This window comes from Salvelinus fontinalis, chromosome 26 (assembly GCF_029448725.1).
Source record: "Salvelinus fontinalis isolate EN_2023a chromosome 26, ASM2944872v1, whole genome shotgun sequence".
NCBI lineage: Eukaryota > Metazoa > Chordata > Actinopteri > Salmoniformes > Salmonidae > Salvelinus > Salvelinus fontinalis.
In genome coordinates this window covers 5,933,267-6,003,681 of record NC_074690.1, presented here as the reverse complement: position 1 = coordinate 6,003,681, position 70,415 = coordinate 5,933,267, and positions in this window count along the sequence as shown.

The window sequence follows — 70,415 nt, the reverse complement described above, 5'->3', positions numbered from 1 at the left end:
CCCTTATGGCTATAATTTGGTAGTGGGGTGGTAGATGTCTAGTCTCACTTATGGCTCTAATCTGATAGTGGGGTGGTAGATGTCTAGTCTCCCTTATGGCTCTAATCTGATAGTGGTAGTGGGGTGGTAGATGTCTAGTCTCCCTTATGGCTCTAATCTGATGGTGGTAGATATCTAGTTTCCCTTATGGCTCTTATTTGATAGTGGTAGTGGGGTGGTAGATATCTAGGCTCCCTTATGGCTCTAATCTGATAGTGGTAGTGGGGTGGTAGATGTCTAGTCTCCCTTATGGCTCTAATCTGATAGTGGTAGTGGGGTGGTAGATGTCTAGACTCCCTTATGGCTATAATTTGGTAGTGGGGTGATAGATGTCTAGTCTCACTTATGGCTCTAATCTGATAGTGGGGTGGTAGATGTCTAGTCTCCCTTATGGCTCTAATCTGATAGTGGTAGTGGGGTGGTAGATGTCTAGTCTCCCTTATGGCTCTAATCTGATGGTGGTAGATATCTAGACTCCCTTATGGCTCTTATTTGATAGTGGTAGTGGGGTGGTAGATGTTTAGGCTCCCTTATGGCTCTAATCTGGTAGTGGTAGGTGTCTAGTTTCCCTTATGGCTCTAATCTGATAGTGGTAGTGGGGTGGTAGATGTCTAGCCTCCCTTATGGCTCTAATCTGATAGTGGTAGTGGGGTGGTAGATGTCTAGTCTGCTTTATGGCTCTAATCTGATATTGGTAGTGGGGTGGTAGATGTCTAGTCTCCCTTATGGCTCTAATCTAATAGTGGTAGTGGGGTGGTAGATGTCTAGTCTCCCTTATGGCTCTAATCTGATAGTGGTAGTGGGGTGGTAGATGTCTAGTCTCCCTTATGGCTATAATCTGGTATTGGTAGTGGGGTGGTAGATGTCTAGTCTCCCTTATGGCTCTAATCTGATAGTGGTAGTGGGTTGGTAGATGTCTAGGCTCCCTTATGGCTCTAATCTGATAGTGGTAGTGGGGTGGTAGATGTCTAGACTCTCTTATGGCTCTAATTCGGTAGTGGGGTGGTAGATGTCTAGTCTCCCTTATGGCTCTAATCTGATAGTGGTAGTGGGGTGGTAGATGTCTAGTCTCCCTTATGGCTCTAATCTGATGGTGGTAGATATCTAGTCTCCCTTATGGCTCTAATTTGATAGTGGTAGTGGGGTGGTAGATGTCTAGTCTCCCTTATGGCTCTAATCTGATAGTGGTAGTGGGGTGGTAGATGTCTAGTCTCCCTTATGGCTCTAATCTGATGGTGGTAGATATCTAGTCTCCCTTATGGCTCTTATTTGATAGTGGTAGTGGGGTGGTAGATGTCTAGGCTCCCTTATGGCTCTAATCTGATAGTGGTAGTGGGGTGGTAGATGTCTTGTCTCCTTTATGGCTCTAATCTGATAGTGGTAGCGGGGTGGTAGATGTCTAGTCTGCCTTATGGCTCTAATCTGATAGTGGTAGTAAGGTGGTAGATGTCTAGTCTCCCTTATGGCTCTAATCTGGTAGTGGTAGATGTCTAGTTTCCCTTATGGCTCTAATCTGATAGTGGTAGTGGGGTGGTAGATGTCTAGTCTCCCTTATGGCTCTAATCTGATAGTGGTAGTGGGGTCGTAGATGTCTAGTCTCCCTTATGGCTCTAATCTGATAGTGGTAGTGGGGTGGTAGATGTCTAGTCTCCCTTATGGCTCTAATCTGATAGTGGTAGTGGGGTGGTAGATGTCTAGTCTCCCTTATGGCTCTAATCTGGTATTGGTAGTGGGGTGGTAGATGTCTAGTCTCCCTTATGGCTCTAATCTGATAGTGCTAGTGGGTTGGTAGATGTCTAGGCTCCCTTATGGCTCTAATCTGATAGTGGTAGTGGGGTGGTAGATGTCTAGACTCCCTTATGGCTCTAATTTGGTAGTGGGGTGGTAGATGTCTGGTCTCACTTATGGCTCTAATCTGATAGTGGGGTGGTAGATGTCTAGTCTCCCTTATGGCTCTAATCTGATAGTGGTAGTGGGGTGGTAGATGTGTAGTCTCCCTTATGGCTCTAATCTGAAAGTGGTAGTGGGGTGGTAGATGTCTAGACTCCCTTATGGCTATAATTTGGTAGTGGGGTGGTAGATGTCTAGTCTCACTTATGGCTCTAATCTGATAGTGGGGTGGTAGATGTCTAGTCTCCCTTATGGCTCTAATCTGATAGTGGTAGTGGGGTGGTAGATGTCTAGTCTCCCTTATGGCTCTAATCTGATGGTGGTAGATATCTAGTTTCCCTTATGGCTCTTATTTGATAGTGGTAGTGGGGTGGTAGATATCTAGGCTCCCTTATGGCTCTAATCTGATAGTGGTAGTGGGGTGGTAGATGTCTTGTCTCCCTTATGGCTCTAATCTGATAGTGGTAGTGGGGTGGTAGATGTCTAGTCTCCCTTATGGCTCTAATCTAATAGTGGTAGTGGGGTGGTAGATGTCTAGTCTCCCTTATGGCTCTAATCTGATAGTGGTAGTGGGGTGGTAGATGTCTAGTCTCCCTTATGGCTATAATCTGGTATTGGTAGTGGGGTGGTAGATGTCTAGTCTCCCTTATGGCTCTAATCTGATAGTGGTAGTGGGTTGGTAGATGTCTAGGCTAACTTATGGCTCTAATCTGATAGTGGTAGTGGGGTGGTAGATGTCTAGACTCTCTTATGGCTCTAATTCGGTAGTGGGGTGGTAGATGTCTAGTCTCCCTTATGGCTCTAATCTGATAGTGGTAGTGGGGTGGTAGATGTCTAGTCTCCCTTATGGCTCTAATCTGATGGTGGTAGATATCTAGTCTCCCTTATGGCTCTAATTTGATAGTGGTAGTGGGGTGGCTCTAATCTGATAGTGGTAGTGGGGTGGTAGATGTCTAGTCTCCCTTATGGCTCTAATCTGATGGTGGTAGATATCTAGTCTCCCTTATGGCTCTTATTTGATAGTGGTAGTGGGGTGGTAGATGTCTAGGCTCCCTTATGGCTCTAATCTGATAGTGGTAGTGGGGTGGTAGATGTCTTGTCTCCTTTATGGCTCTAATCTGATAGTGGTAGCGGGGTGGTAGATGTCTAGTCTGCCTTATGGCTCTAATCTGATAGTGGTAGTAAGGTGGTAGATGTCTAGTCTCCCTTATGGCTCTAATCTGGTAGTGGTAGATGTCTAGTTTCCCTTATGGCTCTAATCTGATAGTGGTAGTGGGGTGGTAGATGTCTAGTCTCCCTTATGGCTCTAATCTGATAGTGGTAGTGGGGTCGTAGATGTCTAGTCTCCCTTATGGCTCTAATCTGATAGTGGTAGTGGGGTGGTAGATGTCTAGTCTCCCTTATGGCTCTAATCTGATAGTGGTAGTGGGGTGGTAGATGTCTAGTCTCCCTTATGGCTCTAATCTGGTATTGGTAGTGGGGTGGTAGATGTCTAGTCTCCCTTATGGCTCTAATCTGATAGTGGTAGTGGGTTGGTAGATGTCTAGGCTCCCTTATGGCTCTAATCTGATAGTGGTAGTGGGGTGGTAGATGTCTAGACTCCCTTATGGCTCTAATTTGGTAGTGGGGTGGTAGATGTCTGGTCTCACTTATGGCTCTAATCTGATAGTGGGGTGGTAGATGTCTAGTCTCCCTTATGGCTCTAATCTGATAGTGGTAGTGGGGTGGTAGATGTGTAGTCTCCCTTATGGCTCTAATCTGAAAGTGGTAGTGGGGTGGTAGATGTCTAGACTCCCTTATGGCTATAATTTGGTAGTGGGGTGGTAGATGTCTAGTCTCACTTATGGCTCTAATCTGATAGTGGGGTGGTAGATGTCTAGTCTCCCTTATGGCTCTAATCTGATAGTGGTAGTGGGGTGGTAGATGTCTAGTCTCCCTTATGGCTCTAATCTGATGGTGGTAGATATCTAGTTTCCCTTATGGCTCTTATTTGATAGTGGTAGTGGGGTGGTAGATATCTAGGCTCCCTTATGGCTCTAATCTGATAGTGGTAGTGGGGTGGTAGATGTCTTGTCTCCCTTATGGCTCTAACCTGATAGTGGTAGCGGGGTGGTAGATGTCTAGTCTGCCTTATGGCTCTAATCTGATAGTGGTAGTAAGGTGGTAGATGTCTAGTCTCCCTTATGGCTCTAATCTGATAGTGGTAGTGGGTTGGTAGATGTCTAGGCTCCCTTATGGCTCTAATCTGATAGTGGTAGTGGGGTGGTAGATGTCTAGACTCCCTTATGGCTCTAATTTGGTAGTGGGGTGGTAGATGTCTGGTCTCACTTATGGCTCTAATCTGATAGTGGGGTGGTAGATGTCTAGTCTCCCTTATGGCTCTAATCTGATAGTGGTAGTGGGGTGGTAGATGTGTAGTCTCCCTTATGGCTCTAATCTGAAAGTGGTAGTGGGGTGGTAGATGTCTAGACTCCCTTATGGCTATAATTTGGTAGTGGGGTGGTAGATGTCTAGTCTCACTTATGGCTCTAATCTGATAGTGGGGTGGTAGATGTCTAGTCTCCCTTATGGCTCTAATCTGATAGTGGTAGTGGGGTGGTAGATGTCTAGTCTCCCTTATGGCTCTAATCTGATGGTGGTAGATATCTAGTTTCCCTTATGGCTCTTATTTGATAGTGGTAGTGGGGTGGTAGATATCTAGGCTCCCTTATGGCTCTAATCTGATAGTGGTAGTGGGGTGGTAGATGTCTTGTCTCCCTTATGGCTCTAATCTGATAGTGGTAGCGGGGTGGTAGATGTCTAGTCTGCCTTATGGCTCTAATCTGATAGTGGTAGTAAGGTGGTAGATGTCTAGTCTCCCTTATGGCTCTAATCTGGTAGTGGTAGATGTCTAGTTTCCCTTATGGCTCTAATCTGATAGTGGTAGTGGGGTGGTAGATGTCTAGCCTCCCTTATGGCTCTAATCTGATAGTGGTAGTGGGGTGGTAGATGTCTAGTCTCCCTTATGGCTCTAATCTGATAGTGGTAGTGGGGTGGTAGATGTCTAGTCTCCCTTATGGCTCTAATCTGATAGTGGTAGTGGGGTGGTAGATGTCTAGTCTCCCTTATGGCTATAATCTGGTAGTGGTAGTGGGGTGGTAGATGTCTAGTCTCCCTTATGGCTCTAATCTGATAGTGGTAGTGGGGTGGTAGATGTCTAGTCTCCCTTATGGCTCTAATCTGATAGTGGTAGTGGGGTGGTAGATGTCTAGTCTCCCTTATGGCTATAATCTGGTAGTGGTAGTGGGGTGGTAGATGTCTAGTCTCCCTTATGGCTCTAATCTGATAGTGGTAGTGGGTTGGTAGATGTCTAGGCTCCCTTATGGCTCTAATCTGATAGTGGTAGTGGGGTGGTAGATGTCTAGACTCCCTTATGGCTCTAATTTGGTAGTGGGGTGGTAGATGTCTAGTCTCACTTATGGCTCTAATCTGATAGTGGGGTGGTAGATGTCTAGTCTCCGTTATGGCTCTAATCTGATAGTGATAGTGGGGTGGTAGATGTCTAGTCTCCCTTATGGCTCTAATTTGATAGTGGTAGTGGGGTGGTAGATGTCTAGTCTCCCTTATGGCTCTAATCTGAAAGTGGTAGTGGGGTGGTAGATGTCCAGTCTCCCTTATGGCTCTAATTTGATAGTGGTAGTGGGGTGGTAGATGTCTAGTCTGCTTTATGGCTCTAATCTGATAGTGGTAGTATGCTGGTAGATGTCTAGTCTCCCTTATGGCTCTAATCTGGTAGTGGTAGATGTCTAGTCTCCCTTATGGCTCTAATCTGATAGTGGTAGTGTGTTGGTAGATGTCTAGTCTCCCTTATGGCTCTAATCTGATAGTGGTAGTGGGGTGGTAGATGTCTAGTCTCCCTTATGGCTCTAATCTGATAGTGGTAGTGTGGTGGTAGATGTCTAGTCTCCCTTATGGCTCTAATCTGATAGTGGTAGTGGGGTGGTAGATGTCTAGACTCCCTTATGGCTATAATTTGGTAGTGGGGTGGTAGATGTCTAGTCTCACTTATGGCTCTAATCTGATAGTGGGGTGGTAGATGTCTAGTCTCCCTTATGGCTCTAATCTGATAGTGGTAGTGGGGTGGTAGATGTCTAGTCTCCCTTATGGCTCTAATCTGATGGTGGTAGATATCTAGTTTCCCTTATGGCTCTTATTTGATAGTGGTAGTGGGGTGGTAGATATCTAGGCTCCCTTATGGCTCTAATCTGATAGTGGTAGTGGGGTGGTAGATGTCTTGTCTCCCTTATGGCTCTAATCTGATAGTGGTAGCGGGGTGGTAGATGTCTAGTCTGCCTTATGGCTCTAATCTGATAGTGGTAGTAAGGTGGTAGATGTCTAGTCTCCCTTATGGCTCTAATCTGGTAGTGGTAGATGTCTAGTTTCCCTTATGGCTCTAATCTGATAGTGGTAGTGGGGTGGTAGATGTCTAGCCTCCCTTATGGCTCTAATCTGATAGTGGTAGTGGGGTGGTAGATGTCTAGTCTCCCTTATGGCTCTAATCTGATAGTGGTAGTGGGGTGGTAGATGTCTAGTCTCCCTTATGGCTCTAATCTGATAGTGGTAGTGGGGTGGTAGATGTCTAGTCTCCCTTATGGCTATAATCTGGTAGTGGTAGTGGGGTGGTAGATGTCTAGTCTCCCTTATGGCTCTAATCTGATAGTGGTAGTGGGGTGGTAGATGTCTAGTCTCCCTTATGGCTCTAATCTGATAGTGGTAGTGGGGTGGTAGATGTCTAGTCTCCCTTATGGCTATAATCTGGTAGTGGTAGTGGGGTGGTAGATGTCTAGTCTCCCTTATGGCTCTAATCTGATAGTGGTAGTGGGTTGGTAGATGTCTAGTCTCCCTTATGGCTCTAATCTGATAGTTTTAGTGGGGTGGTAGATGTCTAGACTCCCTTATGGCTCTAATTTGGTAGTGGGGTGGTAGATGTCTAGTCTCACTTATGGCTCTAATCTGATAGTGGGGTGGTAGATGTCTAGTCTCCGTTATGGCTCTAATCTGATAGTGATAGTGGGGTGGTAGATGTCTAGTCTCCCTTATGGCTCTAATTTGATAGTGGTAGTGGGGTGGTAGATGTCTAGTCTCCCTTATGGCTCTAATCTGATAGTGGTAGTGGGGTGGTAGATGTCTAGTCTCCCTTATGGCTCTAATCTGATAGTGGTAGTGGGGTGGTAGATGTCTAGACTCCCTTATGGCTATAATTTGGTAGTGGGGTGGTAGATGTCTAGTCTCACTTATGGCTCTAATCTGATAGTGGGGTGGTAGATGTCTAGTCTCCCTTATGGCTCTAATCTGATAGTGGTAGTGGGGTGGTAGATGTCTAGTCTCCCTTATGGCTCTAATCTGATGGTGGTAGATATCTAGTTTCCCTTATGGCTCTTATTTGATAGTGGTAGTGGGGTGGTAGATATCTAGGCTCCCTTATGGCTCTAATCTGATAGTGGTAGTGGGGTGGTAGATGTCTTGTCTCCCTTATGGCTCTAATCTGATAGTGGTAGCGGGGTGGTAGATGTCTAGTCTGCCTTAATGCTCTAATCTGATAGTGGTAGTAAGGTGGTAGATGTCTAGTCTCCCTTATGGCTCTAATCTGGTAGTGGTAGATGTCTAGTTTCCCTTATGGCTCTAATCTGATAGTGGTAGTGGGGTGGTAGATGTCTAGCCTCCCTTATGGCTCTAATCTGATAGTGGTAGTGGGGTGGTAGATGTCTAGTCTCCCTTATGGCTCTAATCTGATAGTGGTAGTGGGGTGGTAGATGTCTAGTCTCCCTTATGGCTCTAATCTGATAGTGGTAGTGGGGTGGTAGATGTCTAGTCTCCCTTATGGCTATAATCTGGTAGTGGTAGTGGGGTGGTAGATGTCTAGTCTCCCTTATGGCTCTAATCTGATAGTGGTAGTGGGGTGGTAGATGTCTAGTCTCCCTTATGGCTCTAATCTGATAGTGGTAGTGGGGTGGTAGATGTCTAGTCTCCCTTATGGCTCTAATCTGATAGTGGTAGTGGGGTGGTAGATGTCTAGTCTCCCTTATGGCTATAATCTGGTAGTGGTAGTGGGGTGGTAGATGTCTAGTCTCCCTTATGGCTCTAATCTGATAGTGGTAGTGGGTTGGTAGATGTCTAGGCTCCCTTATGGCTCTAATCTGATAGTGGTAGTGGGGTGGTAGATGTCTAGACTCCCTTATGGCTCTAATTTGGTAGTGGGGTGGTAGATGTCTAGTCTCACTTATGGCTCTAATCTGATAGTGGGGTGGTAGATGTCTAGTCTCCGTTATGGCTCTAATCTGATAGTGATAGTGGGGTGGTAGATGTCTAGTCTCCCTTATGGCTCTAATTTGATAGTGGTAGTGGGGTGGTAGATGTCTAGTCTCCCTTATGGCTCTAATCTGAAAGTGGTAGTGGGGTGGTAGATGTCCAGTCTCCCTTATGGCTCTAATTTGATACTGGTAGTGGGGTGGTAGATGTCTAGTCTGCTTTATGGCTCTAATCTGATAGTGGTAGTATGCTGGTAGATGTCTAGTCTCCCTTATGGCTCTAATCTGGTAGTGGTAGATGTCTAGTCTCCCTTATGGCTCTAATCTGATAGTGGTAGTGTGTTGGTAGATGTCTAGTCTCCCTTATGGCTCTAATCTGATAGTGGTAGTGGGGTGGTAGATGTCTAGTCTCCCTTATGGCTCTAATCTGATAGTGGTAGTGTGGTGGTAGATGTCTAGTCTCCCTTATGGCTCTAATCTGATAGTGGTAGTGGGGTGGTAGATGTCTAGACTCCCTTATGGCTATAATTTGGTAGTGGGGTGGTAGATGTCTAGTCTCACTTATGGCTCTAATCTGATAGTGGGGTGGTAGATGTCTAGTCTCCCTTATGGCTCTAATCTGATAGTGGTAGTGGGGTGGTAGATGTCTAGTCTCCCTTATGGCTCTAATCTGATGGTGGTAGATATCTAGTTTCCCTTATGGCTCTTATTTGATAGTGGTAGTGGGGTGGTAGATATCTAGGCTCCCTTATGGCTCTAATCTGATAGTGGTAGTGGGGTGGTAGATGTCTTGTCTCCCTTATGGCTCTAATCTGATAGTGGTAGCGGGGTGGTAGATGTCTAGTCTGCCTTATGGCTCTAATCTGATAGTGGTAGTAAGGTGGTAGATGTCTAGTCTCCCTTATGGCTCTAATCTGGTAGTGGTAGATGTCTAGTTTCCCTTATGGCTCTAATCTGATAGTGGTAGTGGGGTGGTAGATGTCTAGCCTCCCTTATGGCTCTAATCTGATAGTGGTAGTGGGGTGGTAGATGTCTAGTCTCCCTTATGGCTCTAATCTGATAGTGGTAGTGGGGTGGTAGATGTCTAGTCTCCCTTATGGCTCTAATCTGATAGTGGTAGTGGGGTGGTAGATGTCTAGTCTCCCTTATGGCTATAATCTGGTAGTGGTAGTGGGGTGGTAGATGTCTAGTCTCCCTTATGGCTCTAATCTGATAGTGGTAGTGGGGTGGTAGATGTCTAGTCTCCCTTATGGCTCTAATCTGATAGTGGTAGTGGGGTGGTAGATGTCTAGTCTCCCTTATGGCTATAATCTGGTAGTGGTAGTGGGGTGGTAGATGTCTAGTCTCCCTTATGGCTCTAATCTGATAGTGGTAGTGGGTTGGTAGATGTCTAGTCTCCCTTATGGCTCTAATCTGATAGTTTTAGTGGGGTGGTAGATGTCTAGACTCCCTTATGGCTCTAATTTGGTAGTGGGGTGGTAGATGTCTAGTCTCACTTATGGCTCTAATCTGATAGTGGGGTGGTAGATGTCTAGTCTCCGTTATGGCTCTAATCTGATAGTGATAGTGGGGTGGTAGATGTCTAGTCTCCCTTATGGCTCTAATTTGATAGTGGTAGTGGGGTGGTAGATGTCTAGTCTCCCTTATGGCTCTAATCTGATAGTGGTAGTGGGGTGGTAGATGTCTAGTCTCCCTTATGGCTCTAATCTGATAGTGGTAGTGGGGTGGTAGATGTCTAGACTCCCTTATGGCTATAATTTGGTAGTGGGGTGGTAGATGTCTAGTCTCACTTATGGCTCTAATCTGATAGTGGGGTGGTAGATGTCTAGTCTCCCTTATGGCTCTAATCTGATAGTGGTAGTGGGGTGGTAGATGTCTAGTCTCCCTTATGGCTCTAATCTGATGGTGGTAGATATCTAGTTTCCCTTATGGCTCTTATTTGATAGTGGTAGTGGGGTGGTAGATATCTAGGCTCCCTTATGGCTCTAATCTGATAGTGGTAGTGGGGTGGTAGATGTCTTGTCTCCCTTATGGCTCTAATCTGATAGTGGTAGCGGGGTGGTAGATGTCTAGTCTGCCTTAATGCTCTAATCTGATAGTGGTAGTAAGGTGGTAGATGTCTAGTCTCCCTTATGGCTCTAATCTGGTAGTGGTAGATGTCTAGTTTCCCTTATGGCTCTAATCTGATAGTGGTAGTGGGGTGGTAGATGTCTAGCCTCCCTTATGGCTCTAATCTGATAGTGGTAGTGGGGTGGTAGATGTCTAGTCTCCCTTATGGCTCTAATCTGATAGTGGTAGTGGGGTGGTAGATGTCTAGTCTCCCTTATGGCTCTAATCTGATAGTGGTAGTGGGGTGGTAGATGTCTAGTCTCCCTTATGGCTATAATCTGGTAGTGGTAGTGGGGTGGTAGATGTCTAGTCTCCCTTATGGCTCTAATCTGATAGTGGTAGTGGGGTGGTAGATGTCTAGTCTCCCTTATGGCTCTAATCTGATAGTGGTAGTGGGGTGGTAGATGTCTAGTCTCCCTTATGGCTATAATCTGGTAGTGGTAGTGGGGTGGTAGATGTCTAGTCTCCCTTATGGCTCTAATCTGATAGTGGTAGTGGGTTGGTAGATGTCTAGGCTCCCTTATGGCTCTAATCTGATAGTGGTAGTGGGGTGGTAGATGTCTAGACTCCCTTATGGCTCTAATTTGGTAGTGGGGTGGTAGATGTCTAGTCTCACTTATGGCTCTAATCTGATAGTGGGGTGGTAGATGTCTAGGCTCCCTTATGGCTCTAATCTGATAGTGGTAGTGGGGTGGTAGATGTCTAGTCTCCTTTATGGCTCTAATCTGATAGTGGTAGTGGGGTGGTAGATGTCCAGTCTCCCTTATGGCTCTAATTTGATAGTGGTAGTGGGGTGGTAGATGTCTAGTCTGCTTTATGGCTCTAATCTGATAGTGGTAGTAAACTGGTAGATGTCTAGGCTCCATTATGGCTCTAATCTGATAGTGGGGTGGTAGATGTCTAGACTCCTTTATGGCTCTAATTTGGTAGTGGGGTGGTTGATGTCTAGTCTCACTTATGGCTCTAATCTGTTAGTGGGGTGGTAGATGTCTAGTCTCCCTTATGGCTCTAATCTGATAGTGGTAGTGGGGTGGTAGATGTCTAGGCTCCCTTATGGCTCTAATCTGATAGTGGTCGTGGGGTGGTAGATGTCTAGTCTCCCTTATGGCTCTAATCTGATAGTGGTAGTGGGGTGGTAGATGTCTAGTTTGCCTTATGGCTCTAATCTGATAGTGGTAGATGTCAAGTCTCCCTTATGGCTCTAATCTGATAGTGGTAGTGGGGTGGTAGATGTCTAGGCTCCCTTATGGCTCTAATGTGATAGTTGTAGTGTGGTGGTAGATGTCTAGTCTCCCTTATGGCTCTAATCTGATAGTGGTAGTGGGGTGGTAGATGTCTAGTCTCCCTTATGGCTCTAATCTGATAGTGGTAGTGGGGTGGTCGATGTCTAGTCTCCCTTAAGGCTCTAATCTAATGGTGGTAGTGGGGTGGTAGATGTCTAGTCTCCCTTATGGCTATAATCTGGTAGTGGTAGTGGGGTGGTAGATGTCTAGTCTCCCTTATGGCTCTAATCTGATAGCGGTAGTGGGGTGGTAGATGTCTAGGTTCCCTTGTGGCTCTAATCTGATAGTGGTAGTGGGGTGGTAGATGTCTAGACTCACTTATGGCTCTAATTTGGTAGTGGGGTGGTAGATGTCTAGTCTCACTTTTGGCTCTAATCTGATAGTAGGGTGGTAGATGTCTAGTCTCCCTTATGGCTCTAATCTGATAGTGGTAGTGGGGTGGTAGATGTCTAGTCTCCCTTATGGCTCTAATCTGATAGTGTTAGTAAGCTGGTAGATGTCTAGTCTCCTTTATGGCTCTACTCTGGTAGTGGTAGATGTCTAGTCTCCCTTATGGCTCTAATCTGATAGTGGTAGTGGGGTGGTAGATGTCTATTCTCCCTTATGGCTCTAATCTGATAGTGGTAGTGTGGTGGTAGATGTCTGGTCTCCCTTATGGCTCTAATCTGATTGTGGTAGTGGGGTGGTAGATGTCTAGTCTCCATTATGGCTCTGATCTGATAGTGGTAGTGGGGTGGTAGATGTCTAGTCTCCCTTATGGCTCTAATCTGATAATGGTAGTGGGGTGGTAGATGTCTAGTCTCCCTTATGGCTATAATCTGGTAGTGGTAGTGGGGTGGTAGATGTCTAGTCTCCCTTATGGCTCTAATCTGATAGTGGTAGCGGGGTGGTAGATGTCTAGGCTCCCTTATGGCTCTAATCTGATAGTGGTAGTGGGGTGGTAGATGTCTAGACTCCTTTATGGCTCTAATTTGGTAGTGGGGTGGTTGATGTCTAGTCTCACTTATGGCTCTAATCTGTTAGTGGGTTGGTAGATGTCTAGTCTCCCTTATGGCTCTAATCTGATAGTGGTAGTGGGGTGGTAGATGTCTAGTCTCCCTCATGGCTCTAATTTGATAGTGGTAGTGGGGTGGTAGATGTCTAGTCTCCCTCATGGCTCTAATCTGATAGTGGGGTGGTAGATGTCTAGTCTCCCTTATGGCTCTAATCTGATAGTGGTAGTGGGGGGGTAGATGTCTAGTCTCCCTTATGGCTCTAATCTGGTAGTGGTAGTGGGGTGGTAGATGTCTAGTCTCCCTTATGGCTCTAATCTGATAGTGGTAGTGGGGTGGTAGATGTCTAGTCTCCCTTATGGCTCTAATCTGATAGTGGTAGTGGGGTGGTAGATGTCTAGTCTCCCTTATGGCTCTAATCTGATAGTGGTAGTGTGTTGGTAGATGTCTAGTCTCCCTTATGGCTCTAATCTGGTAGTGGTAGATGTCTAGTCTCCCTTATGGCTCTAATCTGATACTGGTAGTGGGGTGGTAGATGTCTAGTCTCCCTTATTGCTCTATTCTGATAGTTGTAGTGTGGTGGTAGATGTCTAGTCTCCCTTATGGCTCTAATCTGATAGTGGTAGTGGAGTGGTAGATGTCTAGTCTCCCTTATGGCTCTAATCTGATAGTTTTAGTGGGGTGGTAGATGTCTAGTCTCCCTTATGGCTCTAATCTGATAGTGGTAGAGAGGTGGTAGATGTCTAGTCTCCCTTATGGCTATAATCTGGTAGTGGTAGTGGGGTGGTAGATGTCTAGTCTCCCTTATGGCTCTAATCTGATAGTGGTAGTGGGGTGGTAGATGTCTAGTCTCACTTATGGCTCTAATCTGATAGTGGGGTGGTAGATGTCTAGTCTCCCCTATGGTTCTAATCTGATAGTGGTAGTGGGGTGGTAGATGTGTAGTCTCCCTTATGGCTCTAATTTGATAGTGGTAGTGGGGTGGTGGATGTCTAGTCTTCCTCATGGCTCTAATCTGATGGTGGGGTGGTAGATGTCTAGTCTCCCTTATGGCTCTAATCTGATAGAGGTAGTGGGGTGGTAGATGTCTAGTCTCCCTTATGGCTCTTATTTTTATAGTGGTAGTGGGGTGTAGATGTCTAGTCTCCTTTATGGCTCTAATCTGATAGTGGTAGTGGGGTGGTAGATGTCTAGTCTCCCTTATGGCTATAATCTGATAGTGGTAGTGTGTTGGTAGATGTCTAGACTCCCTTATGGCTCTAATCTGGTAGTGGTAGATGTCTAGTCTCCCTTATGGCTCTAATCTGATACTGGTAGTGGGGTGGTAGATGTCTAGTCTCCCTTATGGCTCTAATCTGATAGTTGTAGTGTGGTGGTAGATGTCTAGTCTCCCTTATGGCTCTAATCTGATAGTGGTAGTGGGGTGGTAGATGTCTAGTCTCCCTTATGGCTCTAATCTGATAGTGGTAGTGGAGTGGTAGATGTCTAGTCTCCCTTATGGCTCTAACCTGATAGTGGTAGTGGGGTGGTAGATGTCTAGTCTCCCTTATGGCTCTAATCTGATAGTGGTAGTGGGGTGGTAGATGTCTAGTTTGCCTTATGGCTCTAATCTGATAGTGGTAGTAAGGTGGTAGATGTCTAGTCTCCTTTATGGCTCTAATCTGGTAGTGGTAGATGTCAAGTCTCCCTTATGGCTCTAATCTGATAGTGGTAGTGGGGTGGTAGATGTCTAGGCTCCCTTATGGCTCTAATGTGATAGTGGTAGTGTGGTGGTAGATGTCTGGTCTCCCTTATGGCTCTAATCTGATAGTGGTAGTGGGGTGGTAGATGTCTAGTCTCCCTTATGGCTCTAATCTGATAGTGGTAGTGGGGTGGTAGATGTCTAGTCTCACTTATGGCTCTAATCTGATAGTGGGGTGGTAGATGTCTAGTCTCCCTTATGGCTCTAATCTGATAGTGGTAGTGGGTTGGTAGATGTCTAGGCTCCCTTATGGCTCTAATCTGATAGTGGTAGTGGGGTGGTAGATGTCTAGACTCCCTTATGGCTCTAATTTGGTAGTGGGGTGGTAGATGTCTAGTCTCACTTATGGCTCTAATCTGATAGTGGGGTGGTAGATGTCTAGGCTCCCTTATGGCTCTAATCTGATAGTGGTAGTGGGGTGGTAGATGTCTAGTCTCCTTTATGGCTCTAATCTGATAGTGGTAGTGGGGTGGTAGATGTCCAGTCTCCCTTATGGCTCTAATTTGATAGTGGTAGTGGGGTGGTAGATGTCTAGTCTGCTTTATGGCTCTAATCTGATAGTGGTAGTAAACTGGTAGATGTCTAGGCTCCATTATGGCTCTAATCTGATAGTGGGGTGGTAGATGTCTAGACTCCTTTATGGCTCTAATTTGGTAGTGGGGTGGTTGATGTCTAGTCTCACTTATGGCTCTAATCTGTTAGTGGGGTGGTAGATGTCTAGTCTCCCTTATGGCTCTAATCTGATAGTGGTAGTGGGGTGGTAGATGTCTAGGCTCCCTTATGGCTCTAATCTGATAGTGGTCGTGGGGTGGTAGATGTCTAGTCTCCCTTATGGCTCTAATCTGATAGTGGTAGTGGGGTGGTAGATGTCTAGTTTGCCTTATGGCTCTAATCTGATAGTGGTAGATGTCAAGTCTCCCTTATGGCTCTAATCTGATAGTGGTAGTGGGGTGGTAGATGTCTAGGCTCCCTTATGGCTCTAATGTGATAGTTGTAGTGTGGTGGTAGATGTCTAGTCTCCCTTATGGCTCTAATCTGATAGTGGTAGTGGGGTGGTAGATGTCTAGTCTCCCTTATGGCTCTAATCTGATAGTGGTAGTGGGGTGGTCGATGTCTAGTCTCCCTTAAGGCTCTAATCTAATGGTGGTAGTGGGGTGGTAGATGTCTAGTCTCCCTTATGGCTATAATCTGGTAGTGGTAGTGGGGTGGTAGATGTCTAGTCTCCCTTATGGCTCTAATCTGATAGCGGTAGTGGGGTGGTAGATGTCTAGGTTCCCTTGTGGCTCTAATCTGATAGTGGTAGTGGGGTGGTAGATGTCTAGACTCACTTATGGCTCTAATTTGGTAGTGGGGTGGTAGATGTCTAGTCTCACTTTTGGCTCTAATCTGATAGTAGGGTGGTAGATGTCTAGTCTCCCTTATGGCTCTAATCTGATAGTGGTAGTGGGGTGGTAGATGTCTAGTCTCCCTTATGGCTCTAATCTGATAGTGTTAGTAAGCTGGTAGATGTCTAGTCTCCTTTATGGCTCTACTCTGGTAGTGGTAGATGTCTAGTCTCCCTTATGGCTCTAATCTGATAGTGGTAGTGGGGTGGTAGATGTCTATTCTCCCTTATGGCTCTAATCTGATAGTGGTAGTGTGGTGGTAGATGTCTAGTCTCCCTTATGGCTCTAATCTGATTGTGGTAGTGGGGTGGTAGATGTCTAGTCTCCATTATGGCTCTGATCTGATAGTGGTAGTGGGGTGGTAGATGTCTAGTCTCCCTTATGGCTCTAATCTGATAATGGTAGTGGGGTGGTAGATGTCTAGTCTCCCTTATGGCTATAATCTGGTAGTGGTAGTGGGGTGGTAGATGTCTAGTCTCCCTTATGGCTCTAATCTGATAGTGGTAGCGGGGTGGTAGATGTCTAGGCTCCCTTATGGCTCTAATCTGATAGTGGTAGTGGGGTGGTAGATGTCTAGACTCCTTTATGGCTCTAATTTGGTAGTGGGGTGGTTGATGTCTAGTCTCACTTATGGCTCTAATCTGTTAGTGGGTTGGTAGATGTCTAGTCTCCCTTATGGCTCTAATCTGATAGTGGTAGTGGGGTGGTAGATGTCTAGTCTCCCTCATGGCTCTAATTTGATAGTGGTAGTGGGGTGGTAGATGTCTAGTCTCCCTCATGGCTCTAATCTGATAGTGGGGTGGTAGATGTCTAGTCTCCCTTATGGCTCTAATCTGATAGTGGTAGTGGGGGGGTAGATGTCTAGTCTCCCTTATGGCTCTAATCTGGTAGTGGTAGTGGGGTGGTAGATGTCTAGTCTCCCTTATGGCTCTAATCTGATAGTGGTAGTGGGGTGGTAGATGTCTAGTCTCCCTTATGGCTCTAATCTGATAGTGGTAGTGGGGTGGTAGATGTCTAGTCTCCCTTATGGCTCTAATCTGATAGTGGTAGTGTGTTGGTAGATGTCTAGTCTCCCTTATGGCTCTAATCTGGTAGTGGTAGATGTCTAGTCTCCCTTATGGCTCTAATCTGATACTGGTAGTGGGGTGGTAGATGTCTAGTCTCCCTTATTGCTCTATTCTGATAGTTGTAGTGTGGTGGTAGATGTCTAGTCTCCCTTATGGCTCTAATCTGATAGTGGTAGTGGAGTGGTAGATGTCTAGTCTCCCTTATGGCTCTAATCTGATAGTTTTAGTGGGGTGGTAGATGTCTAGTCTCCCTTATGGCTCTAATCTGATAGTGGTAGAGAGGTGGTAGATGTCTAGTCTCCCTTATGGCTATAATCTGGTAGTGGTAGTGGGGTGGTAGATGTCTAGTCTCCCTTATGGCTCTAATCTGATAGTGGTAGTGGGGTGGTAGATGTCTAGTCTCACTTATGGCTCTAATCTGATAGTGGGGTGGTAGATGTCTAGTCTCCCCTATGGTTCTAATCTGATAGTGGTAGTGGGGTGGTAGATGTGTAGTCTCCCTTATGGCTCTAATTTGATAGTGGTAGTGGGGTGGTGGATGTCTAGTCTTCCTCATGGCTCTAATCTGATGGTGGGGTGGTAGATGTCTAGTCTCCCTTATGGCTCTAATCTGATAGAGGTAGTGGGGTGGTAGATGTCTAGTCTCCCTTATGGCTCTTATTTTTATAGTGGTAGTGGGGTGTAGATGTCTAGTCTCCTTTATGGCTCTAATCTGATAGTGGTAGTGGGGTGGTAGATGTCTAGTCTCCCTTATGGCTATAATCTGATAGTGGTAGTGTGTTGGTAGATGTCTAGACTCCCTTATGGCTCTAATCTGGTAGTGGTAGATGTCTAGTCTCCCTTATGGCTCTAATCTGATACTGGTAGTGGGGTGGTAGATGTCTAGTCTCCCTTATGGCTCTAATCTGATAGTTGTAGTGTGGTGGTAGATGTCTAGTCTCCCTTATGGCTCTAATCTGATAGTGGTAGTGGGGTGGTAGATGTCTAGTCTCCCTTATGGCTCTAATCTGATAGTGGTAGTGGAGTGGTAGATGTCTAGTCTCCCTTATGGCTCTAACCTGATAGTGGTAGTGGGGTGGTAGATGTCTAGTCTCCCTTATGGCTCTAATCTGATAGTGGTAGTGGGGTGGTAGATGTCTAGTTTGCCTTATGGCTCTAATCTGATAGTGGTAGTAAGGTGGTAGATGTCTAGTCTCCTTTATGGCTCTAATCTGGTAGTGGTAGATGTCAAGTCTCCCTTATGGCTCTAATCTGATAGTGGTAGTGGGGTGGTAGATGTCTAGGCTCCCTTATGGCTCTAATGTGATAGTGGTAGTGTGGTGGTAGATGTCTGGTCTCCCTTATGGCTCTAATCTGATAGTGGTAGTGGGGTGGTAGATGTCTAGTCTCCCTTATGGCTCTAATCTGATAGTGGTAGTGGGGTGGTCGATGTCTAGTCTCCCTTAAGGCTCTAATCTAATGGTGGTAGTGGGGTGGTAGATGTCTAGTCTCCCTTATGGCTATAATCTGGTAGTGGTAGTGGGGTGGTAGATGTGTAGTCTCCCTTATGGCTCTAATCTGATAGCGGTAGTGGGGTGGTAGATGTCTAGGCTCCCTTATGGCTCTAATCTGATAGTGGTAGTGGGGTGGTAGATGTCTAGACTCACTTATGGCTCTAATTTGGTAGTGGGGTGGTAGATGTCTAGTCTCACTTATGGCTCTAATCTGATAGTAGGGTGGTAGATGTCTAGTCTCCCTTATGGCTCTAATCTGATAGTGGTAGGTGGGTGGTAGATGTCTAGTCTCCCTTATGGCTCTAATCTGATAGTGTTAGTAAACTGGTAGATGTCTAGTCTCCCTTATGGCTCTACTCTGGTAGTGGTAGATGTCTAGTCTCCCTTATGGCTCTAATCTGATAGTGGTAGTGGGGTGGTAGATGTCTATTCTCCCTTATGGCTCTAATCTGATAGTGGTAGTGTGGTGGTAGATGTCTAGTCTCCCTTATGGCTCTAATCTGATTGTGGTAGTGGGGTGGTAGATGTCTAGTCTCCATTATGGCTCTGATCTGATAGTGGTAGTGGGGTGGTAGATGTCTAGTCTCCCTTATGGCTCTAATCTGATAGTGGTAGTGGGGTGGTAGATGTCTAGTCTCCCTTATGGCTATAATCTGGTAGTGGTAGTGGGGTGGTAGATGTCTAGTCTCCCTTATGGCTCTAATCTGATAGTGGTAGCGGGGTGGTAGATGTCTAGGCTCCCTTAAGGCTCTAATCTGATAGTGGTAGTGGGGTGGTAGATGTCTAGACTCCTTTATGGCTCTAATTTGGTAGTGGGGTGGTTGATGTCTAGTCTCACTTATGGCTCTAATCTGTTAGTGGGTTGGTAGATGTCTAGTCTCCCTTATGGCTCTAATCTGATAGTGGTAGTGGGGTGGTAGATGTCTAGTCTCCCTCATGGCTCTAATTTGATAGTGGTAGTGGGGTGGTAGATGTCTAGTCTCCCTCATGGCTCTAATCTGATAGTGGGGTGGTAGATGTCTAGTCTCCCTTATGGCTCTAATCTGATAGTGGTAGTGGGGGGGTAGATGTCTAGTCTCCCTTATGGCTCTAATCTGGTAGTGGTAGTGGGGTGGTAGATGTCTAGTCTCCCTTATGGCTCTAATCTGATAGTGGTAGTGGGGTGGTAGATGTCTAGTCTCCCTTATGGCTCTAATCTGATAGTGGTAGTGGGGTGGTAGATGTCTAGTCTCCCTTATGGCTCTAATCTGATAGTGGTAGTGTGTTGGTAGATGTCTAGTCTCCCTTATGGCTCTAATCTGGTAGTGGTAGATGTCTAGTCTCCCTTATGGCTCTAATCTGATACTGGTAGTGGGGTGGTAGATGTCTAGTCTCCCTTATTGCTCTATTCTGATAGTTGTAGTGTGGTGGTAGATGTCTAGTCTCCCTTATGGCTCTAATCTGATAGTGGTAGTGGAGTGGTAGATGTCTAGTCTCCCTTATGGCTCTAATCTGATAGTTTTAGTGGGGTGGTAGATGTCTAGTCTCCCTTATGGCTCTAATCTGATAGTGGTAGAGAGGTGGTAGATGTCTAGTCTCCCTTATGGCTATAATCTGGTAGTGGTAGTGGGGTGGTAGATGTCTAGTCTCCCTTATGGCTCTAATCTGATAGTGGTAGTGGGGTGGTAGATGTCGAGTCTCACTTATGGCTCTAATCTGATAGTGGGGTGGTAGATGTCTAGTCTCCCCTATGGTTCTAATCTGATAGTGGTAGTGGGGTGGTAGATGTGTAGTCTCCCTTATGGCTCTAATTTGATAGTGGTAGTGGGGTGGTGGATGTCTAGTCTCCCTCATGGCTCTAATCTGATGGTGGGGTGGTAGATGTCTAGTCTCCCTTATGGCTCTAATCTGATAGAGGTAGTGGGGTGGTAGATGTCTAGTCTCCCTTATGGCTCTTATTTTTATAGTGGTAGTGGGGTGTAGATGTCTAGTCTCCTTTATGGCTCTAATCTGATAGTGGTAGTGGGGTGGTAGATGTCTAGTCTCCCTTATGGCTATAATCTGATAGTGGTAGTGTGTTGGTAGATGTCTAGACTCCCTTATGGCTCTAATCTGGTAGTGGTAGATGTCTAGTCTCCCTTATGGCTCTAATCTGATACTGGTAGTGGGGTGGTAGATGTCTAGTCTCCCTTATGGCTCTAATCTGATAGTTGTAGTGTGGTGGTAGATGTCTAGTCTCCCTTATGGCTCTAATCTGATAGTGGTAGTGGGGTGGTAGATGTCTAGTCTCCCTTATGGCTCTAATCTGATAGTGGTAGTGGAGTGGTAGATGTCTAGTCTCCCTTATGGCTCTAACCTGATAGTGGTAGTGGGGTGGTAGATGTCTAGTCTCCCTTATGGCTCTAATCTGATAGTGGTAGAGAGGTGGTAGATGTCTAGTCTCCCTTATGGCTATAATCTGGTAGTGGTAGTGGGGTGGTAGATGTCTAGTCTCCCTTATGGCTCTAATCTGATAGTGGTAGTGGGGTGGTAGATGTCTAGGCTCCCTTATGGCTCTAATCTGCTAGTGGTAGTGGGGTGGTAGATGTCAAGACTCCCTTATGGCTCTAATTTGGTAGTGGGGTTGTAGATGTCTAGTCTCACTTATGGCTCTAATCTGATAGTGGGGTGGTAGATGTCTAGTCTCCCCTATGGCTCTAATCTGATAGTGGTAGTGGGGTGGTAGATGTGTAGTCTCCCTTATGGCTCTAATTTGATAGTGGTAGTGGGGTGGTGGATGTCTAGTCTCCCTCATGGCTCTAATCTGATGGTGGGGTGGTAGATGTCTAGTCTCCCTTATGGCTCTAATCTGATAGAGGTAGTGGGGTGGTAGATGTGTAGTCTCCTTTATGGCTCTTATTTTTATAGTGGTAGTGGGGTGTAGATGTCTAGTCTCCTTTATGGCTCTAATCTGATAGTGGTAGTGGGGTGGTAGATGTCTAGTCTCCCTTATGGCTATAATCTGATAGTGGTAGTGTGTTGGTAGATGTCTAGACTCCCTTATGGCTCTAATCTGGTAGTGGTAGATGTCTAGACTCCCTTATGGCTCTAATCTGATACTGGTAGTGGGGTGGTAGATGTCTAGTCTCCCTTATGGCTCTAATCTGATAGTGGTAGTGGGGTGGTAGATGTCTATTCTCCCTTATGGCTCTAATCTGATAGTGGTAGTGTGGTGGTAGATGTCTAGTCTCCCTTATGGCTCTAATCTGATAGTGGTAGTGGGGTGGTAGATGTCTAGTCTCCCTTATGGCTCTAATCTGATAGTGGTAGTGGGGTGGTAGATGTGTAGTCTCCCTTATGGCTATAATCTGGTAGTGGTAGTGGGGTGGTAGATGTCTAGTCTCCCTTATGGCTCTAATCTGATAGTGGTAGTGGGTTGGTAGATGTCTAGGCTCCTTTATGGCTCTAATCTGATAGTGGTAGTGGGGTGGTAGATGTCTAGACTCCCTTATGGCTCTAATTTGGTAGTGGGGTGGTAGATGTCTAGTCTCACTTATGGCTCTAATCTGATAGTGGGGTGGTAGATGTCTAGTCTCCCTTATGGCTCTAATCTGATAGTGGTAGTGGGGTGGTAGATGTCTAGGCTCCCTTATGGCTCTAATCTGATAGTGGTAGTGGGGTGGTAGATGTCTAGTCTCCTTTATGGCTCTAATCTGATAGTGGTAGTGGGGTGGTAGATGTCCAGTCTCCCTTATGGCTCTAATTTGATAGTGGTAGTGGGGTGGTAGATGTCTAGTCTGCTTTATGGCTCTAATCTGATAGTGGTAGTAAACTGGTAGATGTCTAGGCTCCATTATGGCTCTAATCTGATAGTGGTAGTGGGGTGGTAGATGTCTAGACTCCTTTATGGCTCTAATTTGGTAGTGGGGTGGTTGATGTCTAGTCTCACTTATGGCTCTAATCTGTTAGTGGGGTGGTAGATGTCTAGACTCCCTTATGGCTCTAATCTGATAGTGGTAGTGGGGTGGTAGATGTCTAGGCTCCCTTATGGCTCTAATCTGATAGTGGTAGTGGGGTGGTAGATGTCTAGTCTCCCTTATGGCTCTAATCTGATAGTGGTAGTGGGGTGGTAGATGTCTAGTTTGATTTATGGCTCTAATCTGATAGTGGTAGTAAGGTGGTAGATGTCTAGTCTCCCTTATGGCTCTAATCTTGTAGTGGTAGATGTCAAGTCTCCCTTATGGCTCTAATCTGATAGTGGTAGTGGGGTGGTAGATGTCTAGGCTCCCTTATGGCTCTAATGTGATAGTGGTAGTGTGGTGGTAGATGTCTAGTCTCCCTTATGGCTCTAATCTGATAGTGGTAGTGGGGTGGTAGATGTCTAGTCTCCCTTATGGCTCTAATCTGATAGTGGTAGTGGGGTGGTAGATGTCTAGTCTCCCTTATGGCTCTAATCTGATAGTGGTAGTGGGGTGGTCGATGTCTAGTCTCCCTTAAGGCTCTAATCTAATGGTGGTAGTGGGATGGTAGATGTCTAGTCTCCCTTATGGCTATAATCTGGTAGTGGTAGTGGGGTGGTAGATGTCTAGTCTCCCTTATGGCTCTAATCTGATAGTGGTAGTGGGGTGGTAGATGTCTAGGCTCCCTTATGGCTCTAATCTGATAGTGGTAGTGGGGTGGTAGATGTCTAGTCTGCCTTATGGCTCTAATCTGGTAGTGGTAGATGTCTAGTCTCCCTTATGGCTCTAATCTGATAGTGGTAGTGGGGTGGTAGATGTCTATTCTCCCTTATGGCTCTAATCTGATAGTGGTAGTGTGGTGGTAGATGTCTAGTCTCCCTTGTGGCTCTAATCTGATAGTGGTAGTGGGGTGGTAGATGTCTAGTCTCCCTTATGGCTCTAATCTGATAGTGGTAGTGGGGTGGTAGATGTCTAGTCTCCCTTATGGCTCTAATCTGATAGTGGTAGTGGGGTGGTAGATGTCTAGTCTCCCTTATGGCTCTAATCTGATAGTGGTAGTGGGGTGGTAGATGTCTAGTCTCCCTTATGGCTCTAATTTGATAGTGGTAGTGGGGTGGTAGATGTCTAGTCTCCTTTATGGCTCTAATCTGATAGTGGTAGTGGGGTGGTAGATGTCCAGTCTCCCTTATGGCTCTAATTTGATAGTGGTAGTGGGGTGGTAGATGTCTAGTCTCCCTTATGGCTCTAATCTGATAGTGGTAGTAAACTGGTAGATGTCTAGTCTCCGTTATGGCTCTACTCTGGTAGTGGTAGATGTCTAGTCTCCCTTATGGTCAAATCTGATAGTGGTAGTGGGGTGGTAGATGTCTATTCTCCCTTATGGCTCTAATCTGATAGTGGTAGTGTGGTGGTAGATGTCTAGTCTCCCATATGGCTCTAATCTGATAGTGGTAGTGGGGTGGTAGATGTCTATTCTCCATTATGGCTCTGATCTGATAGTGGTAGTGGGGTGGTAGATGTCTAGTCTCCCTTATGGCTCTAATCTGATAGTGGTAGTGGGGTGGTAGATGTCTAGTCTCACTTATGGCTCTAATCTGATAGTGGGGTGGTAGATGTCTAGTCTCCCCTATGGTTCTAATCTGATAGTGGTAGTGGGGTGGTAGATGTGTAGTCTCCCTTATGGCTCTAATTTGATAGTGGTAGTGGGGTGGTGGATGTCTAGTCTCCCTCATGGCTCTAATCTGATTTTGGGGTGGTAGATGTCTAGTCTCCCTTATGGCTCTAATCTGATAGAGGTAGTGGGGTGGTAGATGTCTAGTCTCCCTTATGGCTCTTATTTTTATAGTGGTAGTGGGGTGTAGATGTCTAGTCTCCTTTATGGCTCTAATCTGATAGTGGTAGTGGGGTGGTAGATGTCTAGTCTCCCTTATGGCTATAATCTGATAGTGGTAGTGTGTTGGTAGATGTCTAGACTCCCTTATGGCTCTAATCTGGTAGTGGTAGATGTCTAGTCTCCCTTATGGCTCTAATCTGATACTGGTAGTGGGGTGGTAGATGTCTAGTCTCCCTTATGGCTCTAATCTGATAGTGGTAGTGGGGTGGTAGATGTCTAGTCTCCCTTATGGCTCTAATCTGATAGTGGTAGTGGGGTGGTAGATATCTAGTTTCCCTTATGGCTCTAATCTAATGGTGGTAGTGGGATGGTAGATGTCTAGTCTCCCTTATGGCTATAATCTGGTAGTGGTAGTGGGGTGGTAGATGTCTAGTCTCCCTTATGGCTCTAATCTGATAGTGGTAGTGGGGTGGTAGATGTCTAGGCTCCCTTATGGCTCTAATCTGATAGTGGTAGTGGGGTGGTAGATGTCTAGTCTGCCTTATGGCTCTAATCTGGTAGTGGTAGATGTCTAGTCTCCCTTATGGCTCTAATCTGATAGTGGTAGTGGGGTGGTAGATGTCTATTCTCCCTTATGGCTCTAATCTGATAGTGGTAGTGTGGTGGTAGATGTCTAGTCTCCCTTGTGGCTCTAATCTGATAGTGGTAGTGTGGTGGTAGATGTCTAGTCTCCCTTATGGCTCTAATCTGATAGTGGTAGTGGGGTGGTAGATGTCTAGTCTCCCTTATGGCTCTAATCTGATAGTGGTAGTGGGGTGGTAGATGTCTAGTCTCCCTTATGGCTCTAATCTGATAGTGGTAGTGGGGTGGTAGATGTCTAGTCTCCCTTATGGCTCTAATTTGATAGTGGTAGTGGGGTGGTAGATGTCTAGTCTCCTTTATGGCTCTAATCTGATAGTGGTAGTGGGGTGGTAGATGTCCAGTCTCCCTTATGGCTCTAATTTGATAGTGGTAGTGGGGTGGTAGATGTCTAGTCTCCCTTATGGCTCTAATCTGATAGTGGTAGTAAACTGGTAGATGTCTAGTCTCCGTTATGGCTCTACTCTGGTAGTGGTAGATGTCTAGTCTCCCTTATGGTCAAATCTGATAGTGGTAGTGGGGTGGTAGATGTCTATTCTCCCTTATGGCTCTAATCTGATAGTGGTAGTGTGGTGGTAGATGTCTAGTCTCCCTTATGGCTCTAATCTGATAGTGGTAGTGGGGTGGTAGATGTCTATTCTCCATTATGGCTCTGATCTGATAGTGGTAGTGGGGTGGTAGATGTCTAGTCTCCCTTATGGCTCTAATCTGATAGTGGTAGTGGGGTGGTAGATGTCTAGTCTCACTTATGGCTCTAATCTGATAGTGGGGTGGTAGATGTCTAGTCTCCCCTATGGTTCTAATCTGATAGTGGTAGTGGGGTGGTAGATGTGTAGTCTCCCTTATGGCTCTAATTTGATAGTGGTAGTGGGGTGGTGGATGTCTAGTCTCCCTCATGGCTCTAATCTGATGGTGGGGTGGTAGATGTCTAGTCTCCCTTATGGCTCTAATCTGATAGAGGTAGTGGGGTGGTAGATGTCTAGTCTCCCTTATGGCTCTTATTTTTATAGTGGTAGTGGGGTGTAGATGTCTAGTCTCCTTTATGGCTCTAATCTGATAGTGGTAGTGGGGTGGTAGATGTCTAGTCTCCCTTATGGCTATAATCTGATAGTGGTAGTGTGTTGGTAGATGTCTAGACTCCCTTATGGCTCTAATCTGGTAGTGGTAGATGTCTAGTCTCCCTTATGGCTCTAATCTGATACTGGTAGTGGGGTGGTAGATGTCTAGTCTCCCTTATGGCTCTAATCTGATAGTTGTAGTGTGGTGGTAGATGTCTAGTCTCCCTTATGGCTCTAATCTGATAGTGGTAGTGGGGTGATAGATGTCTAGTCTCCCTTATGGCTCTAATCTGATAGTGGTAGTGGAGTGGAAGATGTCTAGTCTCCCTTATGGCTCTAACCTGATAGTGGTAGTGGGGTGGTAGATGTCTAGTCTCCCTTATGGCTCTAATCTGATAGTGGTAGTGTGGTGGTAGATGTCTAGTCTCCCTTATGGCTCTAATCTGATAGTGGTAGTGGGGTGGTAGATGTCTAGTCTCCCTTATGGCTCTAATCTGATAGTGGTAGTGGGGTGGTAGATGTCTAGTCTCCCTTATGGCTCTAATTTGATAGTGGTAGTGGGGTGGTAGATGTCTAGTCTCCTTTATGGCTCTAATCTGATAGTGGTAGTGGGGTGGTAGATGTCCAGTCTCCCTTATGGCTCTAATTTGATAGTGGTAGTGGGGTGGTAGATGTCTAGTCTCCCTTATGGCTCTAATCTGATAATGGTAGTAAACTGGTAGATGTCTAGTCTCCCTTATGGCTCTAATCTGATAGTGGTAGAGAGGTGGTAGATGTCTAGTCTCCCTTATGGCTATAATCTGGTAGTGGTAGTGGGGTGGTAGATGTCTAGTCTCCATTATGGCTCTAATCTGATAGTGGTAGTGGGTGGTAGATGTCTAGGCTCCCTTATGGCTCTAATCTGCTAGTGGTAGTGGGGTGGTAGATGTCAAGACTCCCTTATGGCTCTAATTTGGTAGTGGGGTGGTAGATGTCTAGTCTCCCCTATGGCTCTAATCTGATAGTGGTAGTGGGGTGGTAGATGTGTAGTCTCCCTTATGGCTCTAATTTGATAGTGGTAGTGGGTTGGTGGATGTCTAGTCTCCCTCATGGCTCTAATCTGATGGTGGGGTGGTAGATGTCTAGTCTCCCTTATGGCTCTAATCTGATAGAGGTAGTGGGGTGGTAGATGTCTAGTCTCCCTTATAACTCTTATTTTTATAGTGGTAGTAGGGTGTGGATGTCTAGTCTCCTTTATGGCTCTAATCTGATAGTGGTAGTGGGTTGGTAGATGTCTAGTCTCCATTATGGCAATAATCTGAAAGTGGTAGTGTGTTGGTAGATGTCTAGACTCCCTTATGGCTCTAATCTGGTAGTGGTAGATGTCTAGTCTCCCTTATGGCTCTAATCTGATACTGGTGTTGGGGTGGTAGATGTCTAGTCTCCCTTATGGCTCTAATCTGATAGTGGTAGTGGGGTGGTAGATGTCTAGTCTCCCTTATGGCTCTAATCTGATAGTGGTAGTGGGTTGGTAGATGTCTAGGCTCCCTTATGGCTCTAATCTGATAGTGGTAGTGGGGTGGTAGATGTCTAGACTCCCTTATGGCTCTAATTTGGTAGTGGGGTGGTAGATGTCTAGTCTCACTTATGGCTCTAATCTGATAGTGGGGTGGTAGATGTCTAGTCTCCCTTATGGCTCTAATCTGATAGTGGTAGTGGGGTGGTAGATGTCTAGTCTCCCTTATGGCTCTAATTTGATAGTGGTAGTGGGGTGGTAGATGTCTAGTCTCCCTTATGGCTCTAATCTGATAGTGGTAGAGGGGTGGTAGATGTCCAGTCTCCCTTATGGCTCTAATTTGATAGTGGTAGTGGGGTGGTAGATGTCTAGTCTGCCTTATGGCTCTAATCTGATAGTGGTAGTAAACTGGTAGATGTCTAGTCTCCCTTATGGCTCTAATCTGGTAGTGGTAGATGTCTAGTCTCCCTTATGGCTCTAATCTGATAGTGGTAGTGTGTTGTTAGATGTCTAGTCTCCCTTATGGCTCTAATCTGATAGTGGTAGTGGGGTGGTATATGTCTAGTCTCCCTTATGGCTCTAATATGATAGTAGGGTGGTAGATGTCTAGTCTCCCTTATGGCTCTAATCTGATAGTGGTAGTGTGGTGGTAGATGTCTAGTCTCCCTTATGGCTCTAATCTGATAGTGGTAGTGGGGTGGTAGATGTCTAGTCTCCCTTATGGCTCTAATCTGATAGTGGTAGTGGGGTGGTAGATGTCTAGGCTCCCATATGGCTCTAATCTGATAGTGGTAGTGGGGTGGTAGATGTCTAGTCTCCTTTATGGCTCTAATCTGATAGTGGTAGTGGGGTGGTAGATGTCTAGTCTGCTTTATGGCTCTAATCTGATAGTGGTAGTAAACTGGTAGATGTCTAGGCTCCATTATGGCTCTAATCTGATAGTGGTAGTGGGGTGGTAGATGTCTAGACTCCTTTATGGCTCTAATTTGGTAGTGGGGTGGTTGATGTCTAGTCTCACTTATGGCTCTAATCTGTTAGTGGGGTGGTAGATGTCTAGTCTCCCTTATGGCTCTAATCTGATAGTGGTAGTGGGGTGGTAGATGTCTAGGCTCCCTTATGGCTCTAATCTGATAGTGGTAGTGGGGTGGTAGATGTCTAGTCTCCCTTATGGCTCTAATCTGATAGTGGTAGTGGGGTGGTAGATGTCTAGTTTGCCTTATGGCTCTAATCTGATAGTGGTAGTGGGGTGGTAGATGTCTAGTTTGCCTTATGGCTCTAATCTGATAGTGGTAGTAAGGTGGTAGATGTCTAGTCTCCCTTATGGCTCTAATCTGGTAGTGGTAGATGTCAAGTCTCCCTTATGGCTCTAATGTGATAGTGGTAGCGTGGTGGTAGATGTCTAGTCTCCCTTATGGCTCTAATCTGATAGGGTTAGTGGGGTGGTCGATGTCTAGTCTCCCTTAAGGCTCTAATCTAATGGTGGTAGTTGGGTGGTAGATGTCTAGTCTCCCTTATGGCTATAATCTGGTAGTGGTAGTGGGGTGGTAGATGTCTAGTCTCCCTTATGGCTCTAATCTGATAGTGGTAGTGGGGTGGTAGATGTCTAGGCTCCCTTATGGCTCTAATCTGATAGTGGTAGTGGGGTGGTAGATGTCTAGTCTCCCTTATGGCTCTAATTTGATAGTGGTAGTGGGGTGGTAGATGTCTAGTCTCCCTTATGGCTCTAATCTGATAGTGGTAGTGGGGTGGTAGATGTCCAGTCTCCCTTATGGCTCTAATTTGATAGTGGTAGTGGGGTGGTAGATGTCTAGTCTGCCTTATGGCTCTAATCTGGTAGTGGTAGATGTCTAGTCTCCCTTATGGCTCTAATCTGATAGTGGTAGTGTGGTGGTAGATGTCTAGTCTCCCTTATGGCTCTAATCTGATAGTGGTAGTGGGGTGGTAGACGTCTAGTCTCCCTTATGGCTCTAATCTGATAGTGGTAGTGGGGTGGTAGATGTCTAGTCTCCCTTATGGCTCTAATCTGATAGTGGTAGTGGGGTGGTAGATGTCTAGTCTCCCTTATGGCTCTAATTTGATAGTGGTAGTGGGGTGGTAGATGTCTAGTCTCCTTTATGGCTCTAATCTGATAGTGGTAGTGGGGTGGTAGATGTCTAGTCTCCCTTATGGCTCTAATCTGATAGTGGTAGTAAACTGGTAGATGTCTAGTCTCCCTTATGGCTCTACTCTGGTAGTGGTAGATGTCTAGTCTCCCTTATGGCTCTAATCTGATAGTGGTAGTGGGGTGGTAGATGTCTATTCTCCCTTATGGCTCTAATCTGATAGTGGTAGTGTGGTGGTAGATGTCTAGTCTCCCTTATGGCTCTAATCTGATTGTGGTAGTGGGGTGGTAGATGTCAAGTCTCCATTATGGCTCTGATCTGATAGTGGTAGTGGGGTGGTAGATGTCTAGTCTCCCTTATGGCTCTAATCTGATAGTGGTAGAGAGGTGGTAGATGTCTAGTCCCCCTTATGGCTATAATCTGGTAGTGGTAGTGGGGTGGTAGATGTCTAGTCTCCCTTATGGCTCTAATCTGATAGTGGTAGTGGGGTGGTAGATGTCTAGGCTCCCTTATGGCTCTAATCTGCTAGTGGTAGTGGGGTGGTAGATGTCAAGACTCCCTTATGGCTCTAATTTGGTAGTGGGGTGGTAGATGTCTAGTCTCACTTATGGCTCTAATCTGATAGTGGGGTGGTAGATATCTAGTCTCCCTTATGGCTCTAATTTGATAGTGGTAGTGGGGTGGTGGATGTCTAGTCTCCTTTATGGCTCTAATCTGATAGTGGTAGTGGGGTGGTAGATGACTAGTCTCCCTTATGGCTATAATCTGATAGTGGTAGTGTGTTGCTAGATGTCTAGACTCCCTTATGGCTCTAATCTGGTAGTGGTAGATGTCTAGTCTCCCTTATGGCTCTAATCTGATACTGGTAGTGGGGTGGTAGATGTCTAGTCTCCCTTATGGCTCTAATCTGATAGTTGTAGTGTGGTGGTAGATGTCTAGTCTCCCTTATGGCTCTAATCTGATAGTGGTAGTGGGGTGGTAGATGTCTAGTCTCCCTTATGGCTCTAATCTGATAGTGGTAGTGGGGTGGTAGATGTCTATTCTCCCTTATGGCTCTAATCTGATAGTGGTAGAGGGGTGGTAGATGTCTAGTCTCCCTTATGGCTATAATCTGGTAGTGGTAGTGGGGTGGTAGATGTCTAGTCTCCCTTATGGCTCTAATCTGATAGTGGTAGTGGGGTGGTAGATGTCTAGTCTCCCTTATGGCTCTAATCTGATAGTGGTAGTGGGGTGGTAGATGTCTAGACTCCCTTATGGCTCTAATTTGATAGTGGTAGTGGGGTGGTAGATGTCTAGTCTCCCTTATGGCTCTAATCTGATAGTGGTAGTGGGGTGGTAGATGTCCAGTCTCCCTTATGGCTCTAATTTGATAGTGGTAGTGGGGTGGTAGATGTCTAGTCTCCCTTATGGCTCTAATCTGATAGTGGTAGTAAACTGGTAGATGTCTAGTCTCCCTTATGGCTCTACTCTGGTAGTGGTAGATGTCTAGTCTCCCTTATGGCTCTAATCTGATAGTGGTTGTGGGGTGGTAGATGTCTATTCTCCCTTATGGCTCTAATCTGATAGTGGTAGTGTGGTGGTAGATGTCTAGTCTCCCTTATGGCTCTAATCTGATAGTGGTAGTGGGGTGGTAGATGTCTAGTCTCCATTGTGGCTCTGATCTGATAGTGGTAGTGGGGTGGTAGATGTCTAGTCTCCCTTATGGCTCTAATCTGATAGTGGTAGTGGGGTGGTAGATGTCTAGTCTCCCTTATTGCTATAATCTGGTAGTGGTAGTGGGGTGGTAGATGTCTAGTCTCCCTTATGGCTCTAATCTGATAGTGGTAGTGGGGTGGTAGATGTCTAGGCTCCCTTATGGCTCTAATCTGATAGTGGTAGTGGGGTGGTAGATGTCTAGACTCCTTTATGGCTCTAATTTGGTAGTGGGGTGGTTGATGTCTAGTCTCACTTATGGCTCTAATCTGTTAGTGGGGTGGTAGATGTCTAGTCTCCCTTATGGCTCTAATCTGATAGTGGTAGTGGGGTGGTAGATGTCTAGTCTCCCTTATGGCTCTAATCTGATAGTGGTAGAGGGGTGGTAGATGTCTAGTCTCCCTTATGGCTATAATCTGGTAGTGGTAGTGGGGTGGTAGATGTCTAGTCTCCCTTATGGCTCTAATCTGATAGTGGTAGTGGGGTGGTAGATGTCTAGTCTCCCTTATGGCTCTAATCTGATAGTGGTAGTGGGGTGGTAGATGTCTAGTCTCCCTTATGGCTCTAATTTGATAGTGGTAGTGGGGTGGTAGATGTCTAGTCTCCCTTATGGCTCTAATCTGATAGTGGTAGTGGGGTGGTAGATGTCTAGTCTCCCTTATGGCTCTAATCTGATAGTGGTAGTGGGGTGGTAGATGTCTAGTCTCCCTTATGGCTCTAATCTGATAGTGGTAGTGGGGTGGTAGATGTCTAGTCTCCCTTATGGCTCTAATTTGATAGTGGTAGTGAGGTGGTAGATGTCTAGTCTCCCTTATGGCTCTAATCTGATAGTGGTAGTAAGGTGGTAGATGTCTAGTCTCCCTTATGGCTCTAATCTGGTAGTGGTAGATGTCTAGGCTCCCTTATGGCTCTAATCTGATAGTGGTAGTGGGGTGGTAGATGTCTAGGCTCCCTTATGGCTCTAATGTGATAGTGGTAGTGTGGTGGTAGATGTCTAGTCTCCCTTATGGCTCTAATCTGATAGTGGTAGTGGGGTGGTAGATGTCTAGTCTCCCTTATGGCTCTAATCTGATAGTGGTAGTGGGGTGGTCGATGTCTAGTCTCCCTTAAGGCTCTAATCTAATGGTGGTAGTGGGGTGGTAGATGTCTAGTCTCCCTTATGGCTATAATCTGGTAGTGGTAGTGGGGTGGTAGATGTCTAGTCTCCCTTATGGCTCTAATCTGATAGCGGTAGTGGGGTGGTAGATGTCTAGGCTCCCTTATGGCTCTAATCTGATAGTGGTAGTGGGGTGGTAGATGTCTAGACTCACTTATGGCTCTAATTTGGTAGTGGGGTGGTAGATGTCTAGTCTCACTTATGGCTCTAATCTGATAGTAGGGTGGTAGATGTCTAGTCTCCCTTATGGCTCTAATCTGATAGTGGTAGTGGGGTGGTAGATGTCTAGTCTCCCTTATGGCTCTAATCTGATAGTGTTAGTAAACTGGTAGATGTCTAGTCTCCCTTATGGCTCTATTCTGGTAGTGGTAGATGTCTAGTCTCCCTTATGGCTCTAATCTGATAGTGGTAGTGGGGTGGTAGATGTCTATTCTCCCTTATGGCTCTAATCTGATAGTGGTAGTGTGGTGGTAGATGTCTAGTCTCCCTCATGGCTCTAATCTGATTGTGGTAGTGGGGTGGTAGATGTCTAGTCTCCATTATGGCTCTGATCTGATAGTGGTAGTGGGGTGGTAGATGTCTAGTCTCCCTTTTGGCTCTAATCTGATAGTGGTAGTGGGGTGGTAGATGTCTAGTCTCCCTTATGGCTATAATCTGGTAGTGGTAGTGGGGTGGTAGATGTCTAGTCTCCCTTATGGCTCTAATCTGATAGTGGTAGTGGGGTGGTAGATGTCTAGGCTCCCTTATGGCTCTAATCTGATAGTGGTAGTGGGGTGGTAGATGTCTAGACTCCTTTATGGCTCTAATTTGGTAGTGGGGTGGTTGATGTCTATTCTCACTTATGGCTCTAATCTGTTAGTGGGGTGGTAGATGTCTAGTCTCCCTTATGGCTCTAATCTGATAGTGGTAGTGGGGTGGTAGATGTCTAGTCTCCCTCATGGCTCTAATTTGATAGTGGTAGTGGGGTGGTAGATGTCTAGTCTCCCTCATGGCTCTAATCTGATAGTGGGGTGGTAGATGTCTAGTCTCCCTTATGGCTCTAATCTGATAGTGGTAGTGGGGGGGTAGATGTCTAGTCTCCCTTATGGCTCTAATCTGGTAGTGGTAGTGGGGTGGTAGATGTCTAGTCTCCCTTATGGCTCTAATCTGATAGTGGTAGTGGGGTGGTAGATGTCTAGTCTCCCTTATGGCTCTAATCTGGTAGTGGTAGTAAGGTGGTAGATGTCTAGTCTCCCTTATGGCTCTAATCTGGTGTGGTAGATGTCTAGGCTCCCTTATGGCTCTAATCTGATAGTGGTAGTGGGGTGGTAGATGTCTAGGCTCCCTTATGGCTCTAATGTGATAGTGGTAGTGTGGTGGTAGATGTCTAGTCTCCCTTATGGCTCTAATCTGATAGTGGTAGTGGGGTGGTAGATGTCTAGTCTCCCTTATGGCTCTAATCTGATAGTGGTAGTGGGGTGGTCGATGTCTAGTCTCCCTTAAGGCTCTAATCTAATGGTGGTAGTGGGGTGGTAGATGTCTAGTCTCCCTTATGGCTATAATCTGGTAGTGGTAGTGGGGTGGTAGATGTCTAGTCTCCCTTATGTCTCTAATCTGATAGCGGTAGTGGGGTGGTAGATGTCTAGGCTCCCTTATGGCTCTAATCTGATAGTGGTAGTGGGGTGGTAGATGTCTAGACTCACTTATGGCTCTAATTTGGTAGTGGGGTGGTAGATGTCTAGTCTCACTTATGGCTCTAATCTGATAGTAGGGTGGTAGATGTCTAGTCTCCCTTATGGCTCTAATCTGATAGTGGTAGTGGGGTGGTAGATGTCTAGTCTCCCTTATGGCTCTAATCTGATAGTGTTAGTAAACTGGTAGATGTCTAGTCTCCCTTATGGCTCTATTCTGGTAGTGGTAGATGTCTAGTCTCCCTTATGGCTCTAATCTGATAGTGGTAGTGGGGTGGTAGATGTCTAGTCTCACTTATGGCTCTAATCTGATAGTGGTAGTGTGGTGGTAGATGTCTAGTCTCCCTCATGGCTCTAATCTGATTGTGGTAGTGGGGTGGTAGATGTCTAGTCTCCATTATGGCTCTGATCTGATAGTGGTAGTGGGGTGGTAGATGTCTAGTCTCCCTTATGGCTCTAATCTGATAGTGGTAGTGGGGTGGTAGATGTCTAGTCTCCCTTATGGCTATAATCTGGTAGTGGTAGTGGGGTGGTAGATGTCTAGTCTCCCTTATGGCTCTAATCTGATAGTGGTAGTGGGGTGGTAGATGTCTAGGCTCCCTTATGGCTCTAATCTGATAGTGGTAGTGGGGTGGTAGATGTCTAGACTCTTTTATGGCTCTAATTTGGTAGTGGGGTGGTTGATGTCTATTCTCACTTATGGCTCTAATCTGTTAGTGGGGTGGTAGATGTCTAGTCTCCCTTATGGCTCTAATCTGATAGTGGTAGTGGGGTGGTAGATGTCTAGTCTCCCTCATGGCTCTAATTTGATAGTGGTAGTGGGGTGGTAGATGTCTAGTCTCCCTCATGGCTCTAATCTGATAGTGGGGTGGTAGATGTCTAGTCTCCCTTATGGCTCTAATCTGATAGTGGTAGTGGGGGGGTAGATGTCTAGTCTCCCTTATGGCTCTAATCTGGTAGTGGTAGTGGGGTGGTAGATGTCTAGTCTCCCTTATGGCTCTAATCTGATAGTGGTAGTGGGGTGGTAGATGTCTAGTCTCCCTTATGGCACTAATCTGATAGTGGTAGTGGGGTGGTAGATGTCTAGTCTCCCTTATGGCTCTAATCTGATAGTGGTAGTGTGTTGGTAGATGTCTAGTCTCCCTTATGGCTCTAATCTGGTAGTGGTAGATGTCTAGTCTCCCTTATGGCTCTAATCTGATACTGGTAGTGGGGTGGTAGATGTCTAGTCTCCCTTATGGCTCTAATCTGATAGTTGTAGTGTGGTGGTAGATGTCTACTCTCCCTTATGGCTCTAATCTGATAGTGGTAGTGGGGTGGTAGATGTCTAGTCTCCCTTATGGCTCTAATCTGATAGTGGTAGTGGAGTGGTAGATGTCTAGTCTCCCTTATGGCTCTAATCTGATAGTGGTAGTGGGGTGGTAGATGTCTAGTCTCCCTTATGGCTCTAATCTGGTAGTGGTAGAGAGGCGGTAGATGTCTAGTCTCCTTTATGGCTATAATCTGGTAGTGGTAGTGGGGTGGTAGATGTCTAGTCTCCCTTATGGCTCTAATCTGATAGTGGTAGTGGGGTGGTAGATGTCTAGGCTCCCTTATGGCTCTAATCCGCTAGTGGTAGTGGGGTGGTAGATGTCAAGACTCCCTTATGGCTCTAATTTGGTAGTGGGGTGGTAGATATCTAGTCTCCCCTATGGCTCTAATCTGATAGTGGTAGTGGGGTGGTAGATGTGTAGTCTCCCTTATGGCTCTAATTTGATAGTGGTAGTGGGGTGGTGGATGTCTAGTCTCCTTTATGGCTCTAATCTGATAGTGGTAGTGGGGTGGTAGATGTCTAGTCTCCCTTATGGCTATAATCTGATAGTGGTAGTGTGTTGGTAGATGTCTAGACTCCCTTATGGCTCTAATCTGGTAGTGGTAGTGGGGTGGTAGATGTCTAGTCTCCCTTATGGCTCTAATCTGATACTGGTAGTGGGGTGGTAGATGTCTAGTCTCCCTTATGGCTCTAATCTGATAGTTGTAGTGTGGTGGTAGATGTCTAGTCTCCCTTATGGCTCTAATCTGATAGTGGTAGTGGGGTGGTAGATGTCTAGTCTCCCTTATGGCTCTAATCTGATAGTGGTAGTGGGGTGGTAGATGTCTAGTCTCCCTTATGGCTCTAATCTGATAGTGGTAGTGGGGTGGTAGATGTCCAGTCTCCCTTATGGCTCTAATTTGATAGTGGTAGTGGGGTGGTAGATGTCTAGTCTCCCTTATGGCTCTAATCTGATAGTGGTAGTAAACTGGTAGATGTCTAGTCTCCCTTATGGCTCTACTCTGGTAGTGGTAGATGTCTAGTCTCCCTTATGGCTCTAATCTGATAGTGGTTGTGGGGTGGTAGATGTCTATTCTCCCTTATGGCTCTAATCTGATAGTGGTAGTGTGGTGGTAGATGTCTAGTCTCCCTTATGGCTCTAATCTGATAGTGGTAGTGGGGTGGTAGATGTCTAGACTCCTTTATGGCTCTAATTTGGTAGTGGGGTGGTTGATGTCTAGTCTCACTTATGGCTCTAATCTGATAGTGGGGTGGTAGATGTCTAGTCTCCCTTATGGCTCTAATCTGATAGTGGTAGTGGGGGGGTAGATGTCTATTCTCCCTTATGGCTCTAATCTTGTGGTGGTAGTGGGGTGGTAGATGTCTAGTCTCCCTTATGGCTCTAATCTGATAGTGGTAATGGGGTGGTAGATGTCTAGTCTCCCTTATGGCTCTAATCTGATAGTGGTAGTGGGGTGGTAGATGTCTAGGCTCCCTTATGGCTCTAATCTGATAGTGGTAGTGGGGTGGTAGATGTCTAGTCTCCCTTATGGCTCTAATCTGATAGTGGTAGTGGGGTGGTAGATGTCTAGTTTGCCTTATGGCTCTAATCTGATAGTGGTAGTAAGGTGGTAGATGTCTAGTCTCCCTTATGGCTCTAATCTGGTAGTGGTAGATGTCAAGTCTCCCTTATGGCTCTAATCTGATAGTGGTAGTGGGGTGGTAGATGTCTAGGCTCCCTTATGGCTCTAATGTGATAGTGGTAGTGTGGTGGTAGATGTCTAGTCTCCCTTATGGCTCTAATCTGATAGTGGTAGTGGGGTGGTAGATGTCTAGTCTCCCTTATGGCTCTAATCTGATAGTGGTAGTGGGGTGGTCGATGTCTAGTCTCCCTTAAGGCTATAATCTGGTAGTGGTAGTGGGGTGGTAGATGTCTAGTCTCCCTTATGGCTCTAATCTGATAGCGGTAGTGGGGTGGTAGATGTCTAGGCTCCCTTATGGCTCTAATCTGATAGTGGTAGTGGGGTGGTAGATGTCTAGACTCACTTATGGCTCTAATTTGGTAGTGGGGTGGTAGATGTCTAGTCTCACTTATGGCTCTAATCTGATAGTAGGGTGGTAGATGTCTAGTCTCCCTTATGGCTCTAATCTGATAGTGGTAGTGGGGTGGTAGATGTCTAGTCTCCCTTATGGCTCTAATCTGATAGTGTTAGTAAACTGGTAGATGTCTAGTCTCCCTTATGGCTCTACTCTGGTAGTGGTAGATGTCTAGTCTCCCTTATGGCTCTAATCTGATAGTGGTAGTGGGGTGGTAGATGTCTATTCTCCCTTATGGCTCTAATCTGATAGTGGTAGTGTGGTGGTAGATGTCAAGTCTCCCTTATGGCTCTAATCTGATTGTGGTAGTGGGGTGGTAGATGTCTAGTCTCCATTATGGCTCTGATCTGATAGTGGTAGTGGGGTGGTAGATGTCTAGTCTCCCTTATGGCTCTAATCTGATAGTGGTAGTGGGGTGGTAGATGTCTAGTCTCCCTTATGGCTATAATCTGGTAGTGGTAGTGGGGTGGTAGATGTCTAGTCTCCCTTATGGCTCTAATCTGATAGTGGTAGTGGGGTGGTAGATGTCTAGGCTCCCTTATGGCTCTAATCTGATAGTGGTAGTGGGGTGGTAGATGTCTAGAATCCTTTATGGCTCTAATTTGGTAGTGGGGTGGTTGATGTCTAGTCTCACTTATGGCTCTAATTTGTTAGTGGGGTGGTAGATGTCTAGTCTCCCTTATGGCTCTAATCTGATAGTGGTAGTGGGGTGGTAGATGTCTAGTCTCCCTCATGGCTCTAATTTGATAGTGGTAGTGGGGTGGTAGATGTCTAGTCTCCCTCATGGCTCTAATCTGATAGTGGGGTGGTAGATGTCTAGTCTCCCTTATGGCTCTAATCTGATAGTGGTAGTGGGGGGGTAGATGTCTAGTCTCCCTTATGGCTCTAATCTGGTAGTGGTAGTGGGGTGGTAGATGTCTAGTCTCCCTTATGGCTCTAATCTGATAGTGGTAGTGGGGTGGTAGATGTCTAGTCTCCCTTATGGCTCTAATCTGATAGTGGTAGTGGGGTGGTAGATGTCTAGTCTCCCTTATGGCTCTAATCTGATAGTGGTAGTGTGTTGGTAGATGTCTAGTCTCCCTTATGGCTCTGATCTGGTAGTGGTAGATGTCTAGTCTCCCTTATGGCTCTAATCTGATACTGGTAGTGGGGTGGTAGATGTCTAGTCTCCCTTATGGCTCTATTCTGATAGTTTTAGTGTGGTGGTAGATGTCTAGTCTCCCTTATGGCTTTAATCTGATAGTGGTAGTGGAGTGGTAGATGTCTAGTCTCCCTTATGGCTCTAATCTGATAGTGGTAGTGGGGTGGTAGATGTCTAGTCTCCCTTATGGCTCTAATCTGATAGTGGTAGTGGGGTGGTAGATGTCTAGTCTCACTTATGGCTCTAATCTGATATTGGGGTGGTAGATGTCTAGTCTCCCCTATGGTTCTAATCTGATAGTGGTAGTGGGGTGGTAGATGTGTAGTCTCCCTTATGGCTCTAATTTGATAGTGGTAGTGAGGTGGTGGATGTCTAGTCTCCCTCATGGCTCTAATCTGATGGTGGGGTGGTAGATGTCTAGTCTCCCTTATGGCTCTAATCTGATAGAGGTAGTGGGGTGGTAGATGTCTAGTCTCCCTTATGGCTCTTATTTTTATAGTGGTAGTGGGGTGTAGATGTCTAGTCTCCTTTATGGCTCTAATCTGATAGTGGTAGTGGGGTGGTAGATGTCTAGTCTCCCTTATGGCTCTAATCTGATAGTGGTAGTGGGGTGGTAGATGTCTAGGCTCCCTTATGGCTCTAATCTGCTAGTGGTAGTGGGGTGGTAGATGTCAAGACTCCCTTATGGCTCTAATTTGGTAGTGGGGTGGTAGATGTCTAGTCTCACTTATGGCTCTAATCTGATAGTGGGGTGGTAGATGTCTAGTCTCCCCTATGGCTCTAATCTGATAGTGGTAGTGGGGTGGTAGATGTGTAGTCTCCCTTATGGCTCTAATTTGATAGTGGTAGTGGGGTGGTGGATGTCTAGTCTCCCTCATGGCTCTAATCTGATGGTGGGGTGGTAGATGTCTAGTCTCCCTTATGGCTCTAATCTGATAGAGGTAGTGGGGTGGTAGATGTCTAGTCTCCCTTATGGCTCTTATTTTTATAGTGGTAGTGGGGTGTAGATGTCTAGTCTCCTTTATGGCTCTAATCTGATAGTGGTAGTGGGGTGGTAGATGTCTAGTCTCCCTTATGGCTATAATCTGATAGTGGTAGTGTGTTGGTAGATGTCTAGACTCCCTTATGGCTCTAATCTGGTAGTGGTAGATGTCTAGTCTCCCTTATGGCTCTAATCTGATACTGGTAGTGGGGTGGTAGATGTCTAGTCTCCCTTATGGCTCTAATCTGATAGTGGTAGTGGGGTGGTAGATGTCTATTCTCCCTTATGGCTCTAATCTGATAGTGGTAGTGTGGTGGTAGATGTCTAGTCTCCCTTATGGCTCTAATCTGATAGTGGTAGTGGGGTGGTAGATGTCTAGTCTCCCTTATGGCTCTAATCTGATAGTGGTAGTGGGGTGGTAGATGTCTAGTCTCCCTTATGGCTATAATCTGGTAGTGGTAGTGGGGTGGTAGATGTCTAGTCTCCCTTATGGCTCTAATCTGATAGTGGTAGTGGGTTGGTAGATGTCTAGGCTCCCTTATGGCTCTAATCTGATAGTGGTAGTGGGGTGGTAGATGTCTAGACTCCCTTATGGCTCTAATTTGGTAATGGGGTGGTAGATGTCTAGTCTCACTTATGGCTCTAATCTGATAGTGGGGTGGTAGATGTCTAGTCTCCCTTATGGCTCTAATCTGATAGTGGTAGTGTGGTGGTAGATGTCTAGTCTCCCTTATGGCTCTAATTTGATAGTGGTAGTGGGGTGGTAGATGTCTAGTCTCCCTTATGGCTCTAATCTGATAGCGGTAGTGGGGTGGTAGATGTCCAGTCTCCCTTACGGCTCTAATTTGATAGTGGTAGTGGGGTGGTAGATGTCTAGTCTGCCTTATGGCTCTAATCTGATAGTGGTAGTAAGCTGGTAGATGTCTAGTCTCCCTTATGGCTCTAATCTGGTAGTGGTAGATGTCTAGTCTCCCTTATGGCTCTAATCTGATAGTGGTAGTGTGTTGGTAGATGTCTAGTCTCCCTTATGGCTCTAATCTGATAGTGGTAGATGTCTAGTCTAATTTATGGCTCTAATCTGATAGTGGTTGTGGGGTGGTAGATGTCTATTCTCCCTTATGGCTCTAATCTGATAGTGGTAGTGTGGTGGTAGATGTCTAGTCTCCCTTATGGCTCTAATCTGATAGTGGTAGTGGGGTGGTAGATGTCTAGTCTCCCTTATGGCTCTAATCTGATAGTGGTAGTGGGGTGGTAGATGTCTAGACACCTTTATGGCTCTAATTTGGTAGTGGGGTGGTTGATGTCTAGTCTCACTTATGGCTCTAATCTGATAGTGGGGTGGTAGATGTCTAGTCTCCCTTATGGCTCTAATCTGATAGTGGTAGTGGGGGGGTAGATGTCTATTCTCCCTTATGGCTCTAATCTGGTGGTGGTAGTGGGGTGGTAGATGTCTAGTCTCCCTTATGGCTCTAATCTGATAGTGGTAATGGGGTGGTAGATGTCTAGTCTCCCTTATGGCTCTAATCTGATAGTGGTAGTGGGGTGGTAGATGTCTAGGCTCCCTTATGGCTCTAATCTGATAGTGGTAGTGGGGTGGTAGATGTCTAGTCTCCCTTATGGCTCTAATCTGATAGTGGTAGTGGGGTGGTAGATGTCTAGTTTGCCTTATGGCTCTAATCTGATAGTGGTAGTAAGGTGGTAGATGTCTAGTCTCCCTTATGGCTCTAATCTGGTAGTGGTAGATGTCAAGTCTCCCTTATGGCTCTAATCTGATAGTGGTAGTGGGGTGGTAGATGTCTAGGCTCCCTTATGGCTCTAATGTGATAGTGGTAGTGTGGTGGTAGATGTCTAGTCTCCCTTATGGCTCTAATCTGATAGTGGTAGTGGGGTGGTAGATGTCTAGTCTCCCTTATGGCTCTAATCTGATAGTGGTAGTGGGGTGGTCGATGTCTAGTCTCCCTTAAGGCTCTAATCTAATGGTGGTAGTGGGGTGGTAGATGTCTAGTCTCCCTTATGGCTATAATCTGGTAGTGGTAGTGGGGTGGTAGATGTCTAGTCTCCCTTATGGCTCTAATCTGATAGCGGTAGTGGGGTGGTAGATGTCTAGGCTCCCTTATGGCTCTAATCTGATAGTGGTAGTGGGGTGGTAGATGTCTAGACTCACTTATGGCTCTAATTTGGTAGTGGGGTGGTAGATGTCTAGTCTCACTTATGGCTCTAATCTGATAGTAGGGTGGTAGATGTCTAGTCTCCCTTATGGCTCTAATCTGATAGTGGTAGTGGGGTGGTAGATGTCTAGTCTCCCTTATGGCTCTAATCTGATAGTGTTAGTAAACTGGTAGATGTCTAGTCTCCCTTATGGCTCTACTCTGGTAGTGGTAGATGTCTAGTCTCCCTTATGGCTCTAATCTGATAGTGGTAGTGGGGTGGTAGATGTCTATTCTCCCTTATGGCTCTAATCTGATAGTGGTAGTGTGGTGGTAGATGTCTAGTCTCCCTTATGGCTCTAATCTGATTGTGGTAGTGGGGTGGTAGATGTCTAGTCTCCATTATGGCTCTGATCTGATAGTGGTAGTGGGGTGGTAGATGTCTAGTCTCCCTTATGGCTCTAATCTGATAGTGGTAGTGGGGTGGTAGATGTCTAGTCTCCCTTATGGCTCTAATCTGTTAGTGGTAGTGGGGTGGTAGATGTCTAGTCTCCCTTATGGCTCTAATCTGATAGTGGTAGTGGGGTGGTAGATGTCTAGGCTCCCTTATGGCTCTAATCTGATAGTGGTAGTGGGGTGGTAGATGTCTAGAATCCTTTATGGCTCTAATTTGGTAGTGGGGTGGTTGATGTCTAGTCTCACTTATGGCTCTAATCTGTTAGTGGGGTGGTAGATGTCTAGTCTCCCTTATGGCTCTAATCTGATAGTGGTAGTGGGGTGGTAGATGTCTAGTCTCCCTCATGGCTCTAATTTGATAGTGGTAGTGGGGTGGTAGATGTCTAGTCTCCCTCATGGCTCTAATCTGATAGTGGGGTGGTAGATGTCTAGTCTCCCTTATGGCTCTAATCTGATAGTGGTAGTGGGGGGGTAGATGTCTAGTCTCCCTTATGGCTCTAATCTGGTAGTGGCAGTGGGGTGGTAGATGTCTATTCTCCCTTATGGCTCTAATCTGGTGGTGGTAGTGGGGTGGTAGATGTCTAGTCTCCCTTATGGCTCTAATCTGATAGTGGTAATGGGGTGGTAGATGTCTAGTCTCCCTTATGGCTCTAATCTGATAGTGGTAGTGGGGTGGTAGATGTCTAGGCTCCCTTATGGCTCTAATCTGATAGTGGTAGTGGGATGGTAGATGTCTAGTCTCCCTTATGGCTCTAATCTGATAGTGGTAGTGGGGTGGTAGATGTCTAGTTTGCCTTATGGCTCTAATCTGATAGTGGTAGTAAGGTGGTAGATGTCTAGTCTCCCTTATGGCTCTAATCTGGTAGTGGTAGATGTCAAGTCTCCCTTATGGCTCTAATCTGATAGTGGTAGTGGGGTGGTAGATGTCTAGGCTCCCTTATGGCTCTAATGTGATAGTGGTAGTGTGGTGGTAGATGTCTAGTCTCCCTTATGGCTCTAATCTGATAGTGGTAGTGGGGTGGTAGATGTCTAGTCTCCCTTATGGCTCTAATCTGATAGTGGTAGTGGGGTGGTCGATGTCTAGTCTCCCTTAAGGCTCTAATCTAATGGTGGTAGTGGGGTGGTAGATGTCTAGTCTCCCTTATGGCTATAATCTGGTAGTGGTAGTGGGGTGGTAGATGTCTAGTCTCCCTTATGGCTCTAATCTGATAGCGGTAGTGGGGTGGTAGATGTCTAGGCTCCCTTATGGCTCTAATCTGATAGTGGTAGTGGGGTGGTAGATGTCTAGACTCACTTATGGCTCTAATTTGGTAGTGGGGTGGTAGATGTCTAGTCTCACTTATGGCTCTAATCTGATAGTAGGGTGGTAGATGTCTAGTCTCCCTTATGGCTCTAATCTGATAGTGGTAGTGGGGTGGTAGATGTCTAGTCTCCCTTATGGCTCTAATCTGATAGTGTTAGTAAACTGGTAGATGTCTAGTCTCCCTTATGGCTCTACTCTGGTAGTGGTAGATGTCTAGTCTCCCTTATGGCTCTAATCTGATAGTGGTAGTGGGGTGGTAGATGTCTATTCTCCCTTATGGCTCTAATCTGATAGTGGTAGTGTGGTGGTAGATGTCTAGTCTCCCTTATGGCTCTAATCTGATTGTGGTAGTGGGGTGGTAGATGTCTAGTCTCCATTATGGCTCTGATCTGATAGTGGTAGTGGGGTGGTAGATGTCTAGTCTCCCTTATGGCTCTAATCTGATAGTGGTAGTGGGGTGGTAGATGTCTAGTCTCCCTTATGGCTCTAATCTGTTAGTGGTAGTGGGGTGGTAGATGTCTAGTCTCCCTTATGGCTCTAATCTGATAGTGGTAGTGGGGTGGTAGATGTCTAGGCTCCCTTATGGCTCTAATCTGATAGTGGTAGTGGGGTGGTAGATGTCTAGAATCCTTTATGGCTCTAATTTGGTAGTGGGGTGGTTGATGTCTAGTCTCACTTATGGCTCTAATCTGTTAGTGGGGTGGTAGATGTCTAGTCTCCCTTATGGCTCTAATCTGATAGTGGTAGTGGGGTGGTAGATGTCTAGTCTCCCTCATGGCTCTAATTTGATAGTGGTAGTGGGGTGGTAGATGTCTAGTCTCCCTCATGGCTCTAATCTGATAGTGGGGTGGTAGATGTCTAGTCTCCCTTATGGCTCTAATCTGATAGTGGTAGTGGGGGGGTAGATGTCTAGTCTCCCTTATGGCTCTAATCTGGTAGTGGTAGTGGGGTGGTAGATGTCTAGTCTCCCTTATGGCTCTAATCTGATAGTGGTAGTGGGTTTGGTAGATGTCTAGTCTCCCTTATGGCTCTAATCTGATAGTGGTAGTGGGGTGGTAGATGTCTAGTCTCCCTTATGGCTCTAATCTGATAGTGGTAGTGTGTTGGTAGATGTCTAGTCTCCCTTATGGCTCTGATCTGGTAGTGGTAGATGTCTAGTCTCCCTTATGGCTCTAATCTGATACTGGTAGTGGGGTGGTAGATGTCTAGTCTCCCTTATGGCTCTATTCTGATAGTTGTAGTGTGGTGGTAGATGTCTAGTCTCCCTTATGGCTTTAATCTGATAGTGGTAGTGGAGTGGTAGATGTCTAGTCTCCCTTATGGCTCTAATCTGATAGTGGTAGTGGGGTGGTAGATGTCTAGTCTCCCTTATGGCTCTAATCTGATAGTGGTAGAGAGGTGGTAGATGTCTAGTCTCCCTTATGGCTATAATCTGGTAGTGGTAGTGGGGTGGTAGATGTCTAGTCTCCCTTATGGCTCTAATCTGATAGTGGTAGTGGGGTGGTAGATGTCTAGTCTCACTTATGGCTCTAATCTGATATTGGGGTGGTAGATGTCTAGTCTCCCCTATGGTTCTAATCTGATAGTGGTAGTGGGGTGGTAGATGTGTAGTCTCCCTTATGGCTCTAATTTGATAGTGGTAGTGAGGTGGTGGATGTCTAGTCTCCCTCATGGCTCTAATCTGATGGTGGGGTGGTAGATGTCTAGTCTCCCTTATGGCTCTAATCTGATAGAGGTAGTGGGGTGGTAGATGTCTAGTCTCCCTTATGGCTCTTATTTTTATAGTGGTAGTGGGGTGTAGATGTCTAGTCTCCTTTATGGCTCTAATCTGATAGTCGTAGTGGGGTGGTAGATGTCTATTTTCCCTTATGGCTATAATCTGATAGTGGTAGTGTGTTGGTAGATGTCTAGACTCCCTTATGGCTCTAATCTGGTAGTGGTAGATGTCTAGTCTCCCTTATGGCTCTAATCTGATACTGGTAGTGAGGTGGTAGATGTCTAGTCTCCCTTATGGCTCTAATCTGATAGTTGTAGTGTGGTGGTAGATGTCTAGTCTCCCTTATGGCTCTAATCTGATAGTGGTAGTGGGGTTGTAGATGTCTAGTCTCCCTTATGGCTCTAATCTGATAGTGGTAGTGGAGTGGTAGATGTCTAGTCTCCCTTATGGCTCTAACCTGATAGTGGTAGTGGGGTGGTAGATGTCTAGTCTCCCTTATGGCTCTAATCTGATAGTGGTAGAGAGGTGGTAGATGTCTAGTCTCCCTTATGGCTATAATCTGGTAGTGGTAGTGGGGTGGTAGATGTCTAGTCTCCCTTATGGCTCTAATCTGATAGTGGTAGTGGGGTGGTAGATGTCTAGGCTCCCTTATGGCTCTAATCTGCTAGTGGTAGTGGGGTGGTAGATGTCAAGACTCCCTTATGGCTCTAATCTGGTAGTGGTAGATGTCTAGTCTCCCTTATGGCTCTAATCTGATACTGGTAGTGGGGTGGTAGATGTCTAGTCTCCCTTATGGCTCTAATCTGATAGTGGTAGTGGGGTGGTAGATGTCTATTCTCCCTTATGGCTCTAATCTGATAGTGGTAGTGTGGTGGTAGATGTCTAGTCTCCCTTATGGCTCTAATCTGATAGTGGTAGTGGGGTGGTAGATGTCTAGTCTCCCTTATGGCTCTAATCTGATAGTGGTAGTGGGGTGGTAGATGTCTAGTCTCCCTTATGGCTATAATCTGGTAGTGGTAGTGGGGTGGTAGATGTCTAGTCTCCCTTATGGCTCTAATCTGATAGTGGTAGTGGGGTGGTAGATGTCTAGACTCCCTTATGGCTCTAATTTGGTAGTGGGGTGGTAGATGTCTAGTCTCACTTATGGCTCTAATCTGATAGTGGGGTGGTAGATGTCTAGTCTCCCTTATGGCTCTAATCTGATAGTGGTAGTGTTGTGGTAGATGTCTAGTCTCCCTTATGGCTCTAATTTGATAGTGGTAGTGGGGTGGTAGATGTCTAGTCTCCCTTATGGCTCTAATCTGATAGCGGTAGTGGGGTGGTAGATGTCCAGTCTCCCTTACGGCTCTAATTTGATAGTGGTAGTGGGGTGGTAGATGTCTAGTCTGCCTTATGGCTCTAATCTGATAGTGGTAGTAAGCTGGTAGATGTCTAGTCTCCCTTATGGCTCTAATCTGGTAGTGGTAGATGTCTAGTCTCCCTTATGGCTCTAATCTGATAGTGGTAGTGTGTTGGTAGATGTCTAGTCTCCCTTATGGCTCTAATCTGATAGTGGTAGTGGGGTGGTAGATGTCTATCCTCCCTTATGGCTCTAATCTGATAGTGGTAGTGTGGTGGTAGATGTCTAGTCTCCCTTATGGCTCTAATCTGATAGTGGTAGTGGGGTGGTAGATGTCTAGTCTCCCTTATGGCTCTAATCTGATAGTGGTAGTGGGGTGGTAGATGTCTAGGCTCCCTTATGGCTCTAATCTGATAGTGGTAGTGGGGTGGTAGATGTCTAGTCTCCTTTATGGCTCTAATCTGATAGTGGTAGTGGGGTGGTAGATGTCCAGTCTCCCTTATGGCTCTAATTTGATAGTGGTAGTGGGGTGGTAGATGTCTAGTCTGCTTTATGGCTCTAATCTGATAGTGGTAGTAAACTGGTAGATGTCTAGGCTCCATTATGGCTCTAATCTGATAGTGGTAGTGGGGTGTTAGATGTCTAGACTCCTTTATGGCTCTAATTTGGTAGTGGGGTGGTTGATGTCTAGTCTCACTTATGGCTCTAATCTGTTAGTGGGGTGGTAGATGTCTAGTCTCCCTTATGGCTCTAATCTGATAGTGGTAGTGGGGTGGTAGATGTCTAGGCTCCCTTATGGCTCTAATCTGATAGTGGTAGTGGGGTGGTAGATGTCTAGTCTCCCTTATGGCTCTAATCTGATAGTGGTAGTGGGGTGGTAGATGTCTAGTTTGCCTTATGGCTCTAATCTGATAGTGGTAGTAAGGTGGTAGATGTCTAGTCTCCCTTATGGCTCTAATCTGGTAGTGGTAGATGTCAAGTCTCCCTTATGGCTCTAATCTGATAGTGGTAGTGGGGTGGTAGATGTCTAGGCTCCCTTATGGCTCTAATGTGATAGTGGTAGTGTGGTGGTAGATGTCTAGTCTCCCTTATGGCTCTAATCTGATAGTGGTAGTGGGGTGGTAGATGTCTAGTCTCCCTTATGGCTCTAATCTGATAGTGGTAGTGGGGTGGTAGATGTCTAGTCTCCCTTATGGCTCTAATCTGATAGTGGTAGTGGGGTGGTCGATGTCTAGTCTCCCTTAAGGCTCTAATCTAATGGTGGTAGTGGGGTGGTAGATGTCTAGTCTCCTTTATGGCTATAATCTGGTAGTGGTAGTGGGGTGGTAGATGTCTAGTCTCCCTTATGGCTCTAATCTGATAGTGGTAGTGGGGTGGTAGATGTCTAGGCTCCTTTATGGCTCTAATCTGATAGTGGTAGTGGGGTGGTAGATGTCTAGTCTCCCTTATGGCTCTAATCTGATAGTGGTAGAGAGGTGGTAGATGTCTAGTCTCCCTTATGGCTATAATCTGGTAGTGGTAGTGGGGTGGTAGATGTCTAGTCTCCCTTATGGCTCTAATCTGATAGTGGTAGTGGGGTGGTAGATGTCTAGGCTCCCTTATGGCTCTAATCTGCTAGTGGAAGTGGGGTGGTAGATGTCAAGACTCCCTTATGGCTCTAATCTGGTAGTGGTAGATGTCTAGTCTCCCTTATGGCTCTAATCTGATACTGGTAGTGGGGTGGTAGATGTCTAGTCTCCCTTATGGCTCTAATCTGATAGTGGTAGTGGGGTGGTAGATGTCTATTCTCCCTTATGGCTCTAATCTGATAGTGGTAGTGTGGTGGTAGATGTCTAGTCTCCCTTATGGCTCTAATCTGATAGTGGTAGTGGGGTGGTAGATGTCTAGTCTCCCTTATGGCTCTAATCTGATAGTGGTAGTGGGGTGGTAGATGTCTAGTCTCCCTTATGGCTATAATCTGGTAGTGGTAGTGGGGTGGTAGATGTCTAGTCTCCCTTATGGCTCTAATCTGATAGTGGTAGTGGGGTGGTAGATGTCTAGACTCCCTTATGGCTCTAATTTGGTAGTGGGGTGGTAGATGTCTAGTCTCACTTATGGCTCTAATCTGATAGTGGGGTGGTAGATGTCTAGTCTCCCTTATGGCTCTAATCTGATAGTGGTAGTGTTGTGGTAGATGTCTAGTCTCCCTTATGGCTCTAATTTGATAGTGGTAGTGGGGTGGTAGATGTCTAGTCTCCCTTATGGCTCTAATCTGATAGCGGTAGTGGGGTGGTAGATGTCCAGTCTCCCTTACGGCTCTAATTTGATAGTGGTAGTGGGGTGGTAGATGTCTAGTCTGCCTTATGGCTCTAATCTGATAGTGGTAGTAAGCTGGTAGATGTCTAGTCTCCCTTATGGCTCTAATCTGGTAGTGGTAGATGTCTAGTCTCCCTTATGGCTCTAATCTGATAGTGGTAGTGTGTTGGTAGATGTCTAGTCTCCCTTATGGCTCTAATCTGATAGTGGTAGTGGGGTGGTAGATGTCTATTCTCCCTTATGGCTCTAATCTGATAGTGGTAGTGTGGTGGTAGATGTCTAGTCTCCCTTATGGCTCTAATCTGATAGTGGTAGTGGGGTGGTAGATGTCTAGTCTCCCTTATGGCTCTAATCTGATAGTGGTAGTGGGGTGGTAGATGTCTAGGCTCCCTTATGGCTCTAATCTGATAGTGGTAGTGGGGTGGTAGATGTCTAGTCTCCTTTATGGCTCTAATCTGATAGTGGTAGTGGGGTGGTAGATGTCCAGTCTCCCTTATGGCTCTAATTTGATAGTGGTAGTGGGGTGGTAGATGTCTAGTCTGCTTTATGGCTCTAATCTGATAGTGGTAGTAAACTGGTAGATGTCTAGGCTCCATTATGGCTCTAATCTGATAGTGGTAGTGGGGTGTTAGATGTCTAGACTCCTTTATGGCTCTAATTTGGTAGTGGGGTGGTTGATGTCTAGTCTCACTTATGGCTCTAATCTGTTAGTGGGGTGGTAGATGTCTAGTCTCCCTTATGGCTCTAATCTGATAGTGGTAGTGGGGTGGTAGATGTCTAGGCTCCCTTATGGCTCTAATCTGATAGTGGTAGTGGGGTGGTAGATGTCTAGTCTCCCTTATGGCTCTAATCTGATAGTGGTAGTGGGGTGGTAGATGTCTAGTTTGCCTTATGGCTCTAATCTGATAGTGGTAGTAAGGTGGTAGATGTCTAGTCTCCCTTATGGCTCTAATCTGGTAGTGGTAGATGTCAAGTCTCCCTTATGGCTCTAATCTGATAGTGGTAGTGGGGTGGTAGATGTCTAGGCTCCCTTATGGCTCTAATGTGATAGTGGTAGTGTGGTGGTAGATGTCTAGTCTCCCTTATGGCTCTAATCTGATAGTGGTAGTGGGGTGGTAGATGTCTAGTCTCCCTTATGGCTCTAATCTGATAGTGGTAGTGGGGTGGTAGATGTCTAGTCTCCCTTATGGCTCTAATCTGATAGTGGTAGTGGGGTGGTCGATGTCTAGTCTCCCTTAAGGCTCTAATCTAATGGTGGTAGTGGGGTGGTAGATGTCTAGTCTCCTTTATGGCTATAATCTGGTAGTGGTAGTGGGGTGGTAGATGTCTAGTCTCCCTTATGGCTCTAATCTGATAGTGGTAGTGGGGTGGTAGATGTCTAGGCTCCTTTATGGCTCTAATCTGATAGTGGTAGTGGGGTGGTAGATGTCTAGACTCACTTATGGCTCTAATTTGGTAGTGGGGTGGTAGATGTCTAGTCTCACTTATGGCTCTAATCTGATAGTAGGGTGGTAGATGTCTAGTCTCCCTTATGGCTCTAATCTGATAGTGGTAGTGGGGTGGTAGATGTCTAGTCTCCCTTATGGCTCTAATCTGATAGTGGTAGTGGGGTGGTAGATGTCCAGTCTCCCTTATGGCTCTAATCTGATAGTGGTAGTGGGGTGGTAGATGTCCAGTCTCCCTTATGGCTCTAATTTGATAGTGGTAGTGGGGTGGTAGATGTCTAGTCTGCCTTATGGCTCTAATCTGGTAGTGGTAGATGTCTAGTCTCCCTTATGGCTCTAATCTGATAGTGGTAGTGGGGTGGTAGATGTCTAGACTCCCTTATGGCTATAATCTGGTAGTGGTAGTGGGGTGGTAGATGTCTAGTCTCCCTTATGACTCTAATCTGATAGTGGTAGTGGGGTGGTAGATGTCTAGGCTCCCTTATGGCTCCAATCTGATAGTGGTAGTGGGGTGGTAGATGTCTAGACTCCCTTATGGCTCTAATCTGATAGTGGTAGTGGGGTGGTAGATGTCTAGTCTCCCTTATGGCTCTAATCTGATAGTGGTAGTGGGGTGGTAGATGTCAAGACTCCCTTATGGCTCTAATTTGGTAGTGGGGTGGTAGATGTCTAGTCTCACTTATGGCTCTAATCTGATAGTGGGGTGGTAGATGCCTAGGCTCCCTTATGGCTCTAATCTGATAGTGATAGTGGGGTGGTAGATGTCTAGTCTCCCTTATGGCTCTAATTTGATTGTGGTAGTGGGGTGGTGGATGTCTAGTCTCCCTCATGGCTCTAATCTGATAGTGGGGTGGTAGATGTCTAGTCTCCCTTATTGCTCTAATCTGATAGAGGTAGTGGGGTGGTAGATGTCTAGTCTCCCTTATGGCTCTTATTTTTATAGTGTAAGTGGGGTGTAGATGTCTAGTCTCCCTTATGGCTCTAATCTGATAGTGGTAGTGGGGTGGTAGATGTCTAGTCTCCCTTATGGCTCTAATCTGACAGTGGTAGTGGGGTGGTAGATGTCTAGTCTCCCTTCTGGCTCTTGTCTGATAGTGGTAGTATGGTGGTAGATGTCTAGGCTCCCTTATGGCTCTAATCTGATAATGGTAGTGGGGTGGTAGATGTCTCTTCTCCCTTATGGCTCTAATCTGATAGTGGTAGTGGGGTGGTAGATGTCTAGTCTCCATTATGGCTCTAATCTGATGGTGGTAGATATCTAGTCTCCCTTATGGCTCTAATTTGATATTGGTAGTGGGGTGGTAGATGTCTAATCTCCCTTATGGCTCTAATCTGGTAGTGGTAGTGTGGTGGTAGATGTCTAGTCTCCCTTATGGCTCTAATCTGGTAGTGGTAGTGGGGTGGTAGATGTCTAGTCTCCCTTATGGCTCTAATCTGATAGTGGTAGTGGGGTGGTATATGTCTAGTCTCCCTTATGGCTCTAATCTGGTAGTGGTAGTGGGGTGGTAGATGTCTAGTCTCCCTTATGGCTCTAATCTGATAGTGGTAGTGGGGTGGTAGATGTCTAGTCTCCCTTCTGGCTCTTATCTGATAGTGGTAGTATGGTGGTAGATGTCTAGGCTCCCTTATGGCTCTAATCTGATAGTGGTAGTGGGGTGGTAGATGTCTAGTCTCCCTTATGGCTCTAATATGATAGTGGTAGTGGGGTGGTAGATGTCTAGTCTCCCTTATGGCTCTAATCTGATAGTGGTAGTGGGGTGGTAGATGTCTAGACTCCCTTATGGCTATAATTTGGTAGTGGGGTGGTAGATATCTAGTCTCATTTATGGCTCTAATCTGATAGTGGGGTGGTAGATGTCTAGTCTCCCTTATGGCTCTAATCTGGTAGTGGTAGTGGGGTGGTAGATGTCTAGTCTCCCTTATGACTCTAATCTGATAGTGGTAGTGGGGTGGTAGATGTCTAGTCTCCCTTATGGCTCTAATCTGGTAGTGGTAGTGGGTGGTAGATGTCTAGTCACCCTTATGGCTCTAATCTGGTAGTGGTAGTGGGGTGGTAGATGTCTAGTCTCCCTTATGGCTCTAATCTGATAGTGGTAGTGGGGTGGTAGATGTCTAGTCTCCCTTATGGCTATAATCTGGTAGTGGTAGTGAGGTGGTAGATGTCTAGTCTCCCTTATGACTCAAATCTGATAGTGGTAGTGGGGTGGTAGATGTCTAGTCTCCCTTATGGCTCTAATATGATAGTGGTAGTGGGGTGGTAGATGTCTAGTCTCCCTTATGGCTCTAAACTGATGGTGGTAGATGTCTAGACTCCCTTATGGCTATAATTTGGTAGTGGGGTGGTAGATGTCTAGTCTCACTTATGGCTCTAATCTGATAGTGGGGTGGTAGATGTCTAGTCTCCCTTATGGCTCTAATCTGATAGTGGTAGTGGGGTGGTAGATGTCTAGTCTCCCTTATGGCTCTAATCTGATGGTGGTAGATATCTAGTCTCCCTTATGGCTCTAATTTGATAGTGGTAGTGGGGTGGTAGATGTCTAGTCTCCCTTATGGCTCTAATCTGGTAGTGGTAGTGGGGTGGTTGATGTCTAGTCTCCCTTATGGCTCTAATCTGGTAGTGGTAGTGGGGTGGTAGATGTCTAGTCTCCCTTATGGCTCTAATCTGATAGTGGTAGTGGGGTGGTAGATGTCTAGTCTCCCTTTTGGCTATAATCTGATAGTGGTAGTGGGGTGGTAGATGTCTAGTCTCCCTTATGGCTCTAATCTGATAGTGGTAGTGGGGTGGTAGATGTCTAGTCTCCCTTATGGCTCTAATCTGGTAGTGGTAGTGGGGTGGTAGATGTCTAGTCTCCCTTATGGCTCTAATCTGGTAGTGGTAGTGGGGTGGTAGATGTCTAGTCTCCCTTATGGCTCTAATCTGATAGTGGTAGTGGGGTGGTAGATGTCTAGTCTCCCTTATGGCTATAATCTGGTAGTGGTAGTGGGGTGGTAGATGTCTAGTCTCCCTTATGACTCAAATCTGATAGTGGTAGTGGGGTGGTAGATGTCTAGTCTCCCTTATGGCTCTAATATGATAGTGGTAGTGGGGTGGTAGATGTCTAGTCTCCCTTATGGCTCTAATCTGATAGTGGTAGTGGGGTGGTAGATGTCTAGACTCCCTTATGGCTAAATTTGGTAGTGGGGTGGTAGATGTCTAGTCTCACTTATGGCTCTAATCTGATAGTGGGGTGGTAGATGTCTAGTCTCCCTTATTGCTCTAATCTGATAGTGGTAGTGGGGTGGTAGATGTCTAGTCTCCCTTATGGCTCTAATATGATAGTGGTAGTGGGGTGGTAGATGTCTAGTCTCCCTTATGGCTCTAATCTGATAGTGGTAGTGGGGTGGTAGATGTCTAAGACTCCCTTATGGCTATAATTTGGTAGTGGGGTGGTAGATATCTAGTCTCATTTATGGCTCTAATCTGATAGTGGGGTGGTAGATGTCTAGTCTCCCTTATGGCTCTAATCTGATAGTGGTAGTGGGTTGGTAGATGTCTAGTCTCCCTTATGGCTCTAATCTGATGGTGGTAGATATCTAGTCTCCCTTATGGCTCTAATTTGATAGTGGTAGTGGGGTGGTAGATGTCTAGTCTCCCTTATGGCTCTAATCTGGTAGTGGTAGTGGGGTGGTAGATGTCTAGTCTCCCTTATGGCTCTAATCTGGTAGTGGTAGTGGGGTGGTAGATGTCTAGTCTCCCTTATGGCTCTAATCTGATAGTGGTAGTGGGGTGGTAGATGTCTAGTCTCCCTTATGGCTATAATCTGGTAGTGGTAGTGGGGTGGTAGATGTCTAGTCTCCCTTATGACTCAAATCTGATAGTGGTAGTGGGGTGGTAGATGTCTAGTCTCCCTTATGGCTCTAATATGATAGTGGTAGTGGGATGGTAGATGTCTAGTCTCCCTTATGGCTCTAATCTGATAGTGGTAGTGGGGTGGTAGATGTCTAGACTCCCTTATGGCTATAATTTGGTAGTGGGGTGGTAGATGTCTAGTCTCCCTTATGGCTATAATCTGATAGTGGTAGTGGGGTGGTAGATGTCTAGTCTCCCTTATGGCTCTAATCTGATAGTGGTAGTGGGGTGGTAGATGTCTAGTCTCCCTTATGGCTCTAATCTGGTAGTGGTAGTGGGGTGGTAGATGTCTAGTCTCCCTTATGGCTCTAATCTGGTAGTGGTAGTCGAGTGGTAGATGTCTAGTCTCCCTTATGGCTCTAATCTGATAGTGGTAGTGGGGTGGTAGATGTCTAGTCTCCCTTATGGCTATAATCGGGTAGTGGTAGTGGGGTGGTAGATGTCTAGTCTCCCTTATGACTCAAATCTGATAGTGGTAGTGGGGTGGTAGATGTCTAGTCTCCCTTATGGCTCTAATATGATAGTTGTAGTGGGGTGGTAGATGTCTAGTCTCCCTTATGGCTCTAATCTGATAGTGGTAGTGGGGTGGTAGATGTCTAGACTCCCTTATGGCTAAATTTGGTAGTGGGGTGGTAGATGTCTAGTCTCACTTATGGCTCTAATCTGATAGTGGGGTGGTAGATGTCTAGTCTCCCTTATGGCTCTAATCTGATATCGGTAGTGGGGTGGTAGATATCTAGTCTCCCTTATGGCTCTAATCTGATGGTGGTAGATATCTAGTCTCCCTTATGGCTCTAATTTGATAGTGGTAGTGGGGTGGTAGATGTCCAGTCTCCCTTATGGCTCTAATCTGGTAGTGGTAGTGGGGTGGTTGATGTCTAGTCTCCCTTATGGCTCTAATCTGGTAGTGGTAGTGGGTTGGTAGATGTCTAGTCTCCCTTATGGCTCTAATCTGATAGTGGTAGTGGGGTGGTAGATGTCTAGACTCCCTTCTGGCTCTAATCTGATAGTGGTAGTGGGGTGGTAGATGTCCAGTCTCCCTTATGGCTCTAATCTGATAGTGGTAGTGGGGTGGTAGATGTCTAGTCTCCCTTATGACTATAATCTGATAGTGGTAGTGGGGTGGTAGATGTCTAGTCTCCCTTATGGCTCTAATCTGATAGTGGTAGTGGGGTGGTAGATGTCTAGTCTCCCTTATGGCTATAATCTGATAGTGGTAGTGGGGTGGTAGATGTCTAGTCTCCCTTATGGCTCTAATCTGATAGTGGTAGATGTCTAGTCTCCCTTATGGCTCTAATCTGATAGTGGTAGTGGGGTGGTAGATGTCTAGTCTCCCTTATGGCTCCAATCTGATAGTGGTAGTGGGGTGGTAGATGTCTAGACTCCCTTCTGGCTCTAATCTGATAGTGGTAGTGGGGTGGTAGATGTCTAGTCTCCCTTATGGCTCTAATCTGATAGTGGTAGTGGGGTGGTAGATGTCAAGACTCCCTTATGGCTCTAATTTGGTAGTGGGGTGGTAGATGTCTAGTCTCCCTTATGACTCTAATCTGATAGTGGTAGTGGGGTGGTAGATGTCTAGTCTCCCTTATGGCTCTAATCTGATAGTGGTATTGGGGTGGTAGATGTCTAGGCTCCCTTATGGCTCCAATCTGATAGTGGTAGTGGGGTGGTAGATGTCTAGGCTCCCTTATGGCTCTAATTTGGTAGTGGGGTGGTAGATGTCTAGTCTCCCTTATGGCTCTAATCTGATAGTGGTAGTGGGGTGGTAGATGTCTAGTCTCCCTTATGGCTCTAATCTGATAGTGGTAGTGGGGTGGTAGATGTCTAGTCTCCCTTCTGGCTCTTATCCGATAGTGGTAGTATGGTGGTAGATGTCTAGGCTCCCTTATGGCTCTAATCTGATAGTGGTAGTGGGGTGGTAGATGTCTAGTCTCCCTTATGGCTCTAATTTGGTAGTGGTAGTGGGGTGGTAGATGTCTAGTCTCCCTTATGGCTCTAATCTGGTAGTGGTAGTGGGGTGGTAGATGTCTAGTCTCCCTTATGGCTCTAATTTGATAGTGGTAGTGGGGTGGTAGATGTCTAGTCTCCCTTATGGCTATAATCTGGTAGTGGTAGTGGGGTGGTAGATGTCTAGTCTCCCTTATGACTCAAATCTGATAGTGGTAGTGGGGTGGTAGATGTCTAGTCTCCCTTATGGCTCTAATATGATAGTGGTAGTGGGGTGGTAGATGTCTAGTCTCCCTTATGGCTCTAATCTGATAGTGGTAGTGGGGTGGTAGATGTCTAGACTCCCTTATGGCTAAATTTGGTAGTGGGGTGGTAGATGTCTAGTCTCACTTATGGCTCTAATCTGATAGTGGGGTGGTAGATGTCTAGTCTCCCTTATGGCTCTAATCTGATAGTGGTAGTGGGGTGGTAGATGTCTAGTCTCCCTTATGGCTCTAATCTGATAGTGGTAGTGGGGTGGTAGATGTCTAGTCTCCCTTATGGCTCTAATCTGGTAGTGGTAGTGGGGTGGTAGATGTCTAGTCTCCCTTATGGCTCTAATCTGATAGTGGTAGTGGGGTGGTAGATGTCTAGTCTCCCTTCTGGCTCTTATCTGAAAGTGGTAGTATGGTGGTAGATGTCTAGGCTCCCTTATGGCTCTAATCTGATAGTGGTAGTGGGGTGGTAGATGTCTAGTCTCCCTTATGGCTCTAATATGATAGTGGTAGTGGGGTGGTAGATGTCTAGTCTCCCTTATGGCTCTAATCTGATAGTGGTAGTGGGGTGGTAGATGTCTAAGACTCCCTTATGGCTATAATTTGGTAGTGGGGTGGTAGATATCTAGTCTCATTTATGGCTCTAATCTGATAGTGGGGTGGTAGATGTCTAGTCTCCCTTATGGCTCTAATCTGATAGTGGTAGTGGGGTGGTAGATGTCTAGACTCCCTTATGGCTCTAATCTGATGGTGGTAGATATCTAGTCTCCCTTATGGCTCTAATTTGATAGTGGTAGTGGGGTGGTAGATGTCTAGTCTCCCTTATGGCTCTAATCTGGTAGTGGTAGTGGGGTGGTAGATGTCTAGTCTCCGTTATGGCTCTAATCTGGTAGTGGTAGTGGGGTGGTAGATGTCTAGTCTCCCTTATGGCTCTAATCTGATACATTTACATTTAAGTCATTTAGCAGACGCTCTTATCCAGAGCGACTTACAAATTGGTGCATTCACCTAATGACATCCAGTGGAACAGCCACTTTACAATAGTGCATCTAAATCTTTTAAGGGGGGGGGGGGGCAGAAGGATTGCTTTATCCTATCCTAGGTATTCCTTGAAGAGGTGGGGTTTCAGGTGTCTCCGGAAGGTGGTGATTGACTCCGCTGTCCTGGCGTCGTGAGGGAGTTTGTTCCACCATTGGGGTGCCAGAGCAGCGAACAGTTTTGACTGGGCTGAGCGGGAACTGTACTTCCTCAGTGGTAGGGAGGCGAGCAGGCCAGAGGTGGATGAACGCAGTGCCCTTGTTTGGGTGTAGGGCCTGATCAGAGCCTGAAGGTACTGAGGTGCCGTTCCCCTCACAGCTCCGTAGGCAAGCACCATGGTCTTGTAGCGGATGCGAGCTTCAACTGGAAGCCAGTGGAGAGAGCGGAGGAGCGGGGTGACGTGAGAGAACTTGGGAAGGTTGAACACCAGACGGGCTGCGGCGTTCTGGATGAGTTGTAGGGGTTTGATGGCACAGGCAGGGAGCCCAGCCAACAGCGAGTTGCAGTAATCCAGACGGGAGATGACAAGTGCCTGGATTAGGACCTGCGCCGCTTCCTGTGTGAGGCAGGGTCGTACTCTGCGGATGTTGTAGAGCATGAACCTACAGGAACGGGCCACCGCCTTGATGTTAGTTGAGAACGACAGGGTGTTGTCCAGGATCACGCCAAGGTTCTTAGCGCTCTGGGAGGAGGACACAATGGAGTTGTCAACCGTGATGGCGAGATCATGGAACGGGCAGTCCTTCCCCGGGAGGAAGAGCAGCTCCGTCTTGCCGAGGTTCAGCTTGAGGTGGTGATCCGTCATCCACACTGATATGTCTGCCAGACATGCAGAGATGCGATTCGCCACCTGGTCATCAGAAGGGGGAAAGGAGAAGATTAGTTGTGTGTCGTCTGCATAGCAATGATAGGAGAGACCGTGTGAGGTTATGACAGAGCCAAGTGACTTGGTGTATAGCGAGAATAGGAGAGGGCCTAGAACAGAGCCCTGGGGGACACCAGTGGTGAGAGCGCGTGGTGAGGAGACAGATTCTCGCCACGCCACCTGGTAGGAGCGACCTGTCAGGTAGGACGCAATCCAAGCGTGGGCCGCGCCGGAGATGCCCAACTCGGAGAGGGTGGAGAGGAGGATCTGATGGTTCACAGTATCGAAGGCAGCCGATAGGTCTAGAAGGATGAGAGCAGAGGAAAGAGAGTTAGCTTTAGCAGTGCGGAGCGCCTCCGTGATACAGAGAAGAGCAGTCTCAGTTGAGTGACTAGTCTTGAAACCTGACTGATTTGGATCAAGAAGGTCATTCTGAGAGAGATAGCAGGAGAGCTGGCCAAGGACGGCACGTTCAAGAGTTTTGGAGAGAAAAGAAAGAAGGGATACTGGTCTGTAGTTGTTGACATCGGAGGGATCGAGTGTAGGTTTTTTCAGAAGGGGTGCAACTCTCGCTCTCTTGAAGACGGAAGGGACGTAGCCAGCGGTCAGGGATGAGTTGATGAGCGAGGTGAGGTAAGGGAGAAGGTCTCCGGAAATGGTCTGGAGAAGAGAGGAGGGGATAGGGTCAAGCGGGCAGGTTGTTGGGCGGCCGGCCGTCACAAGACGCGAGATTTCATCTGGAGAGAGAGGAGAGAAAGAGGTCAAAGCACAGGGTAGGGCAGTGTGAGCAGAACCAGCGGTGTCGTTTGACTTAGCAAACGAGGATCGGATGTCGTCGACCTTCTTTTCAAAATGGTTGACGAAGTCGTCTGCAGAGAGGGAGGAGGGGGGGGGGAGGGGGAGGAGGATTCAGGAGGGAGGAGAAGGTGGCAAAGAGCTTCCTAGGGTTAGAGGCAGATGCTTGGAATTTAGAGTGGTAGAAAGTGGCTTTAGCAGCAGAGACAGAAGAGGAAAATGTAGAGAGGAGGGAGTGAAAGGATGCCAGGTCCGCAGGGAGGCGAGTTTTCCTCCATTTCCGCTCGGCTGCCCGGAGCCCTGTTCTGTGAGCTCGCAATGAGTCGTCGAGCCACGGAGCGGGAGGGGAGGACCGAGCCGGCCTGGAGGATAGGGGACATAGAGAGTCAAAGGATGCAGAAAGGGAGGAGAGGAGGGTTGAGGAGGCAGAATCAGGAGATAGGTTGGAGAAGGTTTGGGCAGAGGGAAGAGATGATAGGATGGAAGAGGAGAGAGTAGCGGGGGAGAGAGAGCGAAGGTTGGGACGGCGCGATACCATCCGAGTAGGGGCAGTGTGGGAAGTGTTGGATGAGAGCGAGAGGGAAAAGGATACAAGGTAGTGGTCGGAGACTTGGAGGGGAGTTGCAATGAGGTTAGTGGAAGAACAGCATCTAGTAAAGATGAGGTCAAGCGTATTGCCTGCCTTGTGAGTAGGGGGGGAAGGTGAGAGGGTGAGGTCAAAAGAGGAGAGGAGTGGAAAGAAGGAGGCGGAGAGGAATGAGTCAAAGGTAGACATGGGGAGGTTAAAGTCACCCAGAACTGTGAGAGGTGAGCCGTCCTCAGGAAAGGAGCTTATCAAGGCATCAAGCTCATTGATGAACTCTCCAAGGGAACCTGGAGGGCGATAAATGATAAGGATGTTAAGCTTGAAAGGGCTGGTAACTGTGACAGCATGGAATTCAAAGGAGGCGATAGACAGATGGGTAAGGGGAGAAAGAGAGAATGACCACTTGGGAGAGATGAGGATCCCGGTGCCACCACCCCGCTGACCAGAAGCTCTCGGGGTGTGCGAGAACACGTGGGCAGACGAAGAGAGAGCAGTAGGAGTAGCAGTGTTATCTGTGGTGAGCCATGTTTCCGTCAGTGCCAAGAAGTCGAGGGACTGGAGGGACGCATAGGCTGAGATGAGCTCTGCCTTGTTGGCCGCGGATCGGCAGTTCCAGAGGCTACCGGAGACCTGGAACTCCACGTGGGTCGTGCGGGCTGGGACCACCAGGTTAGGGTGGGCGCGGCCACGCGGTGTGAGGCGTTTGTATGGTCTGTGCAGAGAGGAGAGAACAGGGATAGACAGACACATATTTGACAGGCTACAGAAGAGGCTACGCTAAAGCAAAGGAGATTAGAATGACAAGTGGGCTACACGTCTCGAATGTTCAGAAAGTTAAGCTTACGTAGCAAAAAATCAATAAAATTAAAAATCTTATTGACTAAAATGATATAGTACTGCTGGCTGGTGAAGTAGCCTGGCTAGCAGTAGCTGCGTTGTTGAAAGTGAAGCTGGCTAGGTGACCTCGACAGTTTCTCTAAGTTTCTCTAAACTACACAATTATCATGGATTCAAGGACAGCAAAGACAACTAGCTAACACTACGCTAATCAAGTCGTTCCGTTGTAATGTAAGCTTCTACAGTGCTGCTATTCGGTAGAAGTTGGCTAGCTAGCAGTGTTAGCTAGCAGTGTTGGCTAGGTAGGAGGACGGCAGCGCGGCAGGCGAAACTAGCTGGCTAGCTAACCGATAATTACTCAAAGTTACACAATTATCTTAGATACAAAGCTAGCAAAGAAAACTATGTAGCTAGCTAACACTACACAAAACAAGTCGTTCCGTTGTATTGTAATCGTTTCTACAATGCTCTTCGGTGGCAAGCTGGCTAGCTAGCAGTGTTGGCTACGTTGCGTTAATTTCGAACGAAAATAGCTCGCTAGCGAACCTCAATAACGACGCAATTATGTTTGATAAAAGACGGCTATGTAGCTAGCTAAGATCAAACAAATCGAACCGTTGTACTGTAATGAAAATGAAAATCAGACCGTTGTACTATAATGAAATGTAATGAAAAGTTATACTACTATTCGGTAGACGGTGGACGTTTGCTAGCTGCTGGGCAGATAGCAGTGGACAACGAGACGACGAAATACGATAATTACGCAGTTATCTTTGATACACAGACGGCTATGTAGCTAGTTAAGAAGAAATTGCTAAGGTTGGACAAATTAAATCGTTGTACTATAATGAAATGTAATGAAAAGTTATAAAAGTTATACTACCTGCAGAGCGAATGCAGAGCGAATGCAAACGCGACCACTCGCCCCAAACCGGATGTTACTGATAGTGGTAGTGGGGTGGTAGATGTCTAGTCTCCCTTATGGCTATAATCTGGTAGTGGTAGTGGGGTGGTAGATGTCTAGTCTCCCTTATGACTCAAATCTGATAGTGGTAGTGGGGTGGTAGATGTCTAGTCTCCCTTATGGCTCTAATCTGGTAGTGGTAGTGGGGTGGTAGATGTCTAGTCTCCCTTATGGCTCTAATCTGGTAGTGGTAGTGGGGTGGTAGATGTCTAGTCTCCCTTATGGCTCTAATCTGATAGTGGTAGTGGGGTGGTAGATGTCTAGTCTCCCTTATGGCTATAATCTGATAGTGGTAGTGGGGTGGTAGATGTCTAGTCTCCCTTTTGGCTCTAATCTGATAGTGGTAGTGGGGTGGTAGATGTCTAGTCTCCCTTATGGCTCTAATCTGGTAGTGGTAGTGGGGTGGTAGATGTCTAGTCTCCCTTATGGCTCTAATCTGGTAGTGGTAGTGGAGTGGTAGATGTCTAGTCTCCCTTATGGCTCTAATCTGATAGTGGTAGTGGGGTGGTAGATGTCTAGTCTCCCTTATGGCTATAATCTGGTAGTGGTAGTGGGGTGGTAGATGTCTAGTCTCCCTTATGACTCAAATCTGATAGTGGTAGTGGGGTGGTAGATGTCTAGTCTCCCTTATGGCTCTAATATGATAGTGGTAGTGGGGTGGTAGATGTCTAGTCTCCCTTATGGCTCTAATCTGATAGTGGTAGTGGGGTGGTAGATGTCTAGACTCCCTTATGGCTAAATTTGGTAGTGGGGTGGTAGATGTCTAGTCTCCCTTATGGCTCTAATCTGATAGTGGTAGTGGGGTGGTAGATGTCTAGTCTCCCTTATGGCTCTAATCTGATGGTGGTAGATATCTAGTCACCCTTATGGCTCTAATTTGATAGTGGTAGTGGGGTGGTAGATGTCCAGTCTCCCTTATGGCTCTAATCTGGTAGTGGTAGTGGGGTGGTAGATGTCTAGACTCCCTTATGGCTCCAATCTGATAGTGGTAGTGGGGTGGTAGATGTCTAGACTCCCTTATGGCTCTAATCTGATAGTGGTAGTGGGGTGGTAGATGTCTAGTCTCCCTTATGGCTCTAATCTGATAGTGGTAGTGGGGTGGTAGATGTCAAGACTCCCTTATGGCTCTAATTTGGTAGTGGGGTGGTAGATGTCTAGTCTCCCTTATGACTCTAATCTGATAGTGGTAGTGGGGTGCTAGATGTCTAGTCTCCCTTATGGCTCTAATCTGATAGTGGTATTGGGGTGGTAGATGTCTAGGCTCCCTTATGGCTCCAATCTGATAGTGGTAGTGGGGTGGTAGATGTCTAGACTCCCTTATGGCTCTAATTTGGTAGTGGGGTGGTAGATGTCTAGTCTCCCTTATGGCTCTAATCTGATAGTGGTAGTGGGGTGGTAGATGTCTAGTCTCCCTTATGGCTCTAATCTGATAGTGGTAGTGGGGTGGTAGATGTCTAGTCTCCCTTCTGGCTCTTATCTGATAGTGGTAGTATGGTGGTAGATGTCTAGGCTCCCTTATGGCTCTAATCTGATAGTGGTAGTGGGGTGGTAGATGTCTAGTCTCCCTTATGGCTCTAATTTGATAGTGGTAGTGGGGTGGTAGATGTCTAGTCTCCCTTATGGCTCTAATCTGATAGTGGTAGTGGGGTGGTAGATGTGTAGACTCCCTTATGGCTATAATTTGGTAGTGGGGTGGTAGATGTCTAGTCTCACTTATGGCTCTAATCTGATAGTGGGGTGGTAGATGTCTAGTCTCCCTTATGGCTCTAATCTGATAGTGGTAGTGGGGTGGTAGATGTCTAGTCTCCCTTATGGCTCTAATCTGATGGTGGTAGATATCTAGTCTCCCTTATGGCTCTAATTTGATAATGGTAGTGGGGTGGTAGATGTCTAGTCTCCCTTATGGCTCTAATCTGGTAGTGGTAGTGGGGTGGTAGATGTCTAGTCTCCCTTATGGCTCTAATCTGGTAGTGGTTGTGAGGTGGTAGATGTCTAGTCTCCCTTATGGCTCTAATCTGATAGTGGTAGTGGGGTGGTAGATGTCTAGTCTCACTTATGGCTCTAATCTGATAGTTGGGTGGTAGATGTCTAGTCTCCCTTATGGCTCTAATCTGATAGTGGTAGTGGGGTGGTAGATGTCTAGTCTCCCTTATGGCTCTAATCTGATGGTGGTAGATATCTAGTCTCCCTTATGACTCTAATTTGATAGTGGTAGTGGGGTGGTAGATGTCTAGTCTCCCTTATGGCTCTAATCTGGTAGTGGTTGTGGGGTGGTAGATGTCTAGTCTCCCTTATGGCTCTAATCTGATAGTGGTAGTGGGGTGGTAGATGTCTATTCTCCCTTATGGCTATAATCTGGTAGTGGTAGTGGGGTGGTAGATGTCTAGTCTCCCTTATGACTCAAATCTGATAGTGGTAGTGGGGTGGTAGATGTCTAGTCTCCCTTATGGCTCTAATATGATAGTGGTAGTGGGGTGGTAGATGTCTAGCCTCCCTTATGGCTCTAATCTGATAGTGGTAGTTTGGTGGTAGATGTCTAGACTCCCTCATGGCTCTAATCTGATGGTGGTAGATATCTAGTCTCCCTTATGGCTCTAATTTGATAGTGGTAGTGGGGTGGTAGATGTCTAGTCTCACTTATGGCTCTAATCTGGTAGTGGTAGTGGGGTGGTTGATGTCTAGTCTCCCTTATGGCTCTAATCTGGTAGTGGTAGTGGGGTGGTAGATGTCTAGTCTCCCTTATGGCTCTAATCTGATAGTGGTAGTGGGGTGGTAGATGTCTAGTCTCCCTTATGGCTATAATCTGGTAGTGGTAGTGGGGTGGTAGATGTCTAGTCTCCCATATGACTCTAATCTGATAGTGGTAGTGGGGTGGTAGATGTCTAGGCTCCCTTATGGCTCCAATCTGATAGTGGTAGTGGGGTGGAAGATGTCTAGACTCCCTTATGGCTCTAATCTGATAGTGGTAGTGGGGTGGTAGATGTCTAGTCTCCCTTATGGCTCTAATCTGATAGTGGTAGTGGGGTGGTAGAAGTCAAGACTCCCTTATGGCTCTAATTTGGTAGTGGGGTGGTAGATGTCTAGTCTCACTTATGGCTCTAATCTGATAGTGCGGTGGTAGATGTCTAGTCTCCCTTATGGCTCTAATCTGATAGTGATAGTGGGGTGGTAGATGTCTAGTCTCCCTTATGGCTCTAATTTGATAGTGGTAGTGGGGTGGTAGATGTCTAGTCTCCCTCATGGCTCTAATCTGATAGTGGGGTGGTAGATGTCTAGTCTCCCTTATTGCTCTAATCTGATAGAGGTAGTGGGGTGGTACATGTCTAGTCTCCCTTATGGCTCTAATCTGATAGTGGTAGTGGGGTGGTAGATGTCTAGTCTCCCTTATGGCTCTAATCTGATAGTGGTAGTGGGGTGGTAGATGTCTAGACTCCCTTATGGCTATAATTTGGTAGTGGGGTGGTAGATGTCTAGTCTCACTTATGGCTCTAATCTGATAGTGGGGTGGTAGCTGTCTAGTCTCCCTTATGGCTCTAATCTGATAGTGGTAGTGGGGTGGTAGATGTCTAGTCTCCCTTATGGCTCTAATCTGATGGTGGTAGATATCTATTCTCCCTTATGACTCTAATTTGATATTGGTAGTGGGGTGGTAGATGTCTAGTCTCCCTTATGGCTCTAATCTGGTAGTGGTAGTGGGGTGGTAGATGTCTAGTCTCCCTTAAGGCTCTAATCTGATAGTGGTAGTGGGATGGTAGATGTCTAGTCTCCCTTAAGGCTCTAATCTGATAGTGGTAGTGGGGTGGTAGATGTCTAGTCTCCCTTATGGCTCTAATCTGATAGTGGTAGTGGGGTGGTAGATGTCTAGTCTCCCTTATGGCTCTAATCTGATAGTGGTAGTGGGGTGGTAGATGTCTAGGCTCCCTTATGGCTCTAATCTGATGGTGGTAGATATCTAGTCTCCCTTATGGCTCTAATTTGATAGTGGTAGTGGGGTGGTAGATGTCTAGTCTCCCTTATGGCTCTAATCTTGTAGTGTTAGTGGGGTGGTAGATGTCTAGTCTCCCTTATGGCTCTAATCTGGTAGTGGTAGTGGGGTGGTAGATGTCTAGTCTCCCTTATGGCTATAATCTGATAGTGGTAGTGGGGTGGTAGATGTCTAGTCTCCCTTATGGCTATAATCTGGTAGTGGTAGTGGGGTGGTAGATGTCTAGGCTCCCTTATGGCTCTAATATGATAGTGGTAGTGGGGTGGTAGATGTCTAGACTCCCTTATGGCTCTAATTTGGTAGTGGGGTGGTAGATGTCTAGTCTCACTTATGGCTCTAATCTGATAGTGGGGTGGTAGATGTCTAGTCTCCCTTATGGCTCTAATCTGATAGTGGTAGTGGGGTGGTAGATGTCTAGTCTCCCTTAAGGCTCTAATTTGATAGTGGTAGTGGGGTGGTAGATGTCTAGTCTCCCTTATGGCTCTAATCTGATAGTGGTAGTGGGGTGGTAGATGTCTAGTCTCCCTCATGGCTCTAATCTGATAGTGGGGTGGTAGATGTCTAGTCTCCCTTATGGCTCTAATCTGGTAGTCGTAGATGTCTAGTCTCCCTTATGGCTCTAATCTGGTAGTGGTTGTGAGGTGGTAGATGTCTAGTCTCCCTTATGGCTCTAATCTGATAGTGGTAGTGGGGTGGTAGATGTCTAGTCTCACTTATGGCTCTAATCTGATAGTTGGGTGGTAGATGTTTAGACTCCCTTATGGCTCTAATCTGATAGTGGTAGTGGGGTGGTAGATGTCTAGTCTCCCTTATGGCTCTAATCTGATGGTGGTAGATATCTAGTCTCCCTTATGACTCTAATTTGATAGTGGTAGTGGGGTGGTAGATGTCTAGTCTCCCTTATGGCTCTAATCTGGTAGTGGTTGTGGGGTGGTAGATGTCTAGTCTCCCTTATGGCTCTAATCTGATAGTGGTAGTGGGGTGGTAGATGTCTAGTCTCCCTTATGGCTATAATCTGGTAGTGGTAGTGGGGTGGTAGATGTCTAGTCTCCCTTATGACTCAAATCTGATAGTGGTAGTGGGGTGGTAGATGTCTAGTCTCCCTTATGGCTCTAATATGATAGTGGTAGTGGGGTGGTAGATGTCTAGCCTCCCTTATGGCTCTAATCTGATAGTGGTTGTGGGGTGGTAGATGTCTAGTCTCCCTTATGGCTCTAATCTGATAGTGGTAGTGGGGTGGTAGATGTCTAGACTCCCTTATGGCTCTAATCTGATGGTGGTAGATATCTAGTCTCCCTTATGGCTCTAATTTGATAGTGGTAGTGGGGTGGTAGATGTCTAGTCTCACTTATTGCTCTAATCTGGTAGTGGTAGTGGGGTGGTTGATGTCTAGTCTCCCTTATGGCTCTAATCTGGTAGTGGTAGTGGGGTGGTAGATGTCTAGTCTCCCTTATGGCTCTAATCTGATAGTGGTAGTGGGGTGGTAGATGTCTAGTCTCCCTTATGGCTATAATCTGGTAGTGGTAGTGGGGTGGTAGATGTCTAGTCTCCCATATGACTCTAATCTGATAGTGGTAGTGGGGTGGTAGATGTCTAGTCTCCCTTATGGCTCTAATCTGATAGTGGTAGTGGGGTGGTAGAAGTCAAGACTCCCTTATGGCTCTAATTTGGTAGTGGGGTGGTAGATGTCTAGTCTCCCTTATGGCTCTAATTTGATAGTGGTAGTGGGGTGGTAGATGTCTAGTCTCCCTCATGGCTCTAATCTGATAGTGGGGTGGTAGATGTCTAGTCTCCCTTATTGCTCTAATCTGATAGAGGTAGTGGGGTGGTACATGTCTAGTCTCCCTTATGGCTCTAATCTGATAGTGGTAGTGGGGTGGTAGATGTCTAGTCTCCCTTATGGCTCTAATCTGATAGTGGTAGTGGGGTGGTAGATGTCTAGACTCCCTTATGGCTATAATTTGGTAGTGGGGTGGTAGATGTCTAGTCTCACTTATGGCTCTAATCTGATAGTGGGGTGGTAGCTGTCTAGTCTCCCTTATGGCTCTAATCTGATAGTGGTAGTGGGGTGGTAGATGTCTAGTCTCCCTTATGGCTCTAATCTGATGGTGGTAGATATCTATTCTCCCTTATGACTCTAATTTGATATTGGTAGTGGGGTGGTAGATGTCTAGTCTCCCTTATGGCTCTAATCTGGTAGTGGTAGTGGGGTGGTAGATGTCTAGTCTCCCTTAAGGCTCTAATCTGATAGTGGTAGTGGGATGGTAGATGTCTAGTCTCCCTTAAGGCTCTAATCTGATAGTGGTAGTGGGGTGGTAGATGTCTAGTCTCCCTTATGGCTCTAATCTGATAGTGGTAGTGGGGTGGTAGATGTCTAGTCTCCCTTATGGCTCTAATCTGATAGTGGTAGTGGGGTGGTAGATGTCTAGGCTCCCTTATGGCTCTAATCTGATGGTGGTAGATATCTAGTCTCCCTTATGGCTCTAATTTGATAGTGGTAGTGGGTTGGTAGATGTCTAGTCTCCCTTATGGCTCTAATCTTGTAGTGTTAGTGGGGTGGTAGATGTCTAGTCTCCCTTATGGCTCTAATCTGGTAGTGGTAGTGGGGTGGTAGATGTCTAGTCTCCCTTATGGCTATAATCTGATAGTGGTAGTGGGGTGGTAGATGTCTAGTCTCCCTTATGGCTATAATCTGGTAGTGGTAGTGGGGTGGTAGATGTCTAGGCTCCCTTATGGCTCTAATCTGATAGTGGTAGTGGGGTGGTAGATGTCTAGACTCCCTTATGGCTCTAATTTGGTAGTGGGGTGGTAGATGTCTAGTCTCACTTATGGCTCTAATCTGATAGTGGGGTGGTAGATGTCTAGTCTCCCTTATGGCTCTAATCTGATAGTGGTAGTGGGGTGGTAGATGTCTAGTCTCCCTTATGGCTCTAATTTGATAGTGGTAGTGGGGTGGTAGATGTCTAGACTCCCTTATGGCTCTAATCTGATAGTGGTAGTGGGGTGGTAGATGTCTAGTCTCCCTCATGGCTCTAATCTGATAGTGGGGTGGTAGATGTCTAGTCTCCCTTATGGCTCTAATCTGGTAGTCGTAGATGTCTAGTCTCCCTTATGGCTCTAATCTGGTAGTGGTTGTGAGGTGGTAGATGTCTAGTCTCCCTTATGGCTCTAATCTGATAGTGGTAGTGGGGTGGTAGATGTCTAGTCTCATTTATGGCTCTAATCTGATAGTTGGGTGGTAGATGTTTAGACTCCCTTATGGCTCTAATCTGATAGTGGTAGTGGGGTGGTAGATGTCTAGTCTCCCTTATGGCTCTAATCTGGTAGTGGTTGTGGGGTGGTAGATGTCTAGTCTCCCTTATGGCTCTAATCTGATAGTGGTAGTGGGGTGGTAGATGTCTAGTCTCCCTTATGGCTATAATCTGGTAGTGGTAGTGGGGTGGTAGATGTCTAGTCTCCCTTATGACTCAAATCTGATAGTGGTAGTGGGGTGGTAGATGTCTAGTCTCCCTTATGGCTCTAATATGATAGTGGTAGTGGGGTGGTAGATGTCTAGCCTCCCTTATGGCTCTAATCTGATAGTGGTTGTGGGGTGGTAGATGTCTAGTCTCCCTTATGGCTCTAATCTGATAGTGGTAGTGGGGTGGTAGATGTCTAGACTCCCTTATGGCTCTAATCTGATGGTGGTAGATATCTAGTCTCCCTTATGGCTCTAATTTGATAGTGGTAGTGGGGTGGTAGATGTCTAGTCTCACTTATGGCTCTAATCTGGTAGTGGTAGTGGGGTGGTTGATGTCTAGTCTCCCTTATGGCTCTAATCTGGTAGTGGTAGTGGGGTGGTAGATGTCTAGTCTCCCTTATGGCTCTAATCTGATAGTGGTAGTGGGGTGGTAGATGTCTAGTCTCCCTTATGGCTATAATCTGGTAGTGGTAGTGGGGTGGTAGATGTCTAGTCTCCCATATGACTCTAATCTGATAGTGGTAGTGGGGTGGTAGATGTCTAGGCTCCCTTATGGCTCCAATCTGATAGTGGTAGTGGGGTGGTAGAAGTCAAGACTCCCTTATGGCTCTAATTTGGTAGTGGGGTGGTAGATGTCTAGTCTCCCTTATGGCTCTAATCTGATAGTGATAGTGGTGTGGTAGATGTCTAGTCTCCCTTATGGCTCTAATTTGATAGTGGTAGTGGGGTGGTAGATGTCTAGTCTCCCTCATGGCTCTAATCTGATAGTGGGGTGGTAGATGTCTAGTCTCCCTTATTGCTCTAATCTGATAGAGGTAGTGGGGTGGTACATGTCTAGTCTCCCTTATGGCTCTAATCTGATAGTGGTAGTGGGGTGGTAGATGTCTAGTCTCCCTTATGGCTCTAATCTGATAGTGGTAGTGGGGTGGTAGATGTCTAGACTCCCTTATGGCTATAATTTGGTAGTGGGGTGGTAGATGTCTAGTCTCACTTATGGCTCTAATCTGATAGTGGGGTGGTAGCTGTCTAGTCTCCCTTATGGCTCTAATCTGATAGTGGTAGTGGGGTGGTAGATGTCTAGTCTCCCTTATGGCTCTAATCTGATGGTGGTAGATATCTAGTCTCCCTTATGACTCTAATTTGATATTGGTAGTGGGGTGGTAGATGTCTAGTCTCCCTTATGGCTCTAATCTGGTAGTGGTAGTGGGGTGGTAGATGTCTAGTCTCCCTTAAGGCTCTAATCTGATAGTGGTAGTGGGATGGTAGATGTCTAGTCTCCCTTAAGGCTCTAATCTGATAGTGGTAGTGGGGTGGTGGATGTCTAGTCTCCCTTATGGCTCTAATCTGATAGTGGTAGTGGGGTGGTAGCTGTCTAGTCTCCCTTATGGCTCTAATCTGATAGTGGTAGTGGGGTGGTAGATGTCTAGGCTCCCTTATGGCTCTAATCTGATGGTGGTAGATATCTAGTCTCCCTTATGGCTCTAATTTGATAGTGGTAGTGGGGTGGTAGATGTCTAGTCTCCCTTATGGCTCTAATCTTGTAGTGTTAGTGGGGTGGTAGATGTCTAGTCTCCCTTATGGCTCTAATCTGGTAGTGGTAGTGGGGTGGTAGATGTCTAGTCTCCCTTATGGCTATAATCTGATAGTGGTAGTGGGGTGGTAGATGTCTAGTCTCCCTTATGGCTATAATCTGGTAGTGGTAGTGGGGTGGTAGATGTCTAGGCTCCCTTATG